At 48.3% G+C, this 72,089-nt stretch overlaps 1 protein-coding gene and 1 pseudogene across 1 annotated transcript; both read right to left on the bottom strand.

The window, feature by feature from the left end:
* Positions 1-39,818: 39,818 nt before the first annotated feature.
* LOC109744712 (pentatricopeptide repeat-containing protein At4g20740) lies at positions 39,819-42,953 on the bottom strand. Its single transcript, XM_020303859.4, has one exon. The coding sequence runs from the start codon at positions 42,761-42,763 to the stop codon at positions 40,571-40,573; it is 2,193 nt and encodes a 730-aa protein (XP_020159448.1). The 5' UTR covers positions 42,764-42,953; the 3' UTR covers positions 39,819-40,570.
* Positions 42,954-44,490: 1,537 nt separating this feature from the next.
* LOC109744715 (DEAD-box ATP-dependent RNA helicase 42-like) lies at positions 44,491-49,596 on the bottom strand (annotated as a pseudogene).
* Between the last annotated feature and the right edge of the window lie 22,493 nt (positions 49,597-72,089).

Below are 72,089 nucleotides of genomic sequence, written 5' to 3' on the forward strand. Positions count from 1 at the left end.
GTCCGGGCACACGACGGAACACACACGGTCACGCTAAGTGCTCAACCTACACGTGCATGCACACACATACTCAGTCAGGGTGAGCTAGTGACCGTATAAACACCGGAAAATATATATATTGAGCGCAATGAGCGTATTATGAAGTCCACTGACCCTATTTTTACAAATATACAGTGACAGACTGTGTATTTATCTCGTTTGAAATTAAGCCATATTAACCGGAGAGGAGGTAGTATGGACTAGCATTACTTTGCTGTGTCCCGTCAACTTGCCGAACGAGGAGAAGGTTGCAGGACGGGAGAAGCTTGCGCGCGGTGGCTCGCAGGACAAGGAGAAACTTTTGACTAATGCAAGCTCTCCCTCGCTCAGGCGGTGGACGTGCAACAGTTAATTCGGTGTCAGATTGCCAGAAGCATACACTATACTACTAGTGCTACTATTGTTCGACTTCCCGAATAGGCGAACAGCCAAGCGCAAAGTTTACTAGTACTAGTACTACTACTATAGTCTATAAAGGTACGTACTATACTAGTACTAGGAACCGGATGGAGGAGCGTCTGCACTCTTATTATAATTTTAAAATGTGATAAAGCAATCTTCAACACATTTGGTTCTCTTCGAGGGTTCTCGCATGTGATAATGGAAGTTGATTGCATGGAACACTCGCCACAATCCTCGCTTAATTCTGGCTCATATCCTGTTACAAATAGTAGCGCTCGGTAATATTTCCTCTTTTTTTGTTATTCAGCATGTAAACAGGTCAGCAAACCTTGCGGCGCATCTTCGTGCGAACCGTGCTTGCTGCACTTTGAATGTGGCCGAGAGCTGGCTTGATGAAACACCTCGCTTCCTACTTCTTTTTTTGCGGGGTACCTCGCTTCCTAGTGACCAGTGTCTTGGCTGATCGTCCTAAGAATGCTTATATATGAATAAAGCTCTCTCATTTACCCGCAAAAAAGATTAAGCCATATTAACCGGAAAGGAGGGAGTATGGACTAGCACTACTTTTTGGTGTGTCCCGTCAACTCGCAGAACGAGGAGAAGCTTGCGGGACAAGGTGAAGCTCGCTTACGCCTTTTGACTAATGCAACCTACCCTCGGTGGACATGCATCAGTCCATTCGGTGTCAGATTGTCAGAGGCGTACACTGTAGTAGCCAACATGCGGAGTACCATCATTGTTCGACTTCACGAAGAGGCGAAGAGCCAAGCGCAGTAGTACGAGTAGTACTACTACTAGAACCGCATGGTGGAGCGTCTGTACTCTTTTTTTATCTCTGATAAAGTACATGTTTATTCTGGAGAAGGGCGGAAAATGGCAGCCCAACATGTAATGAATGATATCGATCAACCAACCATGCTCGAATATATCTTGGCCTCCATGCGAGCCCGTCTGTGTGTTCTCGCTCCTCGTCTCTCTCAAGGAACGGCGGGTTGGCTCTTTGCTGTCAATTGAGATAGGTTTGCTCACACTCCTGTCCCACATGTCACATGGACCCGGATGATGAAGAGGCTTCTGGCAATGCTATCAAGCTTCCATCATTTGTTTACATAATTGACGTACTATACAAATAATTTTCCAGCGACATGAAATTGTACAATGGTGTGAGCTTTCAGCTTTTGTTTCGCGTGTCTTGCCGTCGATGCTCTTTCGGAAACAATAAAAAACTAACTTCCTTCCTAATGCATGTCAATTATTAGCAGATCAGAGCTAATAATTACATCACAACTGAAGACAGAGTTGTGAGAAGGTGTTAAATTAAAATTGATCCATGCTTTCATTGGCAGCAACGTCCCCCCAGCTCTGTCTAAATCAACAAGGCATGTTGGGAAAAAAGAAGCTGTCTGGAGCATGCAACATTCCGATCATTTTGTGCAGTTCCACTAAAATAGAGCTGAGCGTCCCTGTTCCAAAGATATTAAGTGTGATTACGATAATAGAGGACTGCTGATGAAACAATAAACACACAAATAGAAGCCGGTCACCTTTGCAGTCTCTCTTAAGACTAACTAGTTGGAGAAGATTAGGCTCGGAGTTGGATGAGGAGGATAGAGCAAAACCAATCTCCCTTTGTGCAGTCGCACTGAAATGTAGAGGCGTTGCCCGTGTCACATTTTAGTACAACTGCACAAAACACTCTTAAGAAAAAAGTGATTTTTGCAGTTCACCAAAAGGTCGCAATAGCAACGAGGTGAAATGGATAGCCCTGTTTGCAAAAAAGAGGTAGAAAGGAAACAATTACTGGCCAATAACAGTTGATGACACATGCGACGACAAAAAAGAAGCATATTCCTTGCCCTAAGGGAAGATAACAACACGGTTGTGTGTGTCTAAAACGGTGTGAGGACGAGAATGCAATATGGAAAGTACGCTGGACGAGCTACGTTTTGGGCAAAGAACTATGGAAGATCCACATGCAGCGACGTGGGAAGACGGGCAGTGGAGCAAGGCCGGAGGGGATACCTGGAGGTCATCGGGATGTAACTAGGTGAGCGGCGGTGGGCGGAATCTGCGAGCAGGTGGCGTAGGCCCTGCCGCGCCGGAGCTTGGTCAGAGAGAACGGTGTGTACCGCAGATCGGGACGTGCTGCCTCGGCGCCGTCGAACGGAGAAACGATGCACTTCCTCCCTTTCCCCGGCGGACGGGATGCGGCTGGATCAGTGACCAACGGTGAGAGAGAGAGAGGCCACCGCACTCCCTTTCCCCCGGCGGACGGGATGCGGACGGATCAGTGACCAACGGTGAGAGAGAGAGAGGCCACCGCAGGCTTGTGTGAGATACTCTGAAGAGTGACAAACCAGGCACGCAAGGCTCCATTGTATATAGTGAGCGGACTACCTTTTTCTCCATAAAAATCGTTTTATATTCTGTGTACGTGCCATTGAGCGATATACCTTTATTTAAAAATAACGCGGCAACGCGTCAAGTCGAACTTTGTTTCGTGCAGGCGTGGTACACGACCTCCCTAGGTAAACAACCGCTACAGGCGTTCAAATTAGCATGTGGGCTACCATTTCGTAAAGAAATGAGCTCCACCGTGTACCCGCGCGGGTGTGGCTGGGCACGAAGCATGAGTACGTGCACGGTGCACCTATTCTCTTCTTGTATACGTACACCACCTACGTGGGCTTGTGTGAGAGAGATACGATCCTAGAGAGATATAGTGTGTGGGTTCTTGAGAGTTTTTGGGGGGGGGGTCAATCAAAAAATGTAACATATGCAATGTGTGTGAAATAGAGTCCTGGATATAACATACATATATATAGAGGGGGCGATCCACGAGAAGAGAGTGGAGGTATCATCGGCCTGAGGTGTCCATAGAATCGAAAAGAGGGATGATGTGTGTGTGTGTGCGCGCGATCGATAAAGAGTGCCATCGAATTTGTGTGTGCCCACATCAAAGATATAGAGTGGCTGGCCTACTGGAACGTGAGAGGGGACATGTGCAGTTTGTCTCTGTGGCATGGATACCTACCTGCAGCGCTTGACTATCAGTGTGTGGTGGGGGAAGAGGGAGGCCCAATTAACTATAGAGGTACAATGGCTGGTATATATGTGGAGGAGGAGAGAGGCCTACCTCATGTATTAAGGAGATCGATCTGCCTCATGTATTAAGGGAGATCGATCGACATCCATGCATATGTGCAGGAGAGGAATAAGGTTGGGAGAGAGACAGAGCTAGAGTGTTGGAGGGGGTGGTAGTGGAGTTGCTTCTAACAAATGGTGGGATATAGGCTTGCTAGATAAACGGAGGGCACGCCCGCAATATCAATAAGAGAGGAGATGGCTTCTTGTTGTCTGTGCATGTGCGTGTGAGAGACGGGTCAGGAGGCATGCACGAATGATGAGGGGGGACGATGTGGTTGTGGTAAGCAGACATAACTACATAGGAAGATCAATCGCCCTTTGTTAGAGAAAGGAGAGACATAACTTGTGAGGTACGTCGATCGATGGGGGGTAGTTAAAGTCGATCTAGGTATATGTTGGGAGATCGATCGGTATACATGCATGTGTGTGTTAGAAGCAAACACTACAAGAAATATATCAACTTGTGACCTTGACTATTGGTCACTGAATGGTCATTATTTTCCATTTGTGACCTTTTTCTAACCAAAAACAGATGGTCAAAAGCTGGCAGTCGTAAATAGAAATTAACGACCTTCTCTATGAGAAGGTCGTAGACATTTACGACCAAAATATGCCTACTATTTTGTTTTGGTCACTAGCAGCCTCCCCAGGCCACGTAGGCATCCGACGTGGCAATCTGATGTGGCACAAGAATCAGCCCGGTCCAATTCGGTGTTTATATGGGCCGAGCCCATTAATTCGGCCTTTTTAATATTTATTTTTCCTATTAATTTTTGCTAGCTACATGGGCTGGCCCAGCAATTCGGCCTTTTTATTTCTAGATGCGGCCTTTTACAGCGTATGATCTTTTATTTTTTGCCATTTTATTTTCCACTGTTTTACATTTGTCCCAAATATCAGAATATCATACACTGGTCCCACACGTTAGAAATTCCAAATGTGCTCAAATTATTTTGATAAGTGGGTCGCATGAGTCATGTTTCCATTGCACACATTTTCAAATCACATACATAATTACTATTTGATATGAAACAGAAATTGTAATTCTGAAACATATAACATTTCATTCAGAAATAGAGAGAAGATACACGAAATTCTAGAGTTCTCAATGCCGAGATAACCTAGCTATTATTACATAACTTGCTATATAAGAATGTCTTGGCGCTTCTTTGAACATCTTTCGTCTTGAATTTACGCAAAATATCTGCCAACAAGAAAACAAAACAACGAGGATAGGGTGAATAACAACAACAGCAAGTGATAGGGTGCTAGTTAGTAGTAAGAAAAAGTCCGGAAAGAAACATGCATGAAAAATTAAGAAGAGCTAGAGCAAGTCTGCATGAAAATTAAGTTCTATTTAGTGTGAATGCCCTCAAGTTTTCGTGCAAGTCATGCCAAGTCAGCCAGCACGTAGAATGCATGCGGGCCATAAAACATGATTAAATGGGGAAGGACTGAAGCCAAACAGTGGTTCCTCCTTGCAATTTTCACAGTTCAGCACATACAGCAGCCTGACACAACAGATCAAGCCATGAAGTGATAATAACGGTGTGATGAGAAACTGGCCGCTGTTTTTAATTACTATGAGAAACAAAACATTTAGTTTCAGATACTCGAACGGATTAACTCACATACTTATTATGCTGACAGGATTGTAGAGGTTAAAAACAACAAAACTAAAACTGGAACTTGATCCATTTGTGATGCACGACACAAGCTAACAAAAAAAGACATTCCAAAACTATTTGTATAAAACATCTATGGATGGATACATTCAAGAAATATAAAAGTTCAAATAGGTTTATAAATGCACAAATAACTTGAGGAGAAGTAGCAGACTTATGTATGAATCCAGTTCACTAGAGCATTTTATGACAAAAAATATGATGGGCATGGAACAGAGCAAGGTACTTCTACAGCAGCATAAACGAGGGAGCTAGAGGTAGGAGATGGGCTCACGAAGAGGAGGCTGTACTTGATGTCGCAGGCAACCGTGGCCACTGTACGCGGTAGAGGAGGTTGTAGCCGAGTTGGACCATGTGCGGAGCGTCGTCATCGCGGTGGATGCCCTGGTTGTCATCATTGTCCACTGAGGATGTCTGCTGCTCCAAAACGAACAAACAGGTAAGAGCTGGTGTTGTTGAGCTAAGTCTAGAAATTAATCTAGTATAGGAGACACATATGTACTGCTGCTATAACTACAGATATCAATCAAGCAGCATGTGCGTGTGCTTGAGCTAGCTTATTAGTACATACATGGCTGGGATCCAAAACGAATAGAGCATGCTTGCGTTAACAGAATGAATCACAAGGCTAATTTTTGTGATTGCTAACACTGCTAAGCTGCTAGCTGTGTGTGTTCATTCATCCATCCATGGATCTAACTAATGTTGTTGTATCTCTAGACTAGAATCAAATGATCATTAGTGTTATTATTAACTTGATGGTGGCATCTTCTAATAGGGTAAAGATTTCATAAAAGACACGAAAAATGGATGAGGCAAGCATCATCAAACAGCACACTCACAATCAACTATCACATAAAAACTGAAACAATACTTGTTGTACTGTTGTGGCCATAACAATTGCAACCGATGCCCACTTCATATCAGATCTGTAAGGGGTAGAAGGAGGGGTGGAGCTCACCATGTCAAGGGGTTGGAGGAGGGGGGAGGGCGTCCTGTAGCAGCAGCTTCTCCTCGTGAGAGCAACCTGCACAAAATAGAGCCGTCAACATGTTCAGACCAGGAAGAGAAAAAAGACAGAACAAAAAAAGAACCTACCATGGTGTCCTGTACACAGTAGGAGCAGCTCCCCTCTCTCCATTCCCTTACATTGGAACTAGAACCAGCAGCAAGTAGGTTACCACTTGTTCCACCAAAGGAGAAGCTAAACATTTCATGCGAGGGGCCAGCATTTAGCAAAGATATCTGACAGACATTTAGAGAACAGTGAATGGTTGGATACAGAAAATGCAAGTATATTTTGATTTAGAAATAGCTGAAGCACTAATTACCTATACAATACAGTGAATGTAAATACCAGATCAAAAGTATGCTAGTGAATCAAGTAGAAGAGATTATGTCCAGTGGCAACAGGACACAGTAAAACAAAACAACATTCAGAAGTGGGGTTATTTCTATTTCAATGTGGAAGGAATTCATATTTGGCTAGGATCAGTATATAAATGTAATGGATCTATTCCAAAATTAGTAAGAAAATCACTACTCCATATGTCATTGTCCAGGTTGCGCTTTGCATCATGTCATCTCATTTTACAGGAAAAGAAATTAATAGTTGTCTAGTGTGAACAGAGCAGAACAGAGAGAAACTCAATGAGATATAATAACTCATACTCATTCGCATGCTCTTTAGTACGATATCTCAGATTTTTCAACTAAGCAAAACATGCATACTTTTTGATGAGAACTGCACCACAACTGCACAAAGCCACTAGGAGAAGAAAAAATACTATGAAAGCCGCTGCTTCTTGACAGAAGAATGTACTAGCACAAGGGCAGAACCAAAAAACTATTTGTGCTACAAAATATTCTGTTGAGGGGAAGGCCTGACTGATAAAAGGCGGTTGCCGCTTCATACCCTGCAAAGCAAAAACAAGAGATCCTCGGTATGGGGATTATGGATGAAGGAACAGGGGGAATTGGACTAAAAATTAAATTCGAAATGCAGGACATAATTAGGATAATTGTTACAATCAGTCGGTGAACTAAAAATTACTGTACACAATATCTAGTTTTCACCTGCTATTTTATTTTTCTCAACATAATTAGGATAGAAGTAAATGCGCTATGCCTGAGGCATATACAGACTGCATGATAAGGGATTCCTGAAGATGTTCTAAACAACCCCTCCTACTGATTGGCAAAGGTAGATAACTGCAAACTACTCCTAGGTCACAGCTTTCACAGACAGATTCAAGACCAGAAATGTCTTAATCAGCCTGAACAAACAGATCTACATGTCATCCTACTGTACATCTTTTCCTAAGGAAAGCTACTAGCTGATGATCATTGTGAGAAGTAAGAAATAGACAAGACAATTACGACGAAGACACAGAAAGTGAGTTGCAGATATATTTAGGGCTAAAGCAGTATATTACAACTTGCAGTTACACAGTTTTGGTATAAAGGCAAGCTCAAACTTATATATAGATCAACAGGTTTCATACAACAAATGACCACCTAGCAGTTTCCAGTTTATATGTTACTATATGATAAAGAGAAGGATGAAGTAACACTATAACAATGAAAAGAATGCCTGGTAAAAGTGGAATAAATCCGGAAAACTTGTATCAGGCCCGTACTTTATTCAACAGAAGAAGAGAATGATGGATGCGCTTGTATCAAGCTAGCCCTCACTGTTGGATGGATGCAAGTGTCCTGCCGGCATGATTAACCCATTATCTCTTAACCGACGCCGCCGAATACAGGGGACAAGAACAAAATCAGGTTGTTTCTAATGCATGCATACTGACTAACTGAAGAACTGCTCGAGTTTCAGTGGCCAAGAAGAATCGGATTTTGCATCACCAAGAGAGCACAAGGAAAGGGGATTGGCGGGGTTACCTGCCCTGATGCAGATGAACGCCGGAGGAGGAGGCTGCAGGTCCTGGTGGTGAAGCTGGCGCTGATGAAGGCCCGTGTAGAGTGACCCTTGGTGCCGTTGCCCGTCGGAGGTGCGGGGGTCGTGCCGGTGACCCACTGCGGCGGCTAGGTTTCGGACCCGCCGTGGTTGTGGATCCGCCGCCGTGGCCCCTGCGAGGAGCCCGAGCAGGACCCCATGGGCTTGGCCTTGGATCCGGCCGCGGCAGGAGCGACACGACCTCCCCTCTCGATCTGGGTGCACGGCCGCGGCCCCCAGATCTGGAGCGTAGGGAGATGAAGGAGAGACTAAGGGCGCCGGTGGTGGGGTGGAGGGCAGAGGATGGGCCTCGTGGAGACGAGCTCGCCGCCGGTGGGGTTGGGATTGGGGGAGAGGGAGGAGGTCGGCGGCGGCGGCGATTGGGTGGGACGAGGAGGAGCAAGCCCCGTGTCTTCATTTTTGGGGCCGGTTGGACGCACGCACGCACGCCGGATGAAGGCGAGGGGAGGGGGATGGCGGAGGCGAGGTCGGCGGTGGGTGGGGCGGCGGTGGTGGGTGGCGATGGCGGCGGTGGCGGAGACTAGGTCGCGACAAGGGAGAGGACGGCGCGGCAGCCTCGATTGGATCTGGAGAAGGAAAGGGTGGGTGGGTAGGTGGGTTAGGGTTTTGGTCTTTCAGGAGAAGATCCACCGTTGGATGGGCGCGTGATGGACGGCTCAGATCGTGTCCAACTTGGTGATCCGCGTGGACGTGGTTCCTCGCTTCTCATTGGTTGGCTGGCTCGTGCTCAAATATCCAAAATTTGGACCCAAATTTCTGATGAAAAAAATAAATGCCTACAAATCTATGTTGCAAAATTGAACCAAATCAAGGGAGTTTGTTCAAATGATCTCATATTTTGCACAAGGGTGCATCTTGGAATGGCAAACAATGTTGCCTAAGGGAGTTTTAATTTTCTTTGCACGGAAAATTCATTTTCCATTTTCCGAGTGCCCGAAATGAGTTTTTTTTGTGAAGGACCTACCATATATTTGTTGCAAAATTGGACCAAATCAATTTTATAAAAAAACTAGGCCATATTTAATGCACAATTGACCAAATGGTTGGGTGTCAAAAGTTTTGATCTACATCTGGTGAAAAAGACAAATTTCCGCCGATTCAGGTGGAAGCGGGTCAAATTTGAACTGCAGCTACCTCGTAGTTTGCTCTTTATTTTTTCCAAAAATCATTTCTAGGTACATAAGTATCTATTTAATCATAGAAACATAAAAAAATTTCCAAGATTCAACCACTAGCTAGGAACGGTCAAGCCCGCTGTTTTGACCGCATTTTGAAACGGGCATAAAAAATCAAAAAAATCAAAAAATTGGAAAAGCTTCGCATCGTGTCATTATATGTGACCAAGTTTCCAGGAAAAATAATAAACTTGTAATACGGAAATTATTTTAAATATGTGCATCTTGAAATTCCAAACAATGTTACCTAAGGGAGTTTTCATTTTCTTTGCACGGAAAATTCATTTTCCATTTTTCGAGTGCCTGAAATGAGTTTTTTTTGTGAAGGGCCTACCATATATTTGTTGCAAAATTGGACCAAATAAATTTTCTAAAATACTAGGACATATTTAATGCACAATTGACAAAATGGTTGGGTGTAAATATTTTTGATCCACCTCTGGTGAAAAAGACAAATTTCCGCCGATTCAGGTGGAAGCGGGTCAAATTTGAACTATAGCTACCTCGTAGTTTGTTCTTTATTTTTTCCAAAAATCATTTCTAGGTACATAAGTATCTATTTAATCAGAGAAACACCAAAAAAATCCAAGATTCAACCACTAGCTAGGAACGGTCATTCCCGCCGTTTTGACCGCATTTTGAAACGGGCATAAAAAATTCAAAAAAATCAAAACATTGGAAAACCTTCGCATTGTGTAATTATATGTGACCAAGTTTCCAGGAAAAATAATAAACTTGTAATACGATAATTATTTTAAAAAAAGTGTTCTCAGAAATGAGCTATCATGCGTGAAGATTCATGGCTTTCAAGCCAAATGATCAATCTTATGGCCACATTCATGGCATAGTTTGTTCAAATGATCTCATATTGTGCACAAGGGTGCATCTTGGAATTCCAAACAATGTTGCCTAAGGGAGTTTTCATTTTCTTTTCACGGAAAATACATTTTCCATTTTTCGAGTGCCCGAAATGAGTTTTTTTGTGAAGGACCTACCATATATTTGTTGCAAAATTGGACCTAATCAATTTTATAAAATACTAGGCCATATTTAATGCACAATTGACAAAATGGTTGGGTGTCAAAAGTTTTGATCCACCTCTAGTGTAAAAGACAAATTCCCGCCGATTCAGCTGGAAGCGGGTCAAATTTGAACTGCACCTGCATCATAGTTTGGTCTTTATTTTTTCCAAAAACCATTTCCAGGTACATAAGTATCTATTTAATTAGAAATACATGGTTTGATGGCGAGACATCGAGGTTTGGACGGTGGCCGAGGGCCCCAACTCTAGAGCGCATAAGCTCGCATGCCCGCCGCGTGGTCACCGCGTGACCGTGGCGTTGCCATGTGTTCTGGGCGGCCTAGGCATGTCTAGTGGGTTGGGCACTCCCAAGGTAGGTGCTAGGAAGAAAATCACAACATAAGATTCTCATGAGGAGACCGATCGATGCTCAAACATGAATAAGCAGCCAAGTGTTTGATTTGCGGTACGGGAAATGCACATGGCTAATGGGCGTGAGTTTTGGCTAAGGATGATCAGTTACTAAGAAGACCGTCTTCACAAATTTTCACCTCAAAAGGAGGAGCCTAGGTGGTACTTGCTTTCCAAAGTACCACATTGGACATAAATACGAATGTTGAAGCTGGGCTCAAAATAATGAATGGATTGAGCTGGCATTTGGTGGAGGATGGTTATTTGGGCATAGGAAAGCACTGTAGAAAATGGATACCATTTGGACATGCCAAAGTGGTACTTCCTTCACAAAGTGCTGCTCTGATGAGAATAGGAAAATGAATATTGTTGAGTTATTTTTGAACTAGGCAAGGAATGTTTTTGACATATTTGATGAAGATATGATCCAAAAAAATTATGAGAATTTTTTGGGAATTTTTGGAATAACAGAAATATAGGTTGCTTCACAACCTAGGGCAAAAATTGACACATGGACATGACACATAGGCAAAACTGATGAGATGGCGCCTAGTCATCACAACCCACCACAATCTACAAGGCTATGACCATCTATATTGGTCATTAACAACTAGAAATAAGGCAGCGGACCGGCACTGTTTGCTTTATGACCATTTCTTGTAAGGAAATTACGACCTTTCTGACCAAAATGGTCGCAATGGTTTAGGGTTTGGAGCCCCCCGAACAGCTTTTGACCAATTGGTCTCAAATGGTCATAGATCTATGACCAATTCTTCCAGGGTCACTGACAGAAGGTCACTAGTTGACATATTTCTTGTAGTGAAATGAGGCACGAGGAGAAGGATAGAGAGAGAGGGATGCATGTAGGAGGTGGTACGAGAGGCATACTATATCGAGCGGGGAGGAGTGTGCGAGTACGAGAACGATGAAAAGAGTGGTGGGAGTGAGGCATGGACGGTGACAAGAGAAGAGGGGAAGCTTGTGTTTGTGCTAGGCACACCTGGCTAGAGAGGCATATCGATCGATGTGTGCCGTAAAGAAGGAGCTGGGGGGCCTACACACACCGTGGGTGAACGACCTAAAGTGAAAAGACGAATTTGCGCGATGGAGCTAGAGAATGCTGAGGGAGGGTGAGAGGGACGCGGGCGTGTGCATGCACAAGAGAAAGTTAGCGCTAGCTACAAAGATAAGAGGGTTGTGTGGGTGTAAAAGACGAATAGAGATCATATATACTTCATTATAAAAAGCGAATTCGGATATTTGAAGAATTTATCATAGTGTTTTAAACCGACACATGTGTGAATATATATAACGGTGATACACATGGTGTGTTTATGAACATGTTATACTACATTTAATATATTTTATCTCTACTCTTATAAAAAACGGAGTTGTTGATGATGGTGTGCCTGCCATCCTGCATTATAGGCTGTCCGATTTATATCTGGCGGATAGCAAGGAAACTATGATGGTTGAAGTTGGCAACAATCATGATTGTAGATTCTTATTGAAATAGAGAAACAAATTCAAATTTAGTTCGAATTGCAGCGGTAGTATAGACATTTGGAATGCACTAAAATGTTGGTATGAGTAGGTTACATGCATTATACAGCAAGCGAAAAAATTTAATCGGACATAACATGGATTCATACTCCCTCCTTCCATCTATATAGGGCGTAATGAGATTTTTAAGACCGCCTTTGACTATTGACAAGATTAATAGTACATGACATGCACAATGTGAAAATTATATCATTGAAAGAACCTTTCACACACGAAGTTAATGGTGTGCTTTGTGTAAGTTGCATGTCATATATCATTGCTCTAATATTTGGTCAAAGTTAGCATCGAAAAACGCATTAGGCCCTATATAGATGGAAGGAGGGAGTAGCTTTGAATAGCATTTGTATAGTAAAACGGGCCAAGACTCTCTCTTTGTGTGGTGTGAATAGTTTTATTTTATTTTTGTTTTCTTTTTGGTTGAGGGAAGTGCGAATTGATTTGGTACGTACAAGTACAATATTACTACACGTTAGGCTTGTCCCTAAAATTCAACCCGCGTCTTGTTATATCCTGAAAATTCAGATATCGTGCTCCCAAAACTGGCGCCTTCACAACCCACGCCTTGCTATCTCGAAATTACAACACGCGCGAAAACTCCCTCCAGCTGCCAAATCCCGACTCGCGAAATCCCCCTTCTAACCCTGAGCTGAAAGGGCCGCTAGTTCAAATCGGTGGGGGGTACTTTTGTAACACACCCTACATTTTGGACAAGCGCGTCCCTAAGTCATGCTTCACCCCCTCCCATCGCCCCCTTTTCGCCATTCGAAATCCCAGGCTGCCATAACCTCTCCGCTCCAGCCGTGAAACCCCACCCTCCTCCGTCCGCCATGTCACCGCTGCCCAGCCGGAGCCTCTTCCCCGACGACGTCGTCCACCGGAACAGCTCGACGTCCCTCGTCCACCTCCCCGGATGAGGATCCGTCGTCCATCTCGCCGTCCCGCCGGTTCGGCCGCCCCGTCCTCCACCTCCAAGGAGCTGCTCCGACGATTGCCTCGTCTATCACGGCTGCTCCATCTCCACAGCGCCGCCTTAACCTGCTCCACCGGAACCGCAGCATCCTCACCGACTCCTCGAACGAAGCCGAGGCCTACTCGGCGCCACCAAAGAGGTTGTACACTCATCGCATCGCATCGCTCCATCCCGCACCCCCATGGAGCGGCTACCTTGAAGCCGGCGCCGCGGGCGACATCTCCACGGCGGCTCTCCCCCAGTGCGAGGCCCCTTCGGCGGTGGCGTCCATACCAGCCGGATCTGCTGCTGCTGCTCCGGCTCTCGCTCGCTCGCTCGCGCTGCTACTGCTGCTCCGGCTCTCGCTCGCTCGCCCAGCTGTTGCCGCTGCTCTCCCCCTCGCTCGTGCTGCTGCTCTGCTCCGATTAAGCCACACTTCAGTCGATTGAATCGACGGGTCAGTCGATTTTCAGGGGTTGGGGGGGCTCACCGGAGTTAAGGAAGAACCACCCACAGCGGGGACGGGGGCTCGCCGGAGAGGTACCCCACTATCTATCTTAGGGTTCAGGGTGGGGGCGGGGGACCTAGAGGGCTGGCCGGGGCGGCGGTGGCGAGTTGTTTCGGGGCGGCGAGGCGGCGCTGGGGCCGGCGGTTCGGCCGGTGGTGGCAGGCGGCTCAGGGGGGTGCAGGTTGAAGATGAACTGCAGGCCCTCCCTAAACTACATGTCAAGTGCCTCTCTGCTACCATTGCGTTCAGTTTCGACAGTAGCATTGAGATTCCATAGTAAATTTCAGTTTCAACAGTTAAGTTCAGAGTCAACAGTTTTTACCTCATCTGTTGTAGTCAGGTGGTTTTTGGTGATGTTAATTTTACATCCATTTTACATCATCTATTGGAGATGCTATTAGAATCCCACTTGAGATTGACGATGTCTGTCTTGTGCTGCTTCAGCCTTGACGTCTTACGGCTCACCGGAGCTGCTCCAACGACAGAACGGTCCATCACAACAGAGCAGTGCCCTGGACGCCGTCTACAGATTCCTCAAATCTTCCTCCACACCTCCGACAGCCACCTCTGCCTCAACTGCTTCAGCGACCAACCCAATGATGCTGAGGTCGACACGGCTACGGCAAAGAGGTTGTACACTTGTTGCATCACTTATTGCTATACATTCACGTCGATCCATTAGGGCTATTTTGGTTCAACGGAAAAACATAGCAATAGGGAATTTTCCAATGGCACTCTACTATTCAATTATTCATGCATTTTGTTGAAAGGAATGAAGCAAAACATCCACCTGGACCTACTTTTCAAAATCCTATGCATGAAAACAAGACCAAGTGCATTAGTGCCAGAATAACATTCTAACTGTACACGCTTTCATATGGTTTCTCCTTATTTTGGCCATGTTTCTTTGCATTCCTCTGCTCTTCCAATTCCTGTAAACCAAACACCCAAGTTGACAGAAATCCTGTGTTTACAAATGCTCTGTTTACCATGTGCATTTTCCTATCCTATTCCGGTGTTTTTCCTATCCCTGCATTTTAGGAATCATGCAAGCCAAATGAGCCCTTATAGAATTACTTCAGTTACAGGTACGTGTCGAAGGGAACTTTGTGTGGTTTGTCCTGCTCCTGCCGCGACGTCGTCCACCTCACCTGAGCTGCTCCATCGACAGAAGCATCCACCAAACCAGACATCACGACTCCTGACCGTCTTTCGCCACCTCAGATCTCCTTCCCTGCTGCCGGCACCCACCGCAACGGCATCACCATCATTGACTCAGCAGATGAACCTGAGGAGTACACGGGTCCACAAGAGAGGTCGCACTCTTTTGTTTCTGCTTATGTTATGCATTGCTTAAACTTACCTGCTACTTTATCGTCCTGTTCAGCTCTTGGACTCCCAAGTCAGGTCCAAATTAATGTTCAAACTTGAGTCTAAATTAGTTGTGGGGCACATATCGAGGCAGCAATGAATAGTATGTCTGTCTAATATCTGGTTCACCTAGGGTATGCCTATGTTGTTCATCTTGGGTGGGAAACAAATAGTAAAGCAATCATCATCTGTCTTTTTATTAATTTAAAGCAATCATCAGCCTGCTATCATTATTTTTGGATCCATCCACTGGTTGTTACCATCACTCTAAATTTCTGCATGCTCTCCTTACATAATCTCACCATATTTTTTCGTATGCATGTCAAATATTGTACACAGTCATGCTGAACATGTAGAGAAAAAGAGACGAGTTTTGCGCGGCAATACAATGTCATGCAAACATCGCTCCATGGTGGGTTCAATGGCAAACCCTCCCCACCCCTCTCCAGATTGTAATCCAGAGGAAGATATCTGTTCTGAGGCGGATTCAGACGCCGCTGACCACTCCTATTTACCCCCAAGGTGTTTGCTCTACCTTGGCATGATGATGTTAGTCATATCATGCATATGTTGCCTTGCAGTGCCTACTTTTGACATCATATATGTCATCTGCTTAGTTTAGACATGTTCTGTAATGCCACCTGTTTAGTTTCTATATCATATATGGGAATTATGCAGTCTCATGTCTTTTAGCCAGCCATAATATATGTGAAATGTGCAATGCCATCCTGTTTAACCAGGCATCATATATTTGAATGATATCTTGCCCATCCTTTTCTTCATTACATTTCCATTTGTCAACAATGTTTGTACATTAAACTACTCTTCCTGTGAATCATCCATTTGGGTGGGAGATGGAAAAATCTGGAGTGAAAACAAGGCCTTCAGAGCAGACAGTGCTACCTGTCGAAGCAGATCTCTTGTTGGGTCCCGATAGCTCCTCAGAGATGGATTCAGAGACAGATGAACAGTCCTATTCCCCCACTGAGGTGTATGCTCTAACTTGGCACGGTTATACTGCTCATATCATGCACACGGTGTCTTGCATTGCATAGTTTAGACATCATATACACAATATTCAACACCATGTTCTTAGTTCAGACATCATATCGAATGCCCTCTGTTTAGCATATAAATCACATATGTGAATTAAATGATGCGATCCTGATTACATAGATAACATGTAGGTGAATTATGTCATGCGATCCTGTTTAGTTATTCATCATATCTTTGAATTATGTTATGCTATGCTATCGAGTTTAGATAGACATCATATATGTGAAATTATGTCATGCTATCCGTTTTAGTTAAACAATATCCATGTCAACTATTTCATGCCCTCTTTTTTCCATACTATCTATTGCATCTGTCTCTCATACAGTGTCTGTACATTCAACTGTGTTTCCTCTTTATCAGCCATTTGAATTGGAGCGGGTGATGCCAGTATCTAGCGGAATAAAAACACGGTCTTCAAATAAAACAGTGCTACCTCTTGGTGGAGATAGCACCCCGGTTGTACATGCACAAGAACCAGCCCTACCACACATAACCCAAACTCTCGCAGATTGTACCCCTACTGCGATGGACAGAGAACCGGCTTCACCCAATCTAACCCCAGCCGATAGTAACCCAGTTCCTGTTGACACAGCACCATCTCCACCACAGAGCTCCCAAACAAGAGCAGTTAGTAAGGCAGCTCCAGTGCCCAAAGGGCCAGTACTATCACGGCGAACCCCAACTCCACCAGTTAGTACGCCTATTCCTGTGGAGGAAGCACAACCAGCCAGTCGTAGTTTAGCATCTATCGCATTTGATGTAGTTAAATCATATGTGCGTATCTTCCCATCTTGGAAATATTATACTGAAGATGAAGGAAAATGCCAGTTGCTGGTGTTTGTCCAGGAGTTATGTGTAAGTAATGTTATTCATGGCAATTACTTTGCTTCGTCCCATACATCCTACCTCCATGATGGTTATAATACAGCAAATTTTCCAATTTTTCTCTATAGAGAAGGACCGATTTGGAAACTCAGGATGCGGTAACCTGTGCTAATACCTCTGCTATCTTCAAGAATGCTTGGTGGCAGTATCGGAATTACCTGAAGAAAACGTACTTCACCGGCAAAGAAACTCATCAAATTCCCTTACGTTCTCCTGAGACACATTTACTGGACGATGACTGGGAACGCCTTGTTCTGTACTGGTCCCGAACCAAGAATGTGGTAAGGTCTATGAGCTCATTTTCTATTTTTAAGTATTTTATTCTTGCGTCTTACTGTACTCTATTCATGTAGAATAAGTGCCTAAACCTGAAGAACAACTGTTCTAATTTAAGATTCCATTGCTATCATAGTTCAAAAAAGCGCTAGGCATTAATTGTGCGTTTTGCCACCGCCTTGCGCTTTACTGACCAAAGTGCATGCTTATGCGCAGTTATACACAGATTATGCGTAGTTATGCGCAATGCGTTTTGCCAACGCCTAGAGCCTAGGCGCGCTTAAGCGCTCGCTTAGGCGCACCTTTTTTAACTATGATTGCTTTGCTCTTGTATCACTGTATTTACTCATACAAATTTATTTTTAAATTGAAGGATCCAATCGAAACTCCAATGGCACAGCAGGTATGTTCACGCATGTTTCTTTAACAAGTTTGCTCTTATGAATAGCTCTGTTGATTTCAATTTCAATTGTGTATACAGTTGACTTTCATATCATGCACATTACTAGCATCACAACAGAGCCAATAGTGTTGTTGTACATGTAGACCCGTGGTACCCATCTGAAATCTTGTTGTGCCGTGTAGTTTCCCACGTTTTGTATTCTTTCACTACTGCTTTGTCTTGAACTGATATGATTTGAACCGTGTCTCTATTTTGATTTGGCAAGACAATGCAGTGACCATAGGACATAGATATATGTTTGTTTGATTCTTTTATTATGTACTAGTACTTGGCAATAGAAGACTTGGTAGTTTAATCCTGTCCACCTTACTAATGAACTGGTTCACCGAAATGAGTTTCATATACTAGTACATGCTAAACTTGTTATGTGTCTGCTTGTTTCTTCTTTTAGAATGCTGACAGAATATTGGGGAAGCGTGCCTTATTAAGCAATGGTAAAGGAAGTAATGCAGATAAGGTTCAGGATAGTGACACATCCTTGTTGGTCTCCAACAAAGCTGATAAAACAGCTAAGGAAGACTATCTAGAAGACAGCGAGACAACCCCAAAGTCCTGTCTTGGTTTAGTGTTCGAGTTACTGGCCACTACCGCTTGCACAAGCTATTCAAACTCACTGTCTGAATCAGTTTGGTTTCTTGAGTCTCAACTACAAGCTGAAAGACATCGATCAGCTGTGCTGCGACAAGAAGCGGAAGGACTACGGAAGTCCCTGGAGCATTCAGATGCATACTTTCTGGTGCAACAGCAAGCGTTGGAGGATTTTAGCACCAAACAGGACAAACCTAATCAGCTTGCTAAGCTTATTGCCAGCATGGTGGATACCCAGATAACGTTTCTTGAGCTCTTCTGAAGTTGTTTCAGTTATGCTCTTGTTTTGCTGTCGCGTTTATTTGCACTGGTGGCCAATTTTGACGGCCAGTGTATGTAATATGCTGCTTTGTTCCCTATATTTGCAATGGTGGCGAACTTTGATGCCCAGTGGATGTAATATGTGTAATAGCGGTAATAGGCTAGCATTAATTGCTTGCTTATTTATTTCCTTATTGTCTTGTTTAGTTGTTTGCTTGTAGTCACTGCAGTTCTTTTTCTGTGTTTTTCTAGTGGCCACAATAGCCTATTTTTGGTAACTAGGCCAAAATAATCATGGCAACACACGGACTGTTGTAACCATGGGCCTCCTGCAGGCCGTATGATCCATGGGCCTTCATCCGGCCGTAGGATCCATTGGCCTTCTATACGGGCCGTAGGATCCATCGGCCTTCTATACGGGCCTTAGGGTCCATGGGCCTTCTACGGGCCGTACGATCCATGGGCCTTCTACGGGCCGTACTATCCATGGGCCTCATACGGGCCGTAGGATCCATGGGCCTTCTACGGGGCGTATCATCATTTCGCCAATCATGGGCCATACTATTCGTGGACCATAACGGGTCGTTAATAGGCCGTATTTGATAACTCTATGAAAATAGCCCAACGGGTTTTTTTGACATGAAAACGTTCCAACGTATTAACGGTCCGCAAACGGGCCGACTGTAACGATGGGCTGAATTTGGCCCACAAGCAGAAAATGACAGTAACGGGCCGTATGTAACCGAATGCTGCAAATGAGCCCAAGAATCAATGGGCCCTGAGAAGGCCGAAAGATAACTTGGGCTGGAAACGGCCCAATGGAATAAAGGGCCGTTAATGGGTATAAAGTGATACACTGTTCATTACGGGCCAGTTTCACCACGGGCCGTTAATGGGCCAAGAGTTACAAAGGTCCTCATATAGGCCGAAAGAAGTCATGGGCCACACATGGGCCGGAAGTTAAAACGGGCTGAATCATATTGGACGGCCCAGATGACGCTACTGGGCCTAATTCGGATAGGGCATAACGGGCCCTGGGTTAGCGGGCTGTAAATGGGCTATATGCGAACAAGCCGTTAACATGCTTTCCATGGGCCGGGCCGCCACCTTTTGACCAAGTCAAACGGGCCGGCCTTTTCACAAGAATGGGCCTCTGTTGGGCCGTGCCACGTGTCGCCGTATCATAGGCGACTTCGGTCCAATGAACGGATGACATCTGTCCCAACGGTGAGCCGACGCGTGTTTCCTCCAGCCAATGATGATTTTACACGTGGAAAATCCCCATTGGTCGGGGCTGTTAACGGGTTATCGGATCCAAAACCCGACCCGATAGCTTAACGGCGTTCCGTTACGGTGGATGCCACGTGTCGGTCACCCTTGACGAAAGCACTTCTATGACGCGCGATTTATCGTCATGGAAGTGGACACTTCCGTGATGATAATTTTGGTAATGTCATGGAACACTTCTACGACAGCACAGGTATGACTATCTTGATTCTGTCATAAATTTGTCATGGATGTACATGCATGACAAAAAACGCGACCTACTGTGACAAACACGTGTCATCACGGAAGTGTATTTTTTTGTAGTGCTAGTAAGGATGAAATTATTGGTCTTGCTTCTATTGCCGTACCTCCTAGTGATCCTTTAGAACAATATTTGCTAGACCATGAAAATGATATGTTTATGAATGAAAGAAGGGAAATAGATGAAGTATTCTTTAAACAAGAACCTATTCTGAAACACAATTTGCCTGTTGAAATCCTAGGGGATCCTCCTCCACCCAAGGGTGATCCCGTGTTTGAGCTTAAACCGTTGCCTGATAATCTTAAATATGCTTATCTGGATGAAAATAAGATATATCCTGTTATTATTAGTGCTAACCTTTCAGAGCATGAAGAAGAGAGATTATTAAAAACTCTAAAGAAGCACCGTGCTGCTATTGGATATACTCTTGATGATATTAAGGGCATTAGTCCCACTCTATGTCAACATAAAATAAATTTGGAGAAAGATGCCAAACCAGTTATTGATCATCAACGACGGCTGAATCCTAAAATGAAAGAAGTGGTAAGAAAGGAAATACTAAAGCTCCTTGAGGCAGGTATAATTCATCCCGTTGCTGATAGTCAGTGGGTAAGTCCTGTCCATTGTGTCCCTAAGAAGGGAGGTATTACTGTTGTTCCTAATGATAAAGATGAATTGATTCCGCAAAGAATTATTACAGGTTATAGGATGGTAATTGATTTCCGTAAAATAAATAAGGCTACTAAAAAGGATCATTCCCTTACCTTTTATCGATCAAATGCTAGAAAGATTATGCAAACATACACACTATTGCTTTCTAGATGGTTATTCTGATTTCTCTCAAATACCTGTGTCAGCTAATGATCAATCAAAGACTACTTTTACATGCCCTTTTGGTACTTTTGCTTATAGACGTATGCCTTTTGGTTTATGCAATGCACATGCTACCTTTCAAAGATGCATGATGGCTATATTTTCTAACTTTTGTGAAAAGATTTGTGAGGTTTTCATGGACGATTTTTCCGTCTATGGATCCTCTTTTGATGATTGCTTGAGCAACCTTGATCGAGTTTTGCAGAGATGTGAAGAAACTAATCTTGTCTTGAATTGGGAAAAGTGCCACTTTATGGTTAATGAAGGTATTGTCTTGGGGCATAAAGTTCCTGAAAAAGGTATTGAAGTTGATAAGGCCAAGGTTGATGCTATTGAAAAGATGCCATGTCCCAAGGACATCAAAGGTATAAGAAGTCTCCTTGGTCACGCCGGATTTTATAGGAGGTTCATTAAGGACTTCTCCAAAATTTCTTGGCCTCTGACTAATTTATTACAAAAAGATATACCATTTGTCTTTGATGATGATTGTGTAGAAGCATTTGAAATACTTAAGAAAGCATTGATCTCTGCACCTATTGTTCAGCCACCTGATTAGAACTTACCCTTTGAAATTATGTGTGATGCTAGTGACTATGTTGTAGGTGCTATTCTAGGGCAAAGAGTTGATAAGAAATTAAATGTTATCCATTATGCCAGTAAGACTCTAGACAATGCCCAAAGGAATTATGCCACTACTGAAAAGGAATTCTTAGCAGTTGTATTTGCTTGTGATAAGTTCAGACCTTATATTATTGATTCTAAAGTAACTATTCACACTAATCATGCTGCTATTAAATATCTTATGGAAAAGAAGGACGCTAAACCTAGACTTATTAGATGGGTTCTCCTGCTACAAGAATTTGATTTGCATATTGTTGATAGAAAAGGGGCTGAGAACCCCGTTGCAGACAACTTGTCTAGGTTAGAAAATGTTCTTGATGACCCACTACCTATTGATGATAGCTTTCTTGATGAGCAATTAAATGTCATAAGTACTTCTCGTAGTACTCCTTGGTATGCTGATTATGCTAATTACATCGTTGCTAAATTCATACCACCTAGTTTTACATACCAGCAAAAGAAAAAGTTTTTCTATGATTTGAGACATTACTTTTGGGATGACCCACATCTTTATAAAGAAGGAGTAGATGGTGTTATTAGACATTATGTACCTGAGCATGAACAGGAACAGATCCTACGCAAGTGTCACTCCGAAGCTTATGGAGGACACCACGCTGGAGATAGAACTGCACATAAGGTATTGCAATCCGGTTTTTATTGGCCTACTCTCTTCAAAGATGCCCGTAAGTTTGTCTTATCTTGTGACGAATGTCAAAGAATTGGTAATATTAGTAGACGTCAAGAAATGCCTATGAATTATTCACTTGCTATTGAACCATTTGATGTTTGGGGCTTTGATTATATGGGACCTTTTCCTGCCTCTAATGGATATACACATATTTTAGTTGCTGTTGATTACGTTACTAAGTGGGTAGAAGCTATTCCAAGTAGTAGTGCTGATCATAATACCTCTATTAAAATGCTTAAGGAAGTTATTTTTCCGAGGTTTGGAGTCCCTAGATATTTAATGACTGATGGTGGTTCACATTTTATTCATGGTGCTTTCCGTAAAATGCTTGCTAAGTATGATGTTAATCATAGAATTGCATCTCCTTATCACCCACAGTCTAGTGGTCAAGTAGAATTGAGTAATAGAGAGCTCAAATTAATTTTGCAAAAGACTGTCAATAGGTCTAGAAAGAATTAGTCTAAGAAACTTGATGATGCATTATGGGCCTATAGAACTGCATATAAAAATCCTATGGGTATGTCTCCATATAAAATGGTTTATGGAAAAGCATGTCACTTACCTCTCGAACTAGAACATAAGGCATATTGGGCTATTAAAGAGCTCAACTATGATTTCAAACTTGCCGGTGAGAAGAGGTTATTTGATATTAGCTCACTTGATGAATGGAGAACCCAAGCTTATGAAAATGCCAAGTTGTTTAAAGAAAAAGTTAAAAGATGGCATGACAAAAGGATACAAAAGCGTGAGTTTAATGTAGGTGATTATGTATTGCTATACAACTCTCGTTTAAGATTTTTTTGCAGGAAAACTTCTCTCTAAATGGGAAGGCCCTTACGTTATTGAGGAGGTCTATCGTTCCGGTGCCATAAAAATCAACAACTTCGAAGGCACAAATCCGAAGGTGGTGAACGGTCAAAGAATTAAACATTATATCTCAAGTAATCCTATAAATGTTGAAACCAATGTTATTGAAACCGTAACCCCGGAGGAATACATAAGGGACACTTTCCAGAATGTTTCAGACTCCGAAAAGGAATAGGTATGTGGTACGGTAAGTAAACCGACTCCAAAACAATTTTTAAGGCAATATTTCTCCGTTTTGGAATATTTAGAAAAATAGAAAAATAAGTAGTAGTCCGGGAAGGACACGAGGGCCCCACGAGGGTGGAGGGCGCGCCCTACCCCCCTTGGCGCGCCCCCTACCTCGTGGGCACCTCGTGTGCCTTCCGGACTCCGTTTTCTTGCACGATACATATTTTGGTCGGTAAAAATTCATTATATAATTTCCCGAAGGTTTTGACTCCTGTATCACGCAAATATCCTCTGTTCTTGTTTCGAGCTGTTTTCTGTCAGGGTTTTCAAGGCTAGGCATCATGTCGTCCCCCTCCTCCAACAATGGTGACAACGATGCTTGGCTAATGAAGATAGAGCTGAAGAGGGAAAAACCCATGGAGATCAACAAGGATGAAGGGATCAAGAAGGCCACGGAGGACCAAGTTCCGGTAGCAGAAGACATCTTTCAACTTGATCACAATCTTCTTACCCCAACTGAGATCGAAGCTTTCAAGATGATTGAGTTAGCTCGTATACAGAACAAGTATCTCACAAGTGAAAATATTTTGTTGAAGGAGCATATTGTTGCACTCAAGGGCATTATCCGCAAGCTGGAGGACCTCTTACTCTCGATGTGCGACTATCCATCATCACCACCATCCTCTTCACCAGCAAAGGAGATATAATCACATGGGTATGGGCACTCCCCTTGGCAACTGCCAAGCTTGGGGGAGGTGCCCCGGTATCGTATCACAATCACATCTCCTATCTTTACCCTTTTTCTTAGTTCGATCCTATTAGTAGTATCTTGATCTAGTAGAATAAAGTTTATGGCATGATCTAGTTTTGAGTTTTGCTTTATGATCTCTCTATGTAATCGAGTCCGTGAGCTATATATAATAAAGATTAGTGTTGAGTCGACGGCTTGATTTTCTTGCTATGATCTTGAGTGAATAAAAGAAAAAAGAAAAAGAATAAAAAGGAAACAAAGAGTTCATATTGATCTTATTGAGAGTAATGACTTCACATAGAAAGAGTATGATGATTAAAAATTGTTGGGAGTTGGCAAACATAGCTTTGGTCATCGTTGCAATTAATAGGAAGTAATAAGGAAAGAGAGGTTACACATATAAATATATTATCATTGACATCTTTTATGATTGGGAGCACTCATTAAAATATGACATGCTAAAGAGTTGACGTTGGACAAGGAAGACAACGTAATGGGTTATGTTTTCTTATATCTGAGATAAAGTATGTTGTCATGGATCATCCAACATGTTGAGCTTGCCTTTCCTCCTCATGCTAGCCAAATTCTCAGCACCAAGTAGAGATACTACTTGTGCTTCCAAAAACCTTAACCGAATTTTGCCATGAGAGTCCACCATACCTACCTATGGATTGAGTAAGATCCTTCAAGTAAGTTGTCATCGGTGCAAGAAATAAAAATTTCTCTCTAAATATGTATGACTTATTAGTGTGGGAGAAAATAAGCTTTATACGATCTTGTGATGTGGAAGAAATAAAAGCGACAGACTGCATAATAAAGGTTCATATCACAAGGGGCAATATAAAGTGGCGTTCTTTCGCATTAAGATTTTGTGCATCCAACCCTAAAAGCGCATGGCAACCTCTGCTTCCCTCTGCGAAGGGCCTATCTGTTACTATTATCTTCTATCTTATGCAAGAGTCATGGTGGTCTTCACCTTTCCTTTTTACATTTTATCCTTGGCAAGCACAGTATGTTGGAAAGATCCTGATAGATATATCTAATTGGATGTAGGGGAGCATGAGTTATTATTGTTGACATTACCCTTGAGGTAAAAGGTTGGGAGGCAAAATTATAAGCCCCTATCTTTCTCTGTGTCCGATTAAAACTCCGTAACCACAAGTATCACGTGAGTGTTAGCAATTATGAAAGACTAAATGATAGTTGAGTATGTGGACTTGCTATAAAGCTCTGACATAGACTCTTTCTGATGTTATGATAAATTGCGATTGCTTCAATGACTGAGATTATAGTTTGTTGGTTCTCAATAAAGTTTATGATTCGTACTTTTGCATTGTGAGTAGATTATTACTTGAGCATAAGAAATCATATGACAATATCCATATATGTTGCTGTTATGAGAATAATCATGATGCCCTCATGTCCATATTTTATTTTTATCGACACCTCTACCTCTAAACATGGGGACATATTTATCGTTATTGGCTTCCGCTTGAGGACAAGCGAGGTCTAAGCTTGGGGAGTTGATACGTCCATTTTGCATCATGCTTTTATATCGATATTTATTGCATTATGGGCTGTTATTACACGATATGTCACAATACTTATGCCTATTCTCTCTTATTTTACAAGGTTTACATAAGGAGGGAGAATGCCGGCAGCTGGAATTCTGGGCTGGAAAAGGAGCAAATATTAGAGACCTATTCTGCACAACTCCAAAACTCCTGAAACTCCACGAAAGTCATGTTTGGAAATAATAAAAAATATTGAGCGGAAGAAGTTCACCATAGGGGGACCCACCTGGCCACGAGGGTGGGGGCGCGCCCTACCCCCTAGGGCGCGCCCCCTACCTCGTGGGCCCCCTGTTGGCTCTCCGATGGCCATCTTCTTCTATATGAGGTCTTTCGTTGAGGAAAAAATCATAAGCAACCTTTCGGGACGAAACTCCGCCGCCACGAGGCGGAACCTTGGCGGAACCAATCTAGGGCTCCGGCAGAGCTGTTCTGCCAGGGACACTTCCCTCCGGGAGGGGGAAATCATCGCCATCGTCATCACCAACGCTCCTCTCATCGGGAGAGGGCAATCTCCATCAACATCTTCACCAGTACCATCTCCTCTCAAAACCCTAGTTCATCTCTTGTATCCAATTCTTGTCTCCAAGTCCGGGATTGGTACTAGTAGGTTGCTAGTAGTGTTGATTACTCCTTGTAGTTAATGCTAGTTGGTTTATTTGGTGGAAGATCATATGTTCAGATCCTTTATGCATATTAATACCCCTCTGATTATGAACATGAATATGCTTTGTGAGTAGTTACGTTTGTTCCTGAGGACATGAGAGAAGTCTTGCTATTAATAGTCATGTGAATTTGGTATTCGTTCGATATTTTGATGAGATGTATGTTGTCTAGCCTCTAGTGGTGTTATGTGAACGTCGACTACATAACACTTCACCATTATTTGGGCCTAGAGGAAGGCATTGGGAAGTAATAAGTAGATGATGGGTTGCTAGGGTGACAGAAGCTTAAACCCTAGTTTATGCGTTGCTTCGTAAGGGGCTGATTTGGATCCATATGTTCCATGCTATGGTTAGGTTTACCTTAATACTTTTGTTGTAGTTGCGGATGCTTGCAATAGAGGTTAATCATAAGTGGGATGCTTGTTCAAGTAAGAACAGCACCCAAGCACCAGTCCACCCACATATGAAATTATTAAAGTACCGAACGCGAATCATATGAACGTGATGAAAACTAGCTTGACGATATTCCCATGTGTCCTCGGGAGCGCTTTTCCTTATATAAGAGTTTGTCCAGGCTTGTCCTTTGCTACAAAAAGGATTGGGCCACCTTGCTGCACTTTATTTACTTTTGTTACTTGTTGCTCGTTACAAATTATCTTATCACAAAACTATCTGTTACCACTTATTTCAGTACTTGCAGAGAATACCTTGCTGAAAACTGCTTATCATTTCCTTCTGCTCCTCGTTGGGTTCAACACTCTTACTTATCGAAAGGACTACGATAGATCCCCTATACTTGTGGGTCATCACTTACCTTCCTCTTTCCGTAGTCATCTCGATCCGCAAAATCCGTGAATCAACGAAGAAGATCGGAGTGGGGAAGTGGAGGAGATGAGAAAATGGGCGAGAGGAAGAAGAAGGCGGCTGGGTGGGTGGGGATTAGGGGTTGGGGTGGGGTGGGCAGGCGGTTGGGTTTATAAATGCCCAAACCCTACCGCCATAGGGCGCGGCGGTAGCAGACCACACCCTACCGCCATCAGACCCGGCGGTAGGATGCCTCCCCCACGCCGCCCTTATGTGACCAAAAAATCGATCAGCGCAGCGGTAGGATTGCACACCCTACCGCCAGGGCGCTTGGCGCTGCACCCTACCGCCGTGGCCCTAGGCGGTAGGATCCTACCGCCAAGCGCCCTGGCGGTAGGGTGTGCAATCCTACCGCTGCGCTGATCGATTTTTTGGTCACAGAAGGGCGGCGTGGGGGGAGGCATCCTACCGCCGGGTCAGATGGCGGTAGGGTGTGGTCTCCTACCGCCTTTGTGTGTGGCGGTAGGGTGCCTTTGTGTGCATTTTTTGCACCTTCTAACTTCTTTTATCTTCAATTTTTGGCATACAACATTTAAAGAGCATATGTATGACATATGAAGCACACAATGTATGATATATGATGCACACACCACAAATCTATAAATAAGGTAGGTTCGATACATAGCAAATCTATAAATAAGGTAGGTTCGATACATAGCAAATAAGTTATACATAGCAAATTAACGAAACAGTTTCACGAGCAAATTCATATGGTTCACGAAGCAAATATGCAAGTTTTTAGTTCAACGACATGGCAGCAACTTCAGTCCTTCCTTCCCCTCTTCGACTTTCGATCCTCGTTATCCTTGGATCGCTTCTCGGCTGTCGTCTTCTTGCGGGCCGTAGGGCGTGCTTTCTGAAACGGGGATGGACTCTTCCAATCCTTCTTCGGCACATTCCTCTTCTCACGCTGGGTTGGCTGAGTTGCTGGAGATCCATCGTCATCATCGTACTCCTCCTCCTCCTCATCGTCCTCTTCCTCTTCCTCACCATGTTCTTCTTCTGCGCCCTCTTCTTCATCTTCCTCTGCATCATCATCGTCGTCGCTCTCCTCCTCGTCATCTTGAACCGCCCTAGACGACGAGGCTGCATGGCTCGATGAAGCGAGGTTACGCATCGGTGTAGGAGGAAAAACATCCTCGGTGTTTGTAGCGCACCCAAGCAAGCCCACAAGCCGGCGTGCTTTGTTGACGTATTTCTGCAATGATAACGAAACATATCGATGCATAACAAAAATTAATCACATCCAACAGAACCTATGAGTTCAATCTTTGAATAATCATATATCAAGATTATTATGAACATGAACTAAATACAACACATATATCAAGAACTAAATAAAATACTTTTATGAAGATGCAATCACCATGGTTCCAATGCATCATAACACATATTTCTCCAACAACATCCAACATGCATAATCTCACTTTTTGTTAAAAAACAAAAAATGAACTAGGGTTCATCTTGAGGATTCATACACTACATTTAACAAATATATCAAATATTCATCTCCAATATTCAGCATACACTACATCCAATACTTGCATCATAGCATAGGAACATGCATCATCCATCATATCAAAAGAAACCATTGAAATCAATTATGAACTAGGGTTCATCTTAACACAACCATACCAACTATTCAATATAGTTCATATCTAACACAATATAACATCTAGAATCAACCTAAATCAATCCTAGGGTTAATTTTTTTTCAAATGGGAGTGATTTGAATCGAATAATGCGACGAATCGAAAGGTGTTTGATTAAAACTTATTGGAGGGACTGAAAGAGCTTACTTTTCTTTCTTCGGGGCCATCTCGATCCGCAAAATCCGTCAAGAAACAAAGAAGATCGGAGGGGGGAGTGGAGGGGATGAGAGAGGGCGAGTTGGAGCAACTGCTCTGTTCTTCGTGGTGGGGGCGGCTGGGTGGGGGGAGAAGGGGGTGGGGGCGGCCGGCCCGCATTTATATATGCCCACACCCTACCGCCAGAGACTCCGGCGGTAGGTTCAGACAACCTACCGCCGGGTGGAGCGGCGGTAGGGTGTGACGGAGGGGGCACGGAGGCCGTTATCGTTGCTGACATGGACAAGTTTGCTACCGCCACTGGTCTCGGCGGTAGGCTATATGATCCTACCGCCAGGCCCCCTGGCGGTAGGCAAAAGGGTCAGATCCCGAAATATTTTCGAACGGGGGTCAGATCCTGATTTTGTTTGCAAAAAGGGTCAAAACATGAAATTTGGCCGCAAGTGGACCCCGGCTAGTTAATCTAATTAACTAGAATAGTTTATTTGCTGTCTATGACATGTGGCCCCACCTTGACTAGTTGACCAGTCAAAGTGCTGACTGTGTATCACCTAGCCAATGACAGATGGCCCCCACTGCACTGTTCACTGTTGACTCAGGCAACATCTGACTAGACCTTTGACTTTGACCCTGACCCCACTGTCATACACTATGGCTGGAATAGCGCTAGGTAACAAAAGTTTAATCTGCTTTTATTTTCGAATTTAAAATAAATCCAGTAATTTGGAAACTCAATAAAACTTAGAAAATTAATAGAAAATAAACCGTAGCTCCGATGAAAATGCATTCTACATGAAAGTTACTCAGAAAAATCCAACGAATCCAAATACGCAGTCCGTTCATCTATCACATGCCCCTAGCATGCTGAATATGGAACTTTCCCCCTCCGGTCATCTGTTTGACACAGGTCCGGAACCGGGAAAACATTCCCGGTTGACTTCCCCCTTCGCCGGTATCGTGTAGCACCGCGTTAGAACACGTCTAGCTCTGCCTGTTGTCCTGTTATGCACTTGCTTGCTATGTATTTACTGTTTCTCCCCCCTCTTCTCTTCGGTAGACCCCATGACGATGATGATGCCCCTATGATCGACTACGTCACCGACGACCCCTCCTTCTCGCCTGAGCAACCAGGCAAGCCCCCCCCTTTGATCATCCCGATATCGCCCATTCCATTCTCTCATGTTTGCATTAGATTTTGCTACTGTTATTGTTGGCTCCTATTCTGATGCATAGCCTGCTTTTGTAACCTGCTTAGTGTTACCTACCTGCTTATCCTAAACTGCTTAGTATAGGTTAGTTAGTGATCCATCAGTGACCCCCACCTTGTCCTTGTTGCCCCTGCTTCATCATTGAAGACCCGATCAACGGGATCGAAGACTAGGCCCCGGCACCGCACATCACTTTCCCCTTAGTTGCTCAACACTACTGGGTTACTATCGAGTGCCGAGGGTGAGACGTCATCAGCACTTCCGATGTTAACCCTGTAGTGTAGCTATTCGGTCATGGTCATCGAGGGTGATTTCCTCCTTAACCACTTCCGATACGACTCTGTCGTGCAACCCCTCAAGTGTGAACCTCGAGGGTGGATCCTCTTACGTTCACCTTGATGATTACATCGAGTGGAATTCACAGGGGGTGATTCCTCGGGTTTTCCCCTTGATGTTTGGACACACGGATACCTGGACTTTACAACTGTTACTTGGAAGGGCGGGTCGACCCTGAGGGGTACCCGCGAGTGATGTGGAGACGGGTTGACCTGGAGGTTGCCCGCGAGATAATTACGAGGCGTGGCCGGGCATTCCTAGCCCTTGCCGCAAGTCCTCGAGACGGGGCAACGGGGTCACATCTTTCGTGAGTCTCTGCTTGTTACCGCGCATTCCTAATCCACTACGGTTTGGATATTTGATCCAAGGGGCCTCTAGCCTGATAGCACTAACCATCACGTGGGCATAGTATGGGCATTCTGCGTCGTATGCATCAGCCGAAGCTTAATAGACGTCAGCGACTGAGGGGCGCGCGCCGGATTTGACTGGTAAGCACCTGCCTTTTTTTAAGGAGGTAGCTAGGTCTGCTCACCAGCCGCGTTCGCAACGTGCAGGAGTTCTCGGGGCGATGGCCCATGACCCCTGGGGGCATAGGTTTAGTCCGGCGTGCTGACCTCTCTATTAAGCCTAGGTCGGGTTGCGACGTATTGTTTGGCCGAGGCCGGGCATGACCCAGGAAAGTGTGTCCGGCCGGAGTTAATCGAGCGTGGTGGGTAAGTTGGTGCACCCCTACAGGGAAGAAAACATCTATCGGTAGCCTGTCCTACAGTAACGGACACTTGGAGTTGTATCCCGATCGATACAACTAGAACTGTACACTTGAGATGAGAAATGGATATGAGAAATTGATAGTATTGCTCTGGGATTGCTTTCTCGCAGGGAGTCGAGAAAGGATCTCTGGCCGAGGTTGATAACACTACTACTACTTTACATTATGTTGATCTGTACTCTTCTAATGCTGCAAGACTGCGTAAGATGTTGAAGATGCTAGTCTTCGATAGGACTAGGCTCTCCCCCTTATTCTGGCATTTCTGCAGCCCAGTCCACATATACAGCCTCTCTTTGATAATGTTGCATATGTAGTGTAGATCCTTGCTTGCGAGTACTTTGGATGAGTACTCACGGTTGCTTTGCTCCCTCTTTTTCCACCTCTTTCCATTCTTCTCGGATGTCGCAACCAGATGGTGGAGCCCAGGATCCAGACGCCACCTTCGACGACGACTGCTACTACCCCGAGGGTGCCTACTACCACGTGGAGACTGCCGACGACCAGGAGTAGTTAGGAGGCTTCCAAGCATGTCGTGGAATTGTCACGGCAGATGTCCTTAGTGTCAGGACTTATTCGCGAGGCCAGCGCATCTATGCGGTAGCTTGAGAGGGGTTGGGCGGAATCGAGAAACGCAACACAAGACAAGGATTTAGACAGCTTCGGGCCCCGAGAAACATCATCCAGTAATAACCCTACATGCTGTTTGTGGCTAGGTCTCATTACGCTCACGATGGAGTCGCCGTAAACCGGCTCTTGTGTCTAGCCCTCGAGATTGTTTCTTCTTCTTGTCCCTCTTGGGGAGCCCTGCCCCTCCTTATATAAGTTAGAGGGGCGGGTTACATGTGGAGTCCTAATAGGACTAGGACTAGTCTATCTTTTCTTACAAGTTGAATACAAGTCCGGGTCTTGCTTCCTCGTAAAGGAAATATTCCTCATGCCTTCCGTCTTAAGCCGGCCCATAATAACATGAGCCGGCCTACTGGGCCTTACGCCCTTGTCATCTGTCTGACCCGCCGTCGGGGCCATCATTAAGTCGCCAGGCTCATGAGTCGCCAATCCTCCGTCGGGTTACGATGAAGCGCCAAGTCCGGCCGGGTCATACTCCCGGCCGGGTCATACCACGGGGTATATCCCCGACATTAGCCCCCAGTTTAATTTGGATTTATCCATGTTAAACTGATCCTCTAAAATAAACACAAGAACAAACTTGACAGGTTGTGTTCCGGGTTAAATATTTTCCTGAACCGGCACCAGATCATCTTTAAGTCCTTGTCATTTCCTTGTTGATATGTATATGTCCATGATCTCATAGTAAATCTTTTTTAGCAGATATGTTTCAACTTTGTCAATGCAAAAAATCCAGATACTTCTTTTAAAAGTCCGGGTCAATAGGCCAGCTTCAGAGTCAATTTGCTGACGTTGGTCTCTTGTAGAGAAATATTGTGAAGAATAATCCACTTGAGTCGGCTTTCAAAGCACCGGCTTAAGAAATATTGGTCTTGAAATACTCATCTGATATTCAGCCGGTTTAAAGATGTAGAACTTGCCGGTTTAATATTACCAAAATTGCCGGTTTGTAAATATTGATGGCACCGAGTCATAATTGTTGCCGACGCCGGGTCATAATTGTTAATGACGTCGGGCTATGATTGTTGCAGACACTAGGTCATAATGATTGGTGACACCGGGTCAATCTGATTTGCTCAAAACTGAGAATTCGAAAGTATTTCTCCTTATATCCGTGTTACCTGTAGCCCCCAAGTGACGGGTTGTCATGCTTGCATCAACCTGGGACTTGTAATTGCCTTATGCTCATAAAAACTTCAACCAGTGTAGCCCCCAAGGGCCGGGTCATTATATGATAATGAGCACGGACTTTGTATATGATCATGTAAACTTGACCAGCAACGTGTAGCCCCCAAGGGCCGGGTCAGTAAGATATTACCGAACTGGGACTTTGTATATAATTCATTGGCAATAACAGCATATGATGTAATCTCCACCATGGGGCTTGAACCCACGTCCACAAGGTTAAGAGCTTTGTACTCTACCAACTGAGTAGTGGATCTTTCAATATAATAGATTAAGGCTTGTGTACCTTGAATTTTCGACAGGAGCAATTGGTAGCCCCCAAGGGCCGGCTCATTACAATGTGATGAGTCGGGTCAATAAGTTGAGCAAAAAATGTCTTTACATTAGCCCCCAAGTGCCATGGTACATGCTGGCAGTAACATGGGACTTGCATATTCGATGTAACATCAATTTGAATAATGTAGCCCCCAAGTGTCGGGTCGTAAGCCTGCAGCAACTCGGGACTATTCCTTCCATTGTAAAATAAATCATATTCATTGATAAAATAATAGCCATTGCGCCAAAGCGACTTTGAATACCTCATCTGTTGATAAGTAAACCCGGAGTTTAAATACCCGGCGGCTCTTGGCCGATGGCAATTTAATACGCCTCCATTGTAAGCCGGAATTTGTACAACCCGGCGGCTTATAGCCTTTGAGAAAATCAAGAATTGATAACCCTTTTGAGACACCAATTTCAATCTTTGATGATGGGCCTGAATTTAATCATTTATGTAAGTCATAGCTCTGTAAATCCTGCAGAGTTTAAACAACATATGCCCTGGCGACTTAACATCAAAAGCCAGGGCGGGTAACCACCCAAATGTAGTCTTATCCTGCACATAATTAGATCACAAGATCCCTTGGCGATTTACCGCAGGGCGGGTCATAATATCTCACATATAACCATTGATGTGTAATAAGGAGTCACAGATAAGCCTGTTATGAATCATAACTTTGAAACATAACTATAATAATAATATTATACCTGTGATATTGAATTTTCACTGCCGGTTTATGTGACCTGTGCAGTAAGGGTGATAACCCGATCTTTAGAAATCAAGACTTCCAAATGTTTATGATTGTCATATGATGGCGACTTATCATCCAAAGTCAAACCGGGTTAAATAGCAACCACTCGTATACACTTTAGATATGATCAAAAGAGCTTCAAATAAAATCCAAAAATTGTTTGCAAAAAGAGACTTCAAAAAATTTGAGGCTTCTGATTCGAATACGATCAGAAAACCGTCCCAAAGGGGTTAAGCTAAGATTCGAATACGATCATATAGCCCCCAGTGGCTTTGGCGTTGCCGATCAAGAGGGTACCGACAGCTATGTTCTCTTTGGTTCGAATACGACCTATGTTTGAACAGGAAGCCCCCAAATGACCTTGAGAATTGTTTAACGACGCTGATTCGAATACGATCCACGTCGGTTCCCAAAAAGGGTTGAGCTACGATTCGAATACGATCAAGAAGCCCCCTAGTGAGCTCGGCAGTGTGCCAATCAAAAGGGTACCGACAGCTATGTTCTCTTTGGTTCGAATACGACCTATGTTTGAACAGGAAGCCCCCTAGTGATCATGAGAATATTTAACGACTCAGATTCGAATACGATCAGGGTCACACCAAAAAGGGTTAAGCTAAATTCGAATACGATCAGCTCCCAATGGCCATTAAAGCAGGGTACCTATGTTTGAGTTGTGCTTTGTAACCGACTCTCTTTGGTCCCTTTAATTTTTCCTGAGAATTCGAACTTTGCGAGAGATAAATTCTTTTTGAACCGGAAATTCTTAAACCGGATATTGAGAGTTTCAAAGTTTTGTGATAAACAAATTTACCTTGAACTGGCTTTTGAACCGGATTTGAGAGCTTCAAAACTTTGTGGCAGATAAATTTCCCTTGAACCGGATTTTAAACCGGATATTTAAGAACTTCAGTGCTTTGTGGGAGATGTCAAGTCTCTTGAGCCGGATCTAAACCGGAATCCTTCTTTTTAAGCCAGAAATTTTTCTGACGGCCTTTAAACTTTTCCCCAATATGGCGGTAGCCTCCGGGACCGGATTATTTTTCCCTCCAATGACCCGGAGTTCTTGAATGCATTGAAACCGACCAATGCTGCCGAGTCATATCATTGTAGCCCCCGAGTCTCAAGACGACTCGAGGAGTTGGCTTTGAGATTCTCCATATTGACCATAGCATAAGGTGTATATCATTGGTGTTGATAGCGCGATGTGAATCCACAAAAGGTTGAAGTGACTGCGGCGGGTTATAAATGATCCCGTATGAGCCGTGTCAGCAACTCGGCCAATGGTTCCTTCCAACCGGATGTTTTGAAGTTAACCAAACTGTAGTGGCGGCGACTTGTGCGCCTGCCCATTGAACCATCCAGTGGAGACGGCGGCTGATAATACATGATAATTCGCCTCCAATTTGTTGGAAGAAAAACCGGGCTTCCCAAGCAGTGACTCGCTCATATTCAATAAATAGCTCATGCATACAGGTGTGGCTCAGTGTGTTTATATAGACCAACCCGTGAGAGACGGATGGTAAAGACGACCGTTGCATCGGAGGCGGCACAGACAGATGAGCCGACCGTGGCGTTGTAAGCCGGTGCGGATGGGCGAGTTAACCACATCATTTTGATGTAGTGAACAATTATCCTGCATCAACAATATTGTAGACCAAGACAAAGATAAACTGCTCTTTGATAAAAATAATAATATGTACCAATAAAATATATTTTAGATGGATATCACCTGATGTGCCAGGCCAGAAATAATCCGCCATGAAATTAATGATTGGTAGGTGAAGTTGAAATCGCTCACGGGTGAACCGGCCGCGGCATGGTAAACCGATGCAGACGGGTGAGTCGACTGTGGCGTTGTAAGCCGGTGCGGACAGCGAGTCGGCCACGGCGTTGTAAGCTGGCGCGGACACGTGAACCGGCCGCGAGGGCGGACGGGCGAGTCGTCCGTGGCGTTGTAAGGCGGTGCGGACGAGCGAGTCAGCTGACGCGTTCGATGTAAACCGGACCGCGGTACGCGTGCCCATGAAGCCATGCAGCACCGCCGAATGTGCATCCGCGACATAACACCATCCTTTTTCTTTTAATAGCCGTCCTGCCTAAAAAATATCACAGACCAGAGTGATTGTTTTTTGACAAAAGGAATATGTGCCAAAATTATATTTAGAAGGATGTCACCGGATTCGCCCGGACAACAGATGAGTCGGCCGCGGTGTTGTAAGCCGGTGCGGTCGAGAGAGTCGGGTGCGGCCGCAACATTTGTGAGCCGGATTTGGACACACAAATCGGCCGCAGGTGCAGACGGATGAGTCGGCCTCATTTGACATAAACTGAACAGCGGGGCGGCGACTTGCACATGTATCATCGGGCAGCGCAACACACGCAAACAGCAATGCAGATGTCACTAGCTCGCACTCCATACTCGGGGTCTTGACGACACCTTTATAGTGAATAATTGCCCTGTGTATAACAACACTGATATATTTGGACGACAGATGATTTTCATGTGATGCATTGTCCATGAGAATGTCTGTAAGCGTATAACAATGAAGTTGGTACTGCTGACTTGACAGACTGTTCTTTGACGGGTAAAGCGGTCACCACAATTCGTCTGACATGCGTGTGGCCATTAGTATTGAAATAGCACAAATTGATGGCCACGTGCTTGCTTTTTGACTGGTTTGACTGGTTGTACTGTTTGATCAACCAACAAAATCCAAACCACCAGTAACCTTCACGTAAGCAGACTTCTCCAAAATCAACCAGTACATATGTACTAGTACTTGAGGGTGTGCCCCACATTCCCACTAGTATTTGAGGATGTGCTACTTCACCCAAGAGATCGTGACTGCCTCAGTACTTGACCCACACAATTTTTTCTTGATGGGAGTGGATCACGAGTGGAGGAGCAGCATCAGTCAGCCGGTCAGGTATCCGCGCGATGTTGCGTCCGTACATCAAGGAAGCGAAAGTCTCTCGGGTCTTGATCCATCCGAGAAAAAGAATACGCAGTCGTGCATCTAAACCTGGCCGGCGCACAGTCGGTTTTGGTGATGTGGGGTCGTGGAAAGGCGAGGAATTGATGCGGCAGCCTAGCAGAGTTGAAGTCGGCGGGTCATGGCCTTGGTGTTTCAGCGGGAGCCCACAGCGAAGCAGAGCGAAGTTGGTCGGCCGTGGTAAAAACGGTGATTTTAGAAAACCGGCTGCGAGACAGAGGCAACATACCACCAGGCAAAACCAGTAGCATTTAGTAATCCTCGGCTCCACACGCAGCAACTAGCACTTAATTAATATTTGTTTGATCTCCCGGATCGAGTAGTACTAGGAATGTCCGTTTGTGGCATACCAATACTAGTTGGTTTCTCCATCATGATGAGTATATCCAAATAACACAACAGATCGCCTTTGGTTCGCCTCCAGCCGCCGCTTTGGAATTTCCCGGGAAACTGAAACATACAGGGGCAGCAACCACGCGGACGCGTGAGTCGGACAGCAGCATCAATAATAATCAGACCCGGCCGGTGAACCTGCAGCGGATATCTGCGATGATTTCCGTAAGAAAAACTTCCGTCGAGCTTGACTGAATCTTAATTTAGACGGATCATATGAACGGCAGACGCACACATGAACATAACCCTATCTTCCTTTGAATTTGTCAGCTGTGCCCAGGGTTGTCTCATGCCGGGTTATCCAGCGCAATTGTTCCATGCCAGCTCTTCTTTCCCCGGCACATCGCGAGCTTCTCGGTCCCTGAAGAAATCCCTCCAAGAACTCAACACCACCGTGCGCCTGCCCCACGGTGGGCGCCAACTGTCGTGGAATTGTCACGGCAGATGTCCTTAGTGTCAGGACTTATTCGCGAGGCCAGCGCATCTATGCGGTAGCTTGAGAGGGGTTGGGCGGAATCGAGAAACGCAACACAAGACAAGGATTTAGACAGCTTCCGGCCCCGGGAAACATCATCCGGCAATAACCCTACATGTTGTTTGTGGCTAGGTCTCATTACGCTCACGATGGAGTCGCCGTAAACCGGCTCTTGTGTCTAGCCTTCGAGATTGTTTCTTCTTCTTGTCCCTCTTGGGGAGCCCTGCCCCCTCCTTATATAAGTTAGAGGGCCGGGTTACATGTGGAGTCCTAATAGGACTAGGACTAGTCTATCTTTTCTTACAAGTTGAATACAAGTCCGGGTCTTGCTTCCTCGTAAAGGAAATATTCCTCATGCCTTCCGTCTTAAGCCGGCCCATAATAACATGAGCCGGCCTACTAGGCCTTGCGCCCTTGTCATCTGTCTGACCCGCCGTCGGGGCCATCATTAAGTCGCCAGGCTCATGAGTCGCCAATCCTCCGTCGGGTTACGATGAAGCGCCAAGTCCGGCCGGGTCATACTCCCGGCCGGGTCATACCGCGGGGTATATCCCCGACAAGGCAGGAGGCCTTGCCTTTTCGATCGATGTTGCTTTTGTGCTAGCCTTCTTAAAGCAGACTTGTCTAACTGATGTCTGTACTCAGATATTGTTGCTTTCGCTGACTCTTGTGTTTTCGAGCTTATGTATTCGAGCCCTCGAGGCCCCTGGCTTGTAACATAAAGCTTGTATTATTTTAATTTCTGTCTAGAGTTGTGTTGTGATATCTTCCTGTGAGTCCTTGATCTTGATCGTACACATTTGCGTGTATGATTAGTGTACGATTGAATCGAGGGCGTCACGACAACTCACCTAATACTCCTTGCATGTGGACGATTCCCTGCTGCATCCACCATTGGCCAAGTGACAAGCCCAACCCGAATGCACCACCAACGACACCGTGCTCACGAAATCGCTGCCTGCTCTTTATCAACCACACTGTTGCTAACCCGATGCTCCCATCATAAGACTCGACTCCAAGACATGCTTCCAACGAAGTAATGACACTAAGGGGAACCACCGTTACGCATGGTTTTCAGCGGGAGAGATGTCGGATCCACTCGATGGTGCCTCCAGTAAGGAAAACCACACGTGAAGGCGTCCTTCGCCACTATATCCTCGACCAAAGTCAGGCAAGACTTCAGTCCGGAGAACCAAGCATCTATGCCGGAGACGACGTCCCAAACACACCACCACCATACCAAAGCCAACACAAGGCATGCACAACACCACGTAGCACTGGGCAGGAGCACCACTGATGATGCAAACCCAGGAGCAAGCTCCATAGTAGCACCATCGCAGACCACCACCCTTCCAGGAGTCCACACACATCTAGCTTGCAGCCCAATCGCTGGTCGAGCCTCCGACCACCATAGCAACAGATCTAGTCGAAGAAATGCCCATTTCATTATGCCGCGCCCAGATCCACACATACCACTGTGTTGCAGCCGCCCTGTCGTGCGCCCTGGCGCCAGTGCGCCCTGGCGCCAGTGCGCCCACCGCTGCTAGGTCAACAACCCGCTCCTTGCCAGGTCCACAACACCCGACGTCTGCCAGCATCGATGGTGCGCCCTCCTGAGCTCCACCAATGTGACAAGCTAGCGGCACCAGCCCCAGGGCAACAAGGTCTGGCCGCCGGTCCGCTGCTGGCCAGATCTGGCCTGAATGCCCAACAACACTTCACGTCGGCGGCGCACCCGCACCTCTGCACCAGCCGACAGGTCCCAGCACCCCACGCCGCGCACGGCCCGTGCATCTGCACAACGGAGCAATCCCTCTTTTCCACACCATGCGAGAGGAGAATAAAGACGCCTGGCGGTGCATCGCCGACGGCAGGGGGAGGAGGTGTGGTGGAAGGTAGGTTCGAGCGGCTGGGGTTCGCGCCCGGGTCACCCATGAGGGAGCGGCACATGGCATGGGTTTCTTTGTTGGACGAAATAACTCTCCTTGTTCGTATTAGTTGCTTGATTTGTAGTTGTTTACACAAAGCATATGAGGCAAACAGTTCAGCTCAGACAAGTTTGGCAATTCTTTTCTTAACATGACAAAATTTCCTTCCTTTAGTGCATGGAAAGTCCCTCACACATACACGGCAATTTAAAAAAAATGTAGCATGGCAATTGAGGTGCTCGCTGATAGCTCTCCCCCAACGAACGATCGCCGGATAAATGCGTCCTATATCTTTTCCGCATTCAACTGTATAGGTGCACTAGTTCAGCGAAGAGATCGATAAATTTGATCAGATGTACACTTAGTAAATGATCTTCTTTACCCTAGTAACTGTACAAATATATTTCAATCAATTCTGCTTCTCCATTTCAATTTTGATTCAAGGTTGAAGAACTTCAATCCAGATATCACCAAGTCTGCAGTGACCTTCTTCAGGTGCTCGTTCAGCATATCCTCGTAAACAATAAAATTAGCCTCCGAAATAATATCCCTATCTCTCATAACAGAGAACACCTCTCTAGCTCCAGTTGAAGTTGCGTACTTGCAGAATCCATAGATGACAGCAGAGAAGATAAGTTCGTCTATTAAATAACCTAACTCAATCATCTCAACCACCACTTTCATGACCTTCTCCGGGTCTTTTGACCGGCAAGCTTCAATAACAGTTAAGGTGTACTTGAATTCCATTGGCCCATTCTCTACATTTCCAAGACAATCTGATACAAGTGAAACAGCTGCATTTATCTCTCCAATCTTGCATAGCCCTTTCACGAGGGAACGATAGGCTGAAAGACTTGGTATCCATTCAGCCTTCATCATGGAGTTGTAGCATGAGCAAGCCTCTTCAATATTTCCTTCATCCACAAAACACGGAATCATAAGACTATATGTACATGATTCTGGCTCGCAGTCATCTGAAGCTTTCATTTCCTCAAACAGTAATAATGCTTTCTTCCTCTCCTTGATCTTGAGCAGATTCTCAATAAGAATGTTGTAAATGTTAACACTGAAATACCCTTTTTGTCTCAAAGTCTTAAACAATTCCAGAGTCTTCAATTCCCTACCATCCTTGCATGCAAAGAGCCTCAAGAAGTGCCCTAAAAATTCTACAGCAGGCAAGCTCAGCTCAACCAATTTGTCAACCAATCCAAAAAAGTTAACCATCTCACCCTTATCAGCATAGCAAACTAGTAACTGTGAAACAGTCTCAGAGCTTGGCATTAGCTCCTCCTGAAGGACAATCTGAAACATGTTATGTGCCTTATCCTCCCGACCTATACCACACAGACCGGCAATGAGTATGTTGTATGTTTTGAGGTCAGCGCGGTAGCCAGCATCCACCATCTCCTTCAAAATCCTACAGCCATCCCCAACCCTCCCAGCAGCAACATAGGCATGGACGAGTGATGCATACACGATCCTGTCAACCAACAACCCCTTTTTCCTCATCCCCTCAAACAATTTAGCTGCTTTCTCTACAATCCCAGCGTTGCATAGCCCCTCAACCATTGTAGCATATGCCACTGTGTCTGGCTCCACACCATCTCTCCCCATCTCCTCCCACACTCTGATGCAACCCTCCATGTGCCCCCTGCGCACCATCGTCTTGACCAGAGCGGTGTACACAAACACGTCCGGCCGGCACACCTCATCACGCATCCTCCCAATCATCTCTAGGATCCTCTCCGCCATCCCTTCCTGGCCCAGCGCATGCACGATGATTGCAAATGTGACCGGCATAGGCCTGATGCCACTTTCTGCCATTTCATCGAACAGCTTGAGCGCATCCTCAACATGGCCTGCCGCAGTCAAAGCGCCGAGGACACGGTTGCAGACGTGGACCTGCGGCTGAACAGAGAACTCATGTCGAAACCGGCGGAGCGTGTAGAGCGCACGGAGGGGGCGGCGTGCAGCGGTGTGAAGCCGGACGAGGAGTGTGAGCTGAGGGTGAGAGACGGGCTTGCCGTGGGAGCGAATGAGGTCGGGAAGCTGATCGGCGGCAGCAGGGAGGCCTGCAGCGGAGAGGAGGGAGGCGAGAGCGTGGAACGCAGGGAAGCAGTGTCGGAAGCCCTTCTGGCGGCCGGCCCAGTGGAAGAAGGGGAGGGCGAACGGGGGAGGTGGTGGCGGGTGCGCGCTGAGGACCTCAACCACGAGGGTGGGTGGTACGCGGCGGAGCTTGGACAGGTCAGCGACGACGGGAGGGCCCCAGCGCCGGTGTCGGCGGAGGGCGTCGAGTAAGAATCGCGCGAGCGGGGAGAGACGGCGGGAAGAGGCAGATGTGGAATGCGACGGAGTCGGCGACGAGCGAGGGGAGTGAGATGGGGAGGAGGGGTCCCAGTCAGGGAGGTGGAAAGGGGCGGTGGTTGCGGCGGGCCAAGGGGAGGGGGAGGAGCGGGGTCCAGGAGAGGTGGCGCGGAGGTGGGTGATGAGACCGCCATGGACGGTGTGGCGGTACGGGGACGCGCGGCGGTGGCCATGGTAGATCGTGTGCCTGCGGCGGCGGTCAGCCGGACCGGGAGGGGATAACGGAGAGGTCATTGTGCGGTGGCACGCCGCCGCAGCGCCGTCGCGAGGAGCACGAGCAGAGGAAGCCGACGTAGGGGGGCGGGACTGGATCTGTCTCTCCCTGTCCTCTTCTTCGTCAAGAGTACTACTTAATGGAAACCCCGCAAGAAAGTTCAGACACGCAAAGGGCCTCCGTCAGGGCGACCCAATATCTCCGATGCTTTTCATCAGATCCTTCGGCTCGCCTCCCGGCAAGGCATCCTCAAGCACATTCATGCAAGGACGGCAAGAAGCAGGATCTTCCTTTACGCCGACGATGCGGGCATTTTTGCGAACCCAGACAAGGATGAGCTTTGTTCGATTTCTGTAATTCTGAAGACCTTTGGAGAGGCAAGCGGACTGATCACAAACTTGTCCAAGACTGAGGTCTTCCCAATCAGATGTGCCGGCATTGATCTTCTGGATGTGTTGTCTGCCTTTCCCGCCAAGATCGCCACCTTCCCGGGACGTTATTTGGGGCTCACCCTGCATTATCGCCGTCTAAGAAGGATCGATCTGCAAACCTTCATCGACGAGTTCGCGGGAAGACTTCCAGGATGGAAAGGAAAATTGCTGAACAAGCCCGGCAGGGTGGCATCATCTTGTGGGCCATAGACACATGAAAGCCACCACGCCTGCTCATCCTCCGGGCACTTGACAACTGCAGTCATTATATGGTTAGTGTAATGTGAGTTTGGTAGTTGGGTGATGGAGTCATCCCAAGCCACCAAAATCCCACCACGAGCCTCCCGCCGGTACGTAAAAAAACTTCTCATATGTATTTCCGAGGCATTGCCAAACAATGTTCATCGATACATCTTGTAGCTTAGTTTTTTGAAGACAGACAATCGCCGGATTGGACACTGTCACCACCTGGAATACAACATTCCTCCTAGCCCTTGCATTAAGCCCACGAACATTCCACACTAAAACTTTCAAAGGTTGCATATTCATTTTGAAAGCCCACGAACGTTCCACACTAAAACTTTCAAAGGTTGCGTATTCATTTCAAAGGCCCACGACAACCCATCGTAGTTGACAGAGCAGCTAGGCCACGATGGGGCCATCCATCCACGACTCATGAGCCGCCTCCAAGCCGAACAGGGCTAGCACCGCCGCGATATGCACATCTGAGAGTGCGCAGGAGAATAGATCAACATACATCTGGAGTGCATCTCCCGAAACGGCCTCGCCCTCGTGTGCCAGGCACAGTTTTCTAATGAGCACTTGCTGCTATTTGGAGGCCCCATGCTTGGCGATCCTGGCGCTACGCCTTGGTGTTATATCAAGGTCGTTGGTCTCGGCAAGACCGAAGAGAGAGAGAGAGAGACTTGCGCACACCCGCGCAGAACTCGCCCACGTCCATGGAAAAAGCACTATCCAGACCAGCATGCATGGGTGCTGGCGTGCATGTCATCGGATCAGGCGCCAGGCCCGTCGCATCTTCTAGTGGGGCCGTTTCCACCCCATGCATAGGCGTGCATGGTCTCGGATCCCGTTGCGGGCTGCTTTCACCGCTTGAGAGAATGACCTGGAAAGTATCCCAGACCTCCACTTGCATGGTCCGGTCTTCCACGTCGTAAGGCAAGGACAACAATTCTTTATCTGCACCACCCCAAAGCGGGCAGAATCCTCCTCGGCCAGGCCCTACAGGGAGATTTACACTGAACCAATTCAGACGGAATCCCCATCCCGCAGCCCACCATAGGGCACCGGGACCGAAGCGCTGGCCTCATCCACCTGCAAAGCCGCATCATCCCTATCTTCTGCTGTCTCATCTGGTCAGCTGCACCGAGGGCGGAGAGCCAACGGGAACAACTGCAGTGGCCGGGGCCACGCAGGACGCCACCCGTGTATGGGCACAACTGGCGCTTGCCGGGCTTCCCCCCTCTGATTGGTTGCTCACCCGGGCCCGCAGAAGAGCCCCTGACGTCAGCCACGCGACTGTTGCTGACCGACTGACCACCGGGCGCGAGCGTGGTTTGAAAACGAGCGCGCGTGCCCGCCGGTGGCGCCATCGCCGTCGATGACTCGACCGTACTCGCCGAGACTCCACCGTAGCCGCCAGTGCGGCGAGCTTGACCCCCTTGCCTTCTGCCAGACGGTCCATGTGCTTGGTCATCATCACCAGTGGGCGGGGATGGAGGCGGCGACGGTGGCGCCGGTCGTCCATCCGGCGCCACACTGTCCACCATAGTATTCGCCAAGACCGTAATATCGATGGGGTATCAGAGAGCGGTGGCGCACCGCCCGCCCAACAGACGTCCGCCGTCCCTCAGCTTCAGCCCAGAGAGTGCGTCTGGGTTCGTCGATGAAGAGTAACAAAATATGTAAAATATCTTATATTTGTGAACAGAGGGAGTAGCCCAAAACAAAAAAATTACGCGACCAGTATCGTTCTAGCAAATCTGTTGATGCTCATCAACTCGCGCGACAAATTTATACGACAATCTTTCTATGTATCGATGAAAATATGGGATCCAGCTCCTTTGACCACCACCTCGCAAACACGGTCCTTGGCTTGAACACACATCTGAAGATCAAAACAAGAACATCATATTCCGGAAGCATCATGCCTGAACTTTTTAACATATATGGAACGAACTGAATCACAATTCACAAGGTAAAAGTGTTGCATAATATAATCCAAACTAAAATATAGGGTGTAGTTTTTTAATAGCTTCCAAAAGTGCAGATCAATAATAACGTAAACAGATCCAAATGTTGTGCTTCCTTCCATCATCACTCCGAAGGGCACAGCTTTAAAATTGCACCAGAAAACAGAAAGGCAGCCGCCACCAGCATTCTAAGCTTCCTGTCCAAAAAACACCAAAAATTGTTAAAAGAATCATAGAAATTATCAAAAAAATTGCACATAGTAGTAAATTTCCAGAAGTATATAATGGCTTATATAGATTAAAAAGAATAGTGGCATGTCTGGGAAGTCCAGGATTGGGATCTGCAATGTACCCAAATCATAGTTAGTAAAAAAAAAAGTATACACACAAAAAACAACATAGAACTTAGTAATGTTTGCATATCGCATCTACACACAAGCAACCAATATTGTTCTAAATATATGATACCTTTGCCAAGCAGGAGTAAATTCCAACATCTGCAGATCAGATGACGGAGTATTTTCCTGCGGGCAGATTGAGCGCCTGGTTGGCACAATCCTCAACGACACTCTTCAGCTGTGCCTTCGCCTTGCTGACGGAGGACTCGTTGGGGCCCTCGATATACAGGTAGAGCTTGCGCTCGTTGGCGGCGACGATCTGGCCGGGGGGGATGAAGGTCCCCCTGGTGGTGACCGCCGCGCCGGTCCACTCCTCGATGGGCGCCAGCGTCTCCCTCCGGGTGACCTTCCAGCGCGCGTGCTGCGGGAAGTCGTTGATCTCGAGCTCGGCTTGGTAGTGCTCCGGAGCTGCCTGCGCCTGTATCCTCGCCAGAACGCTCTGTACGTTCACCGCAGCCGCGGCGATGTCCTGCTGGTTCGGGGCAGCCGGTAGAGGGAGCAACGCTGGCTGGCTGGCATTGCTAGCAGCAGCGATGGCGGCCATGGGGGGTGGTGCGGCCAGAGCGGCGGCGCCTCCGTCTTCCTCCTCCTCGTAGTGGTCTGAATCCGGCTCGGGCTCGTCCTCCTCGTACCCATGCTCCCTCCCCTGAGCCCTCCTTGCCGACTGTCGTGCTTCGTCCTCCTCGTGATCGAACTTGTAACCACTTCCACCGTAGCCCGTTCCATGTGCCTTCTCCGTCCCCTGCTTCACCTTGGCCATGAACCGGTCCGCCAGGGCTTTTAGGTCCTCCGGCACGGCCTGTCCGGACAGCTCCAGAGCCTTGACGAGGTCCGGCGCGTAGCGCTCCTCCTCGTCGGAGATGAACGTCACGGCGCAGCCCTTCCTGCCGGCCCGGCCGGTCCGCCCAACACGATGGACATAGTCCTCATAATGGTTGGTGACATCGTAGTTGACGACGAGCTCGAGGTCTTTGACATCCAAACCCCTCGCGGCGATGCTGGTGGCGATCAGCAGGCTGCAGACGTTGCTCTTGAAGTCGGCGAGGGTGGATTCACGGTCATTCTGATCCTTTCCCCCATGGAGAGAGAGGCAGGGGTACCCGTGCTGGAACAGCTCTTTGAGCAGGGAATCGCACTTGTCCTGAGCGCGCACGAACACGAGGATCTTGCCCTTGGCAGACCACTCCCCGAGCAGCTCCAGCAGCCTGAGGAACCTCTCGCCGTCCGGCCGCACCTCGACCAGCTGCGTGATGTCCCTGTTCACCACGCTCCGCCCGCCCATCTGGATCTCCACGGGCTTGGCCAGCAGCCTGCGCGCCAGCGTCTCCACCTGCCGCGGGAACGTGGCGGAGAAGAGCACCGTCTGCCGGTCCGGCCGGGTGTTCTGGACGATCCGGGTGATCTGGGGCTCGAAGCCCATGTCGAACATCCTGTCGGCCTCATCCAGCACCAGGAAGGTCACTCGCCGGAGGTTGGTGATCTTGCCGGCGCTGGTGCAGAGGACGTCGATCATCCTGCCCGGCGTGCAGACCACGATCTCGGCGCCGCGCTTCAGCTCGCTGATCTGCTGGGCGACCGCGCAGCCCCCGTACACGGCGACGCAGTTGACGCCGAACGCCTTGGAGAACTTCTTGATGTCTGAATATATCTGCACCACGAGCTCTCTGGTGGGCGCCATGACGAGGCCGATGGGGCCGTCCCCGGGGGCGGCGGGCGGCTGGTCCTTGACGTGGCGCAGCATGGGCAGGACGAACGCCAGGGTCTTGCCGGACCCGGTCTTGGCGACGCCGATGCAGTCGCGTCCGCTCATTATCACTGGCAGCGCCTGCGCCTGGATCGCCATCGGCTTGTCGAATCCAAGCTTTTTAATGGTGCTGAGCAGCTTGCTGGTCAGGCCACTCTGGATCCACGTCTTTATCGGCTTGGGGATGCCTTTGCCGCGCACCTTGAGGTCCAGCCGCTCGCGGTAGGCGGCGGCGTCCTCGGCCGGCATCTCCTTGATGTCCTTGGCCTCCGTGTAGAAGTTCTTCCGGAATGGCTGGTAGTCTATCTTGGAGTGGTCGGCGGTGACCAGCTTCTCTGCCTTGGTCTTCTTGACAGGGTTTATCAGCTCGGTCGCGTCATCCGATCCACCCTCAGGGTCGTCGTTGTAATCTGAGTCAGATTCATCCCCTTGCATGATTCTCCCCGTTGGTGCTGCATCGTTGGAGACCATGCCGCCTTCATGATAGTCCCCGTAAGCAATCATGCTCTCCATCGATGTTGTCGCCGGCGACATCTGTATCGAGTTCATGAACGCATCGAGGGGGTCAATCTCGTCCTCCTCCATGCCAGCCCTGCTAGTTCCTCCGTTCGGCAAGTCGACGTCCATGGCACCTGTCCCGGCGCCGCCATCGTCATCCGACTCCTCGCCGTCCAAGCTCCACTTCATCCCGGACTTGCCGGCGCCATCAGCCACAGCACTGCCGTCACCGTCCTCTTGCTGCTCGCGGCGCTTCTTCTCCTGCCACTCCCTAACGCGGCGCCGGCGCCGCTCCATCTCGTCCTCGAGCCGCTGCTGCTCGGCCGCCATGTCTTCCTCCATCCTCTTCTTCTGCCGCCGCTGCTCGGCCTCTGTGTCTTACTCAACCTTCTTCTTCCGCTGCCTCTCCGCCTCCTCCCCGTCCCTGCGGGTATGCAGCGCCGCCTCCGGCTCCGGATCGCGGTGGTGGTGGTGCGAGGGCCGGCGGCGACTCTTGCGATCGCGTTCACGGACTTCGTTCTCCTCATCGAACTCATCCCGCCTCCTCGACTTCTTCTCCGTGTGGCGCTCCTCGCGACGCTGCCTCTCCCTCTCCCTCTCCTTCTCCGCTCGCTCCCGCGCCTTGCGCTCCTCCCGATCCCGCTCCTTGTCCCTGTGGTGCCGGTCGCGATCGCGATCGCGCTCCCGCTCCCGCTCGCCGTCCCCGTGGTGGCGGGAGGAGTGGTCGCGGTCCTTGTCGTGGCGGCGGCGCGAGGAGGAGTGGTCGCGGTGGCTGTCCTTGTCCTGCTCCCGGTGGTAGAGCCTGGAGACGCGCTCATCGTCGCCGGACGACATGGCGGCGGCTTTGTGTGGTGCGTTGGTTGGGGGATAGTACTAGGAGGAGCAAGTTCTTTTATTAGGCCGTAATTATAAGGCGGTGCCGGATCTCGGCAGGCCGCCGACTATCGATTGAGCTGCAAACAAAGGCTGACACGGATATGGATTGTTCACGTGACAGAAGCGTGACCCGTACACACATCCAGATCGAATCGGCCGCACACGAATTCATGCGGAAAGATCTAAAAAACGAATTCATGAGGAAAAGATATAGGACACATTTATCTCACATTCATCGGGGAGAACTATTTTTTTTAGAGTACGTAAATTGCGTACCATAGCTTTATAGAATAAGAGAATTGTAAGTACAAGACAACTACCACTCCGCGAACAACGAGTGTAGCACAACTCCACACCCGGCTAGTCCAAAGGACAGCCATCCACGACAATACAACAACACAAAAGAGCCAACCAAAAAACCAAAAACCTTGCCGCGTCTCGATCGATGTCGGTCATTGTCGGTGTCAAAACCGGCAGATCTCGGGTAGGGGTCCCAAACCGTGTGTCTAAGGATCGAAGGTAACGAGGAGGCAGGGGACACGATGTTTACCCAGGTTCGGGCCCTCTTAATGGAGGTAATACCCTACTTCTTGCTTGATTGACTTTGATGAGTATAGGGGTTACAAGAGTTGATCTTCCTCGAGATCGTGATGGCTAAACCCTAGATGTCTAGCCTGTATGATTGTGTTCTTGCCCTACGAACTAAATCCTCCGGTTTATATAAACACCAGAGGGATCTAGGGTTGTACAGAGCCGGTTTACAGAGAAAGGAAGGTGCATGATCCGAACGCCAAGCTTGCCTTCCACGCAAAGGAGAGTCCCATCCAGACACGGGAAAAGGTCTTTAATCTCACATCTTCACGACCCATTAGTCCGGCCCATATCACATAGCCCGGACACCCGAGGACCCCTTAGTCCAGGACTCCCTCAGTAGCCCCTGAACCAGGCTTCAATGACGACGTATCCGGCGTGCAGATTGTCTTCGGCATTGCAAGGTGGGTTCCCCTTTCGAATACTCCAAAGCAGCTTTCTGCATACAAGAGTTGTATCTGGCCTTGTTTAACACGTACAACCCTAAGCTGTAAAAAGCAACAATACTTAAAATAAGTCACGTCCACGGGCTACTTCTTCGGCGAGACGTTATGTTCTGGCCTTATTATTATTCTGAACCGTTTTATAGCCTTGTTTCGCATTTCAAGGCACGACCAATGACACATATTGTCAAAGCAGAGATCGTGTCCCCTTATCACGGGATTCTAATCAATAGGGGTTTTGCGTAATCCAATCGTGCCGTTCGCACGTCCTCTTGGGAATAGGCGAGATTTAAGGCTTATGAGGGGGCGCTTGATATTCGCTGCCTCTATAAGAGGACAAAGACCCATCTGTTCACCTCACACCTTCTCCTTCCTCTGCCTTTCAATCCCCCAAACTCCAGCGTCCAAGTTCTAAACTTTCCCTCCGCCCCAACTTCTCCAGCAATGGCCGGATCTGGCTTTCAGGGCAAGTGGATGTCCTCCTCCGTAACGGAGAAGAACATCCAGGATCTGCGGGAGGCGAGGTACCTTACTACGGAGATCAAACACATGCTTCCAACCCCAGGGCAGGTCATCCCCACCCCGGAGCCTGACGAAAGGGTGGTTTTTATCCCTCACTTCCTCCGAGGATTCGGGGTCGCCCTTCACCCCTTCGTCCGAGGTCTCATGTACTACTACGGGCTGGATGTCCACGATCTGGACCTGAATTCCTTCCTCCACATCTCGGCGTTTATCGTTGTGTGTGAGGCATTTCTCCGCGTCCCTCCACACTTCAGCTTATGGCTCAAAGTTTTTAATGTGAAGCCAAAGGTGGTTGAAGGCCAACACGCCGAGTGCGGCGACGCCATGGTGAGCAAGCTCAACCAAGTTACCTGGCCCAAAGGAAGATTTGTGGATACTGTTAAGGTGTGGCAGCAGGAGTGGTTCTATATCACCGAACCCCGCGGCACCAAGTGGGCTGCTGCTCCTGCCTTCAGATCTGGACCTCCGCTGCGGCTCGCATCCTGGACCAACAAGGGCCTAGATTGGGGTCCCTTGACGAAGTGTCGACGCTGCAGAAGCGTATCAAGCGCATGATAAAAAGGACATCACCCTTGCTGATGATTCAGGTGATGCTCATCCGCCGAGCTCTCCCTTGCCAATGACGGCCTCTCAAAATGTGGGAGTTCAATCCGGAGGGGCCACGAACCCTGCAACACTTCTTTGGTACAAGCACAAAGGGATCTGGAAGCTGCTCTTTTAGAAGCAGAAGACGTGGCCACGGACGTCCGACGACACCGGCCTCGACTGCAACAACCCGGCATCCCCAGTAAGTATCAAATTTACGAACATTACTTAGCTTGTTGATCTTAGGGAGGGGTCCTGAAAATTCCATCTCCTGAAAAGGATTGGATAAAGAAGGCCGAGCGGATTAAGTGTCCGGCCCGACTCCCGGAAAACCCAGTCGATCCTCTGTTAATGAAGATGCTAGTCCTGACGCCCTACCAGGAGCCGACAAAGAAGGACAAGAAGAAGAAGACCAAGGAGGCCGAAGGTGGCCTCCATCCCGAAGAAACTTCGGGCGCCGTGTCCGGAGGAACCGAAGCTCCTTCCTCTCACAAGGAAGACGAAGACGAGGACGAGGAGGAGGAGGAAGCAGAGAACCCTCCTCCCAAAGGGAAAAAGAGGGCGGCCTCCGTAGATCCGGAGGAGGGGGCGTCCAAGAGGGGAAGGAAATCCCTCTCAGGTGGCTCGGATTCGGGCACCGAGGCCGTCCCCAAGCACCGCCCCCGAACCAAGCCCCTCGCCGAATCGTGAGCTCCTTAAGATGTCTTATATACATCTAATATTTTTATAGATTATAAGTCTAATATCAAATTTCATATTTCAGTCCGGCCCATGACATTCCTCAAGAATCGTCGTCATCGGGGGATCTTTCGCCGGAGAAGATGGAGAGCGAGACGCCTCCATGAGCTTCCTCTCCTCCTAGGGCGAACGATCCCGAGGTGTCGTCCCAAAGGATTTCTCCGGGCTCCGGAGAAGTGCGGGAGGAGACCAATGCGGCACCGGAGGCTGCCGCGAACATGGGGGGCGCAACCCCCATGGAGACTGGCTACGGGGGTCCTGGATCATCCGACCCTCACCCGAATACTGTCCTGAAGACCCAAACGGTTTCAGAATCGGATCGGCGGCCCCCTCCGCAGGAGGGGGAGACGGCGACCTCTACGAATGCAGAGGCACCGAACATGCTGATGGATGCACTGCAAAGTGCATCCATCTTGGAGGAGCACCGTACCTTAATGGGTACGGTGGTTGAAAAGGTTCAGTCCGCTAAAAGCGGATTGAATGAAGCCTTCACGAGCCTACTAACAGGCTTTGAGGTATGCGATGTAATGTCTTTTAGCCGGTTTCCATAAAAAAATCCACCTATATATATAGATAGTAGCTCCTGAGACTCTGTTTGGCCAATGAAGAAGGGCGAACAGAGGGTCTATAGATATCCGCAGGAAATAACGTACTTATCCTTTTTTATAAAAATCAGGCTTCACTATTAGCGGCGACCGCTCAGGCCGCCGAAGTTTCTGAACTGAAGCAGAAACTGCAGCTGGTCGATGAGGACAATATCCGGATTAACAAGCGGCTCGACGAGGCGCAAGGTATGTTTTCAAGTGCTCTATTTTCAATTGAATTAGTTTGCAAATGCTAAGTTGAAGCTCAAGCGCTGCTATATGGATAATTGCAGATGGTGCTGCTGAGGTCGAGACCCTCAGGAGTGACCTTGCCCGTGCAAAGGAGCAGGCAAGGGTGAGCGATGCGGCCGTTGAGAAAGCGGCCGCCAATTTGAAGGGCGAATAGGCCACCCGACGTCAGTTCGAGGAGCGCGTATCCAAGATTGAGCAAGAGCTCAAGGACGCAACTCGCAAGTGCGAGCTCCTTGAGGAGGAGAATAAAGCGAGGCGGCCGAACTCGCCAAAGCCTTTCAGGACGCCCAAGAGGCGAGGTCCGAATCCCGAGTGGCTCGCGAGGAGCTCCGACAGGCCAGACAGATAGCGGCTGGTAAGCCCTTTCTTTTACAATCTAAGTTTGGCGATCAGAGGTATGCCTTCTTAATCAACTATGGAGTTCTCCAGACGCCTTTGCGGATCTTCCGAAGAGCACCGTTGACGCAGCGCAATTCTACCGGCCCAGGAGGGGCATGCGACGGAGAAGCTGTTCTGGTCGCAATTTGCAACGCAGGAGCGCTCGACGCTGCTGAACGACCAAATGGCGCAGTGGACCGAGCTGCATAAGATGTCCGGAGCGGCCACGAAGGAGGTCATACTCCGGTTGTGGCCGGATGAACCCGCTCTGAGCAGCTATGTTGGCCTAGTGCGGCCACTCATCGATGCCGTGCCCCGAATTGATGCCATCAAACAGTCAGTGTGCATAGAAGGTGCACAGAGGGTCTTCGCCCGCGACAAGGTGCACTGGGCTAAGATGAAAGCCGCCGTTGTTGCGGTGGAGGGTCCCCGAGAAGGCAAGGACCACCGCACACCGGAGCGTTATTTAAACGACATCCTCGAGGGTGCTCGCTTGATAGAGGGTCAATGCTCAAAGGACATTATATTCGAATGAATGTATCCGAACAACCCGGTCGTGTGTATTATAGATATTAAGGCTTTGTAATATATTTGTGCCATTATCTGAAGTTGTTTTTCCTCCTGTGCAGTCGTTTTTTATGCCTGAGAGTTTTCCAGTCGTCAGCTTCGATCTCCACGTAGATGCTACGGGGGTGTTCAGAATAGCACATGAGCACTCTTGTCCCAACATCTTGGTCCGTGACGGAGGTGTCAGTGCGGCGAACTAGACAATCGGACTATACGGCTTTACCGCTCTCACTTAGCCATAGGAGTTTGACGATGGGGCTATAAAATAGCCCCTGGTACGTATGTGACTATCCGAATGCGGATGCGTTACGTATATGACTGGAAAAATAGTCCTTCGTTTAATACGGAAAAATCATTAAAGATTTAGTAAGTCACCAAACGGCTGACCAGCTCTCGCCGCATCATGACAGCCAGTTTTCGGCTCTCTCTACGGAGGTGCTTGACCGGACGAACCGGAAACACAATCGAAGTAGTTCTCCCTTTACTACCCTAGCCGAACAAACGGAACGTAAGGTAGCAAACACAGGAGCCGTGCAACCCAACTATTGACCAAAGACATGATTCAGAGTCGATGCATATAATGCCAAGCTCGGGACGCCGAAGTGTGCTACAAAGCTGTTCGGGCTTTCATTTAGCGGCACATATGTGGCCGTACAGAGCCCCTGGCAATGGGTGTCGAGGTATGTGAGACAACTAGAGAGACGAAGTACATTTTTATGAATAAAGTTGATACCGAAAAAATTGTCCCTACTAGGATCTGATTGATACGTCAAGACGTGATCTTACAGAGGGTACCATAAGCACCAAAATCATTTTACATGCCAGGGGTCTAATAACAAGGAGAAAAGCTCAGTATAAGTCCTTTAAATAAGGTTTGTTCCGAAGAGTCCTTTGGATGTCCTGCCGCACGTCTGCGCCGCTTTCGCCTTGTAGAGAGGGGTTCCTTAAAGGGAACGGTCTTCTGTTTCCCATATGAAACCGGGCTCGAAGTGAGTCCTTGTAAGTCCGTAGGATACATGGGATCGAATGCATCTGTGGTAGAAAAGTAAGTGAAGAAGAGTGGGAGGTCATAAAGGGTCGAGCTATACTATAGACCTTCCCGTATTGTGCCTCCGCTGATGCCCAAGGTATTTTGAGTGCGTAATGATGCATGCGCAGTACAAATTCCGCGGGTGTGCGCGGCGATCAATGGAGGCGAAACTGCTAGTCTAGCTCTGGAAGTACCGAGCCGCTAGCTTGCGGGACTAACAGACTCTTTTGACAAAGTCTGACGACTTGATGGCCGACGAGGTGTGCGGCTTGAGTGGACCGCTCTGTACTTCGGCTGCGAGAGCCGCGGTGTGCTCCCCGGTCTGGAGGGAGCGTTCCGTGTTTCCATTGACTGTTATGATGCCGCGAGGACTGGGCATCTTGAGCTTTAAATAAGCATAGTGCGACACCGCTTTGAATAGAGCAAAAGCGGTCCGTCCGAGCAGTGCGTGATAGCCACTTCGGAAGGGTACGATATCAAAGATCAAGTCTTCACTGCGGAAGTTTTCGGGCGAGGCGAAGACAACTTCCAATGTTACTGAGCCCGAGCAACGGGCCTCTACGCCAGGTATTACTCCTTTAAAGGTAGTTTTAGTGGGCTTGATTCTTGACGGATCAATACCCATTTTGCGGACGGTGTCCTGATAGAGCAGGTTAAGGCTACTACCACCATCCATGAGGACTCGCGTGAGATGGAATCTGTCGAAGATTGGGTCGAGGACCAAAGCTGCCGATCCTCCACGACGAATGCTGGTCGGGTGGTCCTTTCGATCGAAGGTGGTCGGGCAAGCCGACCATGGGTTGAATTTTGGGGCGACCGGCTCTACGGCGTAGACGTCCCTTAATGCGCGCTTGCGCTCCCGTTTGGGGATGTGGGTAAAATAGATCATATTGTCTGTTTTGACCTCGGGGGGAAATTGCTTCTGCCCCCCCGTGTTAGGTGGGCGAGGCTCTTCATCGCCGTCCTCGCTGGGCGGCCTTTTCCCCTTGTGTTCGGCATTGAGCTTGCCGGCCTGTTTAAAGACCCAACAGTTTTTGTTGGTATGATTGGCAGGTTTATTGGGGGTGCCATGAATCTGGCAAGGCCGATCAAGTATTCTGTCCAAACTAGATGGACCATCTTTGTTTCCTTTGAATGGCTTCTTCCGATGACCGGATTTTGAGCCACTGAATCCGGCGTTGACCGCCGTGTCTTCGGTATTGTTTTGATGCTTTTGCTTGTCACATCGCGGATTGCCATTGCCGTCCCTGGCTTCAGAGGTGCCTGGGTCGCTGGTGCTATTGCTTCTACGAGCTAGCCAGCTATCTTCTCCCACGCAAAAGCGGGTCATAAGTGCGGTAAGGGCTGCCATGGACTTCGGTTTCTCTTGGCCGAGGTGTCGGGCGAGCCACTCATCTCGGATGTTGTGTTTGAAGGCCGTGAGGGCTTCGGCGTCTGGACAATCTACAATCTGGTTCTGTTTAATTAAGAACCTGGTCCAGAGCTTCTAGGCTGATTCACCGGGTTGCTGGATTATGTGACTAAGGTCATCGGCGTCCGGGGGCAGAACATAGGTACCTTGGAAGTTGCCTCTGAAGGCGTCCTCCAAGTCTTCCCAGCTTCCAATAGAGTTTTCTGGGAGGCTATTCAGCCAATGCCGTGCTGGTCCCTTAAGTTTTAGGGGGAGGTACTTGATGGCATGTAGGTCATCACCGCGGGCCATGTGGATATGGAGAAGAAAGTCTTCAATCCATACTACGGGATCTGTTGTGCCATCGTATGATTCAATGTTCACGGGTTTAAACCCTTCTAGGAACTGGTGCTCCATTACTTCATCGGTGAAGCATAGGGGGTGTGCGGCTCCTCTTTATCGGGCGACGTCACGACGCAGTTCGGATGGAGTCCGTATGCGGTTTTCAGCCCAGGTGAGGTTGTGTTTATCGCGCCAGGTCTGACAGCCGTCTTGTTGCACTGGTGCGCGTCCCCTTGATCCATAAATTGATCCGGTATGACCAGCTCTATTGTCTAGGTCCTATCGCAGGTAGTGTGTGTACCCTGCATCCGCTGTTTCTCTGCCTCTAGGGCGAGGTGCGCCGGTTGGTGTTCAGCTTGGGTTGCCGCTCTGTCCCTGCCACGAGGTGGTCGGTCAGGCCCGTCAGCCGCGTTACGCGCTGTCGGTATAGGCTCTGGGACCTCATCATCGAATTGGGAGAGCAACCTGCGCTTTGGGTAACTCTTAGTTGGGCACTCGAGGCCGTATTACTCGGCTGCCAGGACATTCGTCCATCTGTTATTGAGTAAATCCTGATCGGCTTGAAGTTGCTGCCGCTTCTTTTTCAGGCTTCTTGCTGTGGCTATTAGACGGTGTTTAAAGCGCTCTTGTTTGAGGGGGTCCTCTGGTACGATGAAGTTTTCGTCGCACAGGCTCTCATCCTCTTCGGAGGTCGGTAGGTAGTTACTATCCTCTGAGCCTTCGTTCCCGATGGGATCATCGGGGTTGACTTGCCCCTCTTCCCAATCATCCTGTTCGGATGTTGGCTCGACCGAGGCGTCTTGGTCTTCGGCGTTCTCCGGGGTGTTATTGTCTCCGGTGCCGGTATTGCTGTCTTTTTCGCGACATGATTTTGATCTGCGCCGCTGACATCGATGCTTCGGAGGTACTTCAGCAGGCTCGTCCTCGAGATTCTTCCCATAGTCGGCATCATTCTCTTTGGGTGTGTCCACCATGTATACGTCATATGAGGAATTGGCCATCCAGCATCCGTTAAATGGCGGGTTCTGGCTTTGCTCCTCTTCGGCATCGTCGTCCATACAGTCGATGTCTTCGGAGGCGTAATCTAGCATGTCGGTTAAGTCATCGACAGTGGCTATAAAGTGGGTGGCGGGTGGGACGTAAAATTCCCCGCCCTCAGCCCCTAGTGTGGGCTGGGCGTACTTTGGCAGAGATCCTTCTGTAATGGCGAGGGATCACATTAAGTCCACGGCCTCGTTTAAGAGTGAGGTTTGGACAGGGAAGCGAGAGCCCCTGGAGCAGGGCGGGACAAGAGTTCCTCGGTCGGGCTCACGTAACACGGACCTCACGGGTTCGAATCTGGTGTTCGGGGATGAGTTCGACTTCATGTTTATAAAGGGAGCCTGGTATGACTCCGGGTCTGCCGGTGAAACGACCGCCTTCGTATCTCCGGTGTTGAGCTCTATGGTTGTGGAGAGTCCGGCGGGCACTAAACTCCCATCTTCAGACTCGGCGAGGTGTTTCGGATCTAAGGCCGGAGCTGCGATTGAGGCCGCGAACCCTTGGAAGATCAAGTCTCCCCGGATATCAGCGATGTAGTTTAGGTTTCCAAAACTGATCTGATGACCAGGGGCGTAGCTGTCGATCTGCTCCAGATGGCCAATCGAATTGGCACGCAGTGCGAAGCCGCCGAATACGAAGATTTGGCCGGGGAGAAAAGTCTCCCTCAGGTATTGATGTGGATGGTTGATGGAGCCATCAAGCCTTCTGGTGATGACACAGTGGAACTCTCAATGAAAGCACTAATGTCGGTGTCAAAACCGGCAGATCTCGGGTAGGGGTCCCGAACTGTGCGTCTAAGGATCGAAGGTAACGAGGAGGCAGGAGACACGATGTTTACCCAGGTTCGGGCCCTCTTAATGGAGGTAATACCCTACTTCCTGCTTGATTGACTTTGATGAGTATAGGGGTTACAAGAGTTGATCTACCTCAAGATCGTGATGGCTAAACCCTAGATGTCTAGCCTGTATGATTGTGTTCTTGCCCTATGAACTAAACCCTCCGATTTATATAGACACCGAAGGGATCTAGGGTTGTACAGAGCCGGTTTACAGAGAAAGGAAGGTGCATGATCCGAACGCCAAGCTTGCCTTCCACGCAAAGGAGAGTCCCATTCGGACATGGGGAAATGTCTTTAATCTCACATCTTCACGGCCCATTAGTCCGGCCCATACCACATAGCCCGGACGCCCGAGGACCCCTTAGTCCAGGACTCCCTCAGTCACCTCCGAAGAACAACTGCCCCCAAAACCTTCTTGATGAGGAGCAGACCTCGATGCGAGGGTCGATCCGTTGTTGGCCCGATCTTTCACGGCACAAAACTCCATCGCAGCAAGAACTAGATGCGGGTTTACAAAGATGTTCACAAACCTCGCAAAAACAACACGCCAACCCCTCGATCTGAAGGAATAACATGGACGAACCGTATAGGTTCAGCTTGTAATTTCCTACGCGCCGTGTCGCAGGAACTCAAACGCCAGTAGAGACTTTTGACAAGATTTCTCTAAACTCGATAATGGCCGACGGCCGAAAAACACACATGTGTCTAATTCATCTCAAAATAACCTGCCTGTTACATACGCACGTACTCAGCTTTATAATAGCTGATCCTTTTAACTTGACTCACAAGAAGAAAATCAATATTTGACCCAATGTCTAACTCATCACTTTTCTTGTTGACGCACCATCCCCCTTTGATGCATAAAGGAGGTGGCAAGAGGATGGCAGGACTCGATCCGGCCCGAGGAAGGCACCATCTCGGATTCACCAGCGACGATCGTACATAGCGCCATAAAAGAACGATTAGGGCAGTGGTGAACACCGGAGGAGCACAACATAGGAACTCCATGTCTCCCGGCACAATGCTTGTAACAGAGGAACATCCTCGAAGACGCCGTCATCGTACCGATCCATCACTGAATCGAGGCTTTCGCTCGAAGACAGCTGCCAACACCAAGCAAGGGAGGGAAATGACGACACACTCGACGATGCCTCCAGGAAGGGGAACGACACCCACAGGTGCCATCGCCGCCGGTCCGGCCAAAACCGAACATGATTTTCATTTGTAATGACGCACATCTCCACTCCTCCAAGGTTTCAGGCAGCACTGTCCAAGATGCCTCACACCGCCGTCACCGCAGCAATCTGCCACTAGAGTCGCGCAGCAATGGATCTCCCCCACCCGCACTGCTGAGAGAACGCGATCAAGACCAACAGCAACAGCACGGACGAAGAGAAACCACAACCAGCCATGTCGTGCAAGGGCTAGATCAGCCGTGTCGACCTTCATCCACACCAGGGGCTGCCACTAGATCCAATCTGACCCGCACCTCCGAGCACACCCCATCACCAACTCTCCCGAGGTAGCACCGAACGCTCCTCACACGGAGGTAGCTGACCGGCCGCTACCCGCCAGGGTCCTTCCTGGCAGGGCCTCGATGGCGCCGTCGCCTCCATGGTTGAGCACGTGCTGCCACCACAAGCAATGCTGGGGAATCACCCTCGACCACTGAGGGGGTCCTGGATTAGGGGGTCCTCGGACAGCCGGACTATATACTGTGGCCGGACTATTGAACTATGAAGACACAAGATAGAAGACTTCGTCTCGTGTCCGGATGGGGCTCTCCTTTGCGTGGAAGGCAAGCTTGGCGATTCGGATATGAAGATTCCTTTCTCTGTAACTGACTTTGTGTAACCCTAGCCCCCTCTGGTGCCTATATAAACTGGAGGGTTTAGTCCGTAGGACAACAATCATAATCTCATAGGCTAGACTTCTAGGGTTTAGCCATTACGATCTCGTGGTAGATCAACTCTTGTAATACTCATATTCATCAAGATCAATCATGCAGGAAGTAGGGTATTACCTCCATAGAGAGGGCCCGAACCTGGGTAAACATTGTGTCCCTCGCCTCCTGTTACCATTATCCTTAGACGTACAGTTCAGGACCCCCCTACCCGAGATCCGCCGGTTTTGACACCGACATTGGTGCTTTCATTGAGAGTTCCACTGTGACGTCGAAGATAGGCTTGATGGCTCGCCTTGTTATCAAGGACAACATCACCTCCGGGGGAGCCCTGGCTTCAGGCCAAACCCTCCGGCTGGGCGGCTTTACCATGGCCACCCGTTCGGCCGTCGGGCCAACGATGACTTCTTGGGTCATCGAAAATCGCCTTCGCGTAAGCTCAGAATACTCCGAACAGATGGATCCGATGGAGTTGTCGTCTTTAAATGAACTCCTGGATCGCATCGGCGCCTTGGGAGTCGCTACGGACTACGATCGGATTGGGCTTAAACCCGATCAGAGAGAAATTGGATCTCCACTGATCACTCATCAGATAGCGGTAGTGGAGAAGCAATGCGACGACTCTTCCCCTATGTTCAGTACGAACTATGTTCGGAGCTCTGAGCTCACAGAGCTGGATACTCGCTTGCGGGAAGAAATGCCCTGTATTCCGAGCTTAGAATCGGACCGTGGGCCGGAAAAATTGGTTGATATCCCGGAGTCCGAATTGTTAAGCTCGGAATTTTCTCAAGCTCCGGATCCCAGATTGGGTCAGGGTTCAGACTTAAATCCACCCACCCACCTAGATACAAGCGATCTTACCTACATCAGAAAACAGTCCCAGGAAACAGTCCATCACTTTTGGGCCAGATTCCTCCTTATCAAGGACAGGATCAAGGACTGCCGCGATGAAGACGCAATCTCATTATTCTGCAAAAACTGCACGGACGAGGGAATCCTCAACGCAATCAATCGCTTTTACATATCACACTTCTCTGACTTGGCAACCATAGTACAGAAGTACTACGCAATGGAAAGCGCCTGGAAAACTCAGGCAACCTCTTAGGAGCCACCAGTTTCCACTAAACCACACGTCCGGATAAAAAGGACGCACCCTCGTCGGTCGCTTGATCCAATAACAAAAAAAAGCAAAGCCCGTTACGGCGTGCGGAACCGTTCTGGAGGGATGGCTTGATAGGCCATGCAAAATACACACAACACCGGATGCCGTACCAACCCATAGCCTTCGAGCATGTTGGATACTCCGGCAGGTGGCCAAGAGCGGAGAAGATCTACTCACCAGAAACACCGTGGAGCAACATCCCACGGAAGACAACAACCCTACAGTATTGACAGTCTTCGAGACTTTCGCCTCAAACAATAGGCACAAAACGGCACTCCGCAGCCTCGCCGAAGTCTGCCAAGTTGTAGCAATACACCCCTGGAGCAACACGGCCATAACTTTCAACGCCAGTGACGAACAAAATTCAGAACAGTCCGGGCACCTGCCGCATTGGTCCTCAGTCTGATTGTGGACGGCTTTCGGCTAACCAAAGTGCTCATGGACGGCGGCAGCAGACTAAACCTCATTTACGAGGAAACTCTCAGCAAAATGGAAATAGACAGGAGCCACATTGAGCAAAGTAATACGACCTTCCGAGGAATTATTCCCAGTCGGGAGGCGCGATGTGCGGGAAAAATCACACTCGATGTGGTATTCGGCACGCCGGAGAATTATCGGTCCGAAGAAATAACCTTTCAAGTGGCCCCTTTCAACAGCGGATATCACGCCCTGTTAGGGCGAGACGCATTTGCAAGCTTTGAAGCTATACCCCATTACGGGTACATGAAGCTCAAGATGCCCGGGCCCAATGGAATCATCACTCTTGACAGTGATCCGGGTGTAGCACTCCGTGCCGAAAACAAAACTGCCGCCTTGGCCCTCGAGGCATTGTCTGAAGCCCTCGCGGCCGAAGAATTAATCGCATTGCGCTCCACGGTGGATAGGGATGACGTGATACTTGATAAGCGATCCAAATCCACCTCCTTCAAACCAGCAAACGAAATAGTCAAATTCCAGGTCGACCCAACGGACTCCACAAAGACAGCATCCATCGGGGCACAGCTGGACCCCACGGTCGACGCCACACTGCAGGCATTCCTACGTGAAAACTGGGACATATTTGCCTCGCACCCTCCTGATATGCTAGGAATCCCATGTAGGCTGGCCGAACATAGCCTAAATATATTGAAGGGATACAACCCGGTCAAGCAAACATTATGGAGCTTTCCGAACCCAAACGACAAGCCATGGGAGAGGATCTAGCCAAGTTACTCGAGGCCGGATTCATCAGAGAGATAAAACACCTGGACTGGCTAGCAAACCTGGTGATGGTACCAAATAAAGATAAATCCTGGCGCCTATGTGTCGATTTCAAAGACCTCCACAAGGCTTGCCCTAAGGATCCTTTTCCCCTCCCCCGCATTGATTAGATCATCGATGCTATCGCAGGACACGACTCGCTGTGTTTCCTTGACGCATACTCTGGATACCATCAAATTAAGATGAAGGAGTCCGATCAAGCCGCAACGACATTTATCACCCTATACAGGCCTTTCTGCTTCAACACTATGCCTTTTGGGCTCAAAAACGCTGGTGCCACCTATCAACGCATGATTCAAACATGCCTGGAGAAACAAATCGGCAAGACAGTTGAAGCATACGTGGATGACGTAGTCATCAAAACTAGGCACGTCGAATCCTTAATAGACAATCTGCGTCTCACATTCGACAACCTCTGAACATATGACATCAAGCTCAATCCGGAAAAGTGTGTTTTCGGCGTTCCAGCTGGAAAACTTTTGGGCTTCATCATTTCCAACAGAGGAATTGAGGCAAACCCAGCTAAAATCCGAGCTTTGTCATAGTTGGCTACACCAACAGACCTTAAACAAGTCCAAAAATTATCCGGATGTGTGACAGCCCTAAGCCGTTTTATCTCCAGACTAAGAGAAAAGGCATTGCCACTCTATCGCCTTCTCTGACGCACCGATCACTTCGAGTGGACAGACGCGGGAACGGCCGGATTGGAAGGAATAAAGGCTCTTCTAGCAAGCAACCCAATCTTCGCCGCGCCAAATGTCGGCGAACCCATGTTATTATACATATCGGCCACACACCAAGTTGTGAGTGCGATGCTCGTCATCGAACGAGAGGAGGACGGACAAATTCCCGCTCCAAAAGCTGGTATACTACGTATCCACTGTCCTCACACCATGCAAATCCCGGTACCCTCATTACCAAAAAATAGCATACGCGGTTTTCATGGCATCTCGGAAGCTACGACACTACTTTCAAGAGTGCTTGATAATGGTGGCCTCCGAAGTACCGCTCAATGACATAATAAACAACCGCGATGCTACGGGCCGGATTGCCAAGTGGGCCATTGAGCTCCCCCCATTCGACATATCATACAAACCGCGCCGGGCAATTAAATCCCAGGTATTGGCCGACTTCATCGCTGAATGGACAGAGGACGAACTCCCTAAATAGTACGACACATATTCCAATTGGGTCATGCACTTCGACGGCTCCAATATGCTGGCAGGCCTAGGGGCAGGCGTTGTCCTAACATCCCCTACTAGAGATACTGTTCAGTACGTCCTACAAATATTATTCACGGACTCCAACAATGCAGCCGAATACGAAGCTTTATTGCATGGTCTTTGGATGGCCGTCTCCATGGGCATACAACGCCTAGAAGTGCGCGGGGATTCAAACCTCGCAATATCTCAAATAAATGGAGATTTCAATGCCAAAGATCCCAAGAGGGCGGCTTACCGTAACGCTGTTCTCAAAATGTCGGCTCGCTTCGAGGGGCTCGAGTTTCACCATATGGCTCGAGAAAGTAATCAAGCCGCGGATGTCCTTGCTCGCATCGGTGCTAAGCGTGACCCCGTCCCACCTAACATATTTCTGGAAACGCTCTTCAAGCCATCCGTGGTGTGGCAGGGGGAGAGCGACAATACCAATCCGGATCCGAAGAAAACTCCAGATTCCGAACACACCAACATAATCGGGGGCTCACCCACCGAAATTACACCATCGGCCCATCTCATCATGGCGGTCATCGCCTCTTGGACCAAACCCTTCTTGGCCTACCTCAATAGGCGAGAACTTCCTGAGGATCAGAATGAGGCACGCTGCATTGTGCGGCGATCTAAAGCCTACAAGGTCCACGAAGGAGAACTCTATAAGAAAAGTGCTACCGGAGTACTTCAAAGGTGTATCTCCGAGGACGAAGGGCGGCAACTCTTGGCCGAAATTCATGCCGGTCTTGGTGGCGACCATGCCGCAGCTCGGGCCCTTGTAAGCAAGGCCTTCCGTATAGGTTTCTATTGGCCGACGGCCCGAGCAGACGCACATGACCTTGTCCAACATTGCGTCGGATGCCAGCTTTTTGCCAACCAAAGCCATATGCCACCCACCGCTCTACAAACAATCCCCATCACTTGGCCTTTTGCGGTCTGGGGGCTTGATATGGTCGGACCCCTTAAAGGAGGAATCCATAAGAACAAATATTTGTTGGTCATGGTAGATAAATTCACTAAGTGGATAGAGGCCAAACCGGTTAAAACGGCAGAAGCCGGGCCAGTGATAGACTTTATATCCAGGGTTGTGCACCGTTATGGTGTTCCACACAACATCATCACCGACAACGGCTCCAATTTCATAGCCGATGAGGTGAAGGCCTGGTGTGCCAATCTGGGCATCAAGCTTGACTACGCCTCTGTCTATCACCCACAAACCAACGGCCAGGTCGAACGCGCCAATGGTCTTATCATGAGCGGCATTAAACCCAGGTTAGCGTGGTCTTTGAAAGAACCAGACAACCACTGGGTCGAGGAGCTCGACTTCATACTCTGGGGGCTGCGGACCACGCCCAATCGTTCAACCGGATATACACCTTTCTTTATGGTGTACGGCGCAGAGGCCGTGTTGCTCTGCGACATTATTTATGACTCACCTCGAGTGTGCATGTATAAAGAGAGAGAAGCCGAGCTGGATTGGCAGGATAGCTTAGATGCCCTGGAGGAGGAGCGCGATGTCGCAAAAGCCCGTTCCACATTCTACCAACAACGGGCCCGCAGATATCAAAGTAGAGAAGTACGGGCCAAGACTTATAATGTTGGCGAACTCGTTCTACGCTTGCCGGAGAAGAAAAAGGACAAACTCAAGCCCAAGTGGGAGGGTCCCTTCATCATTTACGAAGTTCTCACCGTAGGAGCGTACCGCCTGCATGATGCATCAGACAACCGCCTAGAGCCGAACCTGTGGAACGCGGCCAGACTCCGAAGATTCTATGACTAGCGCCGGACTCTTCGTTCGTCCCCTTTCCCCCTTTTTTGTTTCCATTATTTATTTTTTTCTCTCTTCTCACCTTTCTTTTTTAGAGCTGTAAAGCTTTCGTACGGCTAAACCGTACACCTACGACACATACAATTCTTAATATGTATGTCAATTATACCTGGAGGCTTCTCGCACATAAGCTTATTATTATTATTATTATTTTCCGAGCATCAAGCTCACCACATATGTGTCTTTTCCACGTATGTACCTTTTCTCCGCCATTATATGCATCGATATGACTTAAGTTTTGGCCAAGCTGGGTTGCCTGGCTCCTGTGCTTATGCCCTAAGTTCCCGTTAGTGCAGCTAGGGCATAAAGGGAGCACCTCTGCGATTGTTACTGCCGGGTCATCCGGATGTGTACCTCAGACTAGGTGAAGCCGAAAGCTAGCGTTCTTAAGGGAATATTCGATCGGCGGTCTAAAGATGTTTTTATTTGTCACATTATGAACCCCCAGATGCTATGTATGCTGTGGTTTTCTCAATCGAAGTCCAGACGTGCACGTTAAACGCATGTCGACCCAGGGAAAGGAACCCTTAACGGAACTATTCTGTCTGGAAGATGTTTCTTACTATCAAATTGTAATATAACATAACTAGCCGGATACTTGTCTTTTCAAGCAACTATGACCCCTACGCCTGGTTTCCACGCATACGGTAGTTTACATTACCGAGCGGGTATTCGGAAGCACTCCGCACCCTCGGGTCCAGAGGTTGAAGCGAAAAGATCCGCCATGACAAGCGTTTTACAATTCAGCTAGAGACATAATTTGTCAAATGAAGTACATAGTCACTTAGACTCAAACACTTCTTCCTCTATGCCATCCAACAGGCTATCTAGCCTACAATCCTGTTGGGAAAGTAATATAATATGGTAGGGTATGTGGCTTTTTAATGTCGAATCGGGATTCACTAAGACAGAAATAAAGCATTGGGTCGAGCTACTGTAGTCTCCCCCATTGACCTTTTTTTAGATAGAATCCTCAAAACTTGGCGGCTACTTGTACCTGGTCGTATACCAAACTTACGGGAATTTCTTCTCCATTTGACCCTACAGGTCCGATCCGAGCCATGTGATTCGGGTCGAGCTTGGTATACCGAGTTTTCACCATTGCCTAGGCTTCTCGCACACCTTCTCGGCAGGACGATATCTTCCATAATCGGAAGCGCCGCCGCGCTCCTTTGAATAGCTGCACAAGCCCCTCCATACTTCCTGGAGGAGAGTCGGATGGCCATAAGGCCTTGGCCATACTTTGCATCACCTGCCAAGCTCGCTCGTGCAATTGTGACAGCTCTTGTAGCAGATTGCTCAACGATCCGGACACCTCCTCTTCGGGACGGCCCGTCAATATACCTATAGACATAATTATTGTCAGTTTTTTTCCTTGCCGAACTATGTAAAGGTAAGTCCGAACACATACTAAATATGCCGCCTCATAGCTTCTTATTCTCCTTCACGGAGTCAACTAGCTGGGCTCGCACATCTTTTAGCTCTTCACCAAGCTTGGTGTTGGCATCTTGCAGTTTGTTCTTCTCCACCCCGACTTTTGTCAGTACACGTTCGCTCGCAGCCAGTTGCCTTTGAGCTCCTGGATTTTCCGCTCATGCGACTTCCGGTGCCTCTGTCATAAGATTTGCACCTGTATTAATACCCCTGATATATGATCATGTTTTCTCGATAGAGGGGAACATTACCAGACACTGCCTTCTTGGATTGCTCCAGTTCGGTGGTAGCAGCAGTTAGCTGGGCTTGACACTTCTTTAGCTCTTGAGACAAGAGGTCTTTCTTCTCTTTGAGCACCTGGGTATACAACGATCCTTAAATCAGTTGCTTAAACTGCTTCAAGTCTCGGGGGCTGCTGGTATATAGTTATTAGAATTGTGCAAGTATGAACTTACCCGCATATCCTTCAAATACTGGTCCGTGGCTTTGGAAAGCCCATCTCGAGCAGCTCGGATGTATGCATCACCCGAATTGAAGGCGTTGAAAGCCTCTTCTGAAAAACCAGGGTCGCGAAGAGCGGCCCGCCGACGCCGATGATTCATGACGCTTTCCACTTCGGATTTTGTGGCGGATACTTTATCGGAATCCTCTGCAGAAGGACAATCCGGTGTCACTTCCGCATTAGCCTCAGTCCTCGTGACAGGGTCCGGAATCCGGCTAGTAGTGGCATGACCGGCAGGATCCCCGGACATAGTCCGGTGAATGTTTTTCCTGATAAGACACAACGGATAGTGTCATACTTTAAGATGCCGACCATGGAGCATATTTAAAACCATACCTCTTCAATGAAGGCTCAGCCATATCTCTATTTGCCTTCCTCTTCGAAGGCCTGCGCGTCGCCTCTGGTGCTGCATGGTGCGTCGATCGCCTCCCCTTTAGAGCATAATATAGTGTGGTGGGTAAGGCGGAAGAGGGAAATTCTCCCAAAGGACAAGTCTCCTAATTACTTACATGCGACGCAGGGAGGAGACCGGGATAGTCAGCCATGATGGCCACTTTGGTGCCGTCGCAGCTCGCCTGTAAAACACCCCTTCCCCAAGCTCCACGAATATATATGGATCCTCCTCGAATCTGGGATCAAGGGCCTGGTTTTGGTCCTCTGGTTGTGGAGCGGGGCTGTGGATCTCCCTGGTAACTTTCCGCCATTCCTGTTATAAATGGCGGATTAATATTTATGAAAAAGTATTCAGGGAGTTGATGGAGTAGAGTAGTGGAACGGAAACTCACCCAGCTGGGAGGGTTGTACATGGAAAATCCATCCCTGGGCTTAATGTGGATGAACTCCTCCTCTCCCCCTTGTATAAATCGGACAGTATTTTCGCCAATGTGGCGGAAGTGTCCGGACCCTTCCAACCATAGCGGGTGGCATCATCTTCTCCATTGAAGTGCCACGTAGGGTGCCCTCGGTATTGGAGTGGCTGAACCCCTCGCATTATGGATATCACCATAACCTCGACTATTGACAATCCAGATTGTGCGAGCGTTTTTATCTTGCTCATCAGTTGGTGGACTTCCATGCTATCTTCCTCCCTAGGGCTCCGAGGGCGCCAGTTGAGGCACTTCTTCAATGGAGTATTTGAATATTCAGGAAGACCCCTCCGGATTGGGTCAGGAAGGGAGACGTCTTCAACATAAAACCATTCAGAAGGCCAGTCTTCGGATGCCTTCTTCGGCGTACCGGATAGGTATCCGGTTCTGGCGATGCGCCATATCTCGGCTCCGCCCACTTGGAATATAGATCCCTCCTGATTACAAGGGACGAGGCAAAACAACTTCTTCTATAACTCGAAGTGGGCCTCGCAACCCAGGAATAGCTCACAAAGAGCGACATAACCCGCAATATGCAGGATGGAGGCAGGTGTGAAGTTGTGCAGTTGGAGGCCGTAGTGCCCCATAAGCCCTCGGAGGAATGGATGGATTGGAAATCCAACGCCTCTCAACAAATAGGGAACAAAACATACCCGTTCTCCCCTGGATGGGTTGGGGAACTTCTCCGCCTGTTCCCCGCAATCGAGAGAAGCCAATCCGGCTCGAACGGGGACCAGATCTGTGGGGGGAAGAAATCCCTGGGTTTGCAGCTTCACCAGTTAGCCGTGGGATACGGAACTCTTTTCCCAGTCACCCTGCTTGGGGCCATGAGGGCGTGAGGAAGAGCTGGGAGTGCTAGCCATGTTGGGGTGGTTTCGCCGAGCAAGCTCTGCGAATTCCTCGTTTGGGGGAGATGGTGTGGATTAGATCTGAAGATCCCCGTCTCTTTAATAGACAATTTTCTCATACAGCCAGGGGGGTAAATGCAAAAATGACCCGACCTCTCGTATTCGCTCGACACGTGGAAGCTGAAATCATGAAGGTGCAGAAGCCGATGAGCGCGTCATTAAATGAAAGGTTGGACACTACTATTTAAGTCAGGTACCTTGAAGTATTCGGAGAGGGAACTTTCGGTGTCAAAACCGGCGGATCTCGGGTAGGGGGTCCCGATCTGTGCGTCTAAGGCTGATGGTAACAGGAGGCAAGGGACACGATGTTTTACCCAGGTTCGGGCCCTCTCGATGGAGGTAAAACCCTACTTCCTGCTTGATTGATATTGATGATATGAGTGTTACAAGAGTTGATCTACCACGAGATCGTAGAGGCTAAACCCTAGAAGCTAGCCTATGATGATTATGATTCTGTCTCTAAGGACTAAACCCTCCGGTTTATATAGATACCGGAGGGGGCTAGGGTTTACATGGAGTCGGTTACAAAGAAGGAAATATAATATCCAGATCGCCAAGCTTGTCTTCCACGCAAAGGAGAGTCCCATCCGGACACGGGACGAAGTCTTGAGTCTTGTATCTTCACGGTCCAACAGTCTGGCCAAAGTATATAGTCCGGCTGTCCGGATACCCCCTAATCCAGGACTACCTCAGTAGCCCCTGAACCAGGCTTCAATGACGATGAGTCTGGTGCACAGTTTTGTCTTCGGCATTGCAAGGCGGGTTCCATCTCCGAATACTCCAAAGTACCTATTGCAACAAACAGTGTCCGGCTTCCCATCAATGTTGTACCCCTTGGCTTCTGTGCTTCAATAATGACCATCTCCACGTGTCGAGCGAATACAAGGAGCCGGGGCATTTTCACATTCGCCCCCCGGTCCTGTACGCAAATCATCTATTTGAAGGGACGGGGATTCTCAGATCCAAGCTTCACCTTCTTCCCTTGAGCGAGCATCCAACAGAGCGCGCCCAGAAAAAATCATTCCAGCATGGCTGGTCGTCGCAGCTCCTCCTCTCGCTCCCGTAGCTCTAGGCCAGGTGATTGGGAAGAATGTTCTGTTCCTCAAAACCGTTTAATAGAGCTGCAGACCCAAGGGTTTCTTCCACCGGCGTTCATGGTCCCCGTCCGAGCCGGACTAGCCACCTATAATGGCGGGGAGCAAGCGGAGAGATCTCCTAACCGATCCCCGAGGGAGCGAATATGCCTCATCCCGCATCTACTAAGAGGCGTCGGGTTTCCAATCCACCCATTCCTTCGCGGGCTCCTGGAGTTCTACGGCCTCCAATTGCACAACTTCACCCCTGCCTCCGTGCTGGACATAGCAGGATACGTTGCCCTTTGTGAACTATTTCTTGGCTGCGAGGCTCACTTCGGTTTATGGAAGAAGTTGTTCTGCCTCGTCCCTCGCAACTAGGGGGAATCCATATGTCAAGTGGGCGGAGCCAAAGTATGGCGTGTTGCCGAGACCGGATACCTATCTGGTACTCCCAAGAAGGCACCTGAGAACTGGCCCTCAGAGTGGTTTTATGTTGACGACGTTCCCCTTCCGGATCCAGTCCGGACGGGTCTCCCTGAGTTCAGTAATGCTCCGCCGAAGGCACGCCGAAGTTGGCGCCCTCAGGGCCCCCAGGAGGAGGATACCAGAGAAGTACACTTCTTGATGAACAGGATAAAGATACTAGCCAAATCAGGGCTGACGATAGTCGAGGTTATGGCAATATGCATAATGCGGGGAGTGCAGCCGCTTCAATATCGGGGGAAGCCCATGTGGCATTACAATGGGGAAGATGACGCCACCCGCTGTGGTCGTAAAGGTCCGGACTCCGCCACTGCTCTGGCGAGGATATTGTCCGATTTGTATAAAGGAGAAGAAGAAGAATTCCTTCGTGTTAAACCGCGGGATGGGTTTTTTATGTACAACCCCCAAGTTGGGTAAGTTGCCACTCTTTGCCCCCGCTCCATTCTTTCTGGCGTCCTTCGTCATGATTATTTACCTCAATATTTCTAAGCAGGAACTGAGGAGGGCCGCTGAAGGATTCAACAGCCCCTCCCTGCAGCCAGAGGACCCCAGAAGGGCATTCGATCCCGGACTCAAAGAAGATCCGGACATTACTGTGGAGCTTGTCAATGGGACATTTTATCAGGCCAGCTGCGATGGCGCCTCGGTGGCTATTGTCGCCGACTATCCCGGACTGCTGCCTGCATCGCGTGTAAACAAATCTGAAACCTTATCCTCCAAAGAGGACCCCTTTCTGACGCCATGCCTTATTCCTAAGATATCATATTTTTGCAGAGACGACCATCGGAACGCGGCACCGAGCCCCTGGGGGCTCGTCGGCAAAGGGCGTCCGGATCGGGCAGGCTTAAGAGGCAGGCGATTAGGGCCGAAACGCCGTTGCAGATATATGGTAATAACCTGCTCTGTGATTATTGTGTCTGAAATGTAACAACGTCCTTTATGTCCTGGCAGAAAGAGGAGTTGCCGGACTATATCTGGAGATCCTGCCAATCACGCCTCCACCAGTTGGATTCCGGAACCGGTTTTGAGAGAGGAGGCGGACGCGGGGCCGATGCCGAATTGTCCTCCGACAGAGGATGCAGATATGCTCTCCGCCACAAATTCCGAAGTAGAGAGTGCCATGAATCACCGGTGCCGACGGGCCATACTTCTCAATAACGTCTTTTCCGAAGAGGCATTTAATGCTTTCAATTCGGGAGACGCATACATCCGAGCTGCTCAGGGCGGGCTCGCCCGGGCGACGGACCAGTATGCC

This window comes from Aegilops tauschii, chromosome 2 (genome assembly GCF_002575655.3).
Source record: "Aegilops tauschii subsp. strangulata cultivar AL8/78 chromosome 2, Aet v6.0, whole genome shotgun sequence".
NCBI classification, from domain to species: domain Eukaryota; kingdom Viridiplantae; phylum Streptophyta; class Magnoliopsida; order Poales; family Poaceae; genus Aegilops; species Aegilops tauschii.

What these genes read in the sequence shown, in the direction of transcription:
- LOC109744712 (XM_020303859.4), bottom strand. Translation starts at nt 42,763, where the DNA reads ATGACCTCTCCGTTATCCCCTCCCGGTCCGGCTGACCGCCGCCGCAGG.